Below are 72089 nucleotides of genomic sequence, written 5' to 3' on the forward strand. Positions count from 1 at the left end.
GTTTAGTCGAGAGGCAGAAGGAGCTAGAGGCCAGGGAGAACGCAGCCATCATAAATATCTTGGAAAAGGCGCAGGAACGAAGGGTGTCTTTCACGTCCCCGAAGCCTCTCCAGGATGCAGAGGTAAGATCACCGCTCGGTTCCATTCGCCTGAACTGAGTTTGCCAAAAATTTAGCCTTGCAGTGTTGTATGATGGTTTCAGTTTCAGCACATGTTGAGTGTTGGGCTCAAAATCTTTACATTTACGTTTAGCGTCTGCGGAAGCCTGCGTAAGCTCTCTTCAAACAATAATTTGAAATTGGGAGCTGAGGTCTACAATTGCTTCTACTTATTAGGATTGCAGGTTACTTTTTTGCTCTTATTTCACGGTATACACATCAGATGGTGAATCGGCGATAGAAAAAAAATGGACTGATCAGGGTCACCGCCCATTTTTGAACTATACAATGAAAGGTATACGATTTTCACGGCAGTCTCGTTAAGGTAGTTATGATAATTACCGATAAATATAAAAAGAAAGAAAGACCACAACCGCAATTGTTCGTTAGAACCTATCCTTCACTTTGCGTTTGGACCTGAAATGATTAGGAACAGTTGCAACCGCTAAACAACACATCCACAAGCCTATATAACAACAATATCGGTAATCAAGTGCAATCCACACGCAATATTATCAAGCCGAAAGCCGGAAGATACAGGAAATTCTAAGGTACAGATTCTCTGCTTAGTACGTTAAACATTCTCAGTGCATTTCTTTAACTTCCCGCACGCAGGTCCAAGCAAATTGTGAAAAGGAGCCGTTATTCATGAAGGACGATAAAATGGAACCTGGAATGAGCGCTTATCTGGGTGCCAAGAAACTGGCAAAAGAGACCAGGCGTCAATGCTCAGACGCCGGCCTTGAGCAGCAGCCGCTTCACCAGCGACCCCCACGAAGGCACTCAATACCTGAACTTCCAGCTATTTCCCATCGTCGAAGGTCATCGAGTACTCATGGCGAAGGAGGAGCTGTTGTGCTTCCCTCATCTTCCAAGCCACACAAAGGGACCTAGATCCTCAGAGATTGAATACACAGAATCGGTTCCGTTTACAACACATACTGTCCGGGTGGACCAGCGTACCAAAGTTCTTTTACGGTTTTGTACATCTTTTTCAAAAATCCCCGAGTTGCGTTTCGAAAATCAGGTTGATCTGCAACGCTTTTAAATAATGTGTTTTTTATTCAAGTTACGGGCATTTTTAATTTAAAAAATGTTGTAACTAAATCCAACTAAAACGCGATGTCAGAGCTCCCCACTGATATTAAGCTGCGGGAACATCAATATGTGCATTTTTTTGAACTGGTAACTTTCTGTTTATGCTTGGCACGCTACCGCTTTGCAGTGTTCTGTGTATCTTAACCTACCCTAGACATCACTAAATGGGAGAGAAGGGTTGAAAGAGTTTGAAATAAAAAGGGGCCGATATATATGCTACGTGTATGCCCCACATTATAATCAACGGCTAAAGCCTCCCTTGTCCTGAATATATTGCGATATGTTTGGAAGCGTTCTCCTACGCCCGCCGGCGTAGCTTCGCATTTGTTAAAGGGACACTGAAGTGATTTGTAAACATTGCGGGATTACTAGAGCAAACCGTAGTTCGGAGTCAATGGGCCATGTTTCGACCATTCTGAACGCGTTTGCGCGAATTTATTCACTAGAAAAATGAATTCGGAAATGCTGTCCACCTCTCTGCATCCTCGCCCGTTTTATGTGGCGTTTTCGTGTGACGTCAGGAGGAGATGATTTGGCTTCACTGAGCACAACTCGCCAACCTTCCGGCAGAGTCAGTCGGCCCAGCGTTAAAGGAACCATGAAGCGAAAATGCAACTTCGTTTAATTTGAAATAACTAGGATTGAGTATCTCACTCACCTCCCTACAGCCACAAAAGATGTTTTTTAACGAAAACAATCACGAAGTATTAAAAAACTTTCAAATTTTGCTCCACAGTGACGTGTTATGAGCAAGGATGACGTCATACAGGCCAACAATAAAACATAATTTTCAGTGCGTAAACTGCACGCTAGCATTCAAGTAATGTGGCCAAATGGAACTAGAGGCCCCATTTCAGACGTCCAGTAATGTGCAGTGTTGTACGGAACGGCGTTACAAGGAACGGCGTTCCTGGAACTAGTTCCTTTTTGGAGGAACAGAGGAACGCCACCGTTCCATTAAGGGTCGGTGGAACTGTAACGGTAACTCGTTACGTTTTTGAAGGAACGGCAGGAACGGCGTTCCTACCGTTACATCGCTAGGATTTGGCTGTTTTTGATGCCAAGGTTCGAGTACAAAAATCCACAAGTCGCTACTGCGTTTCTCTTCCTATCAACTGGTCAATTTTCCCGCCCTTCAGCCGTAAGTGCTTCTTCGAAGGTCAAAGGCAGAAGAATAACCACGCAGCAGGCCGCAGGTTGAACTTACACGGCCTTCGACGGGTGAATAGCGCAGCCGCGAAAATGCTTTTCACCCTTCATCGTTTGTCTGGGGAGGCCAGAATGCGCGTCTGGCCGATAGAATCGTTCCCTGGTGGGGAAAGAATAGAGAGTTTTAGTAGTCCGTCCGTTCTGTCGTATGCGTTGTTACTGGGTTGAACGGGACCCGGCTGGGCACTTGGGCATTCGTCACGGTAGGGGATTAGTTCAGCGGGCCTGCCTTCGCCATGTCCCCGCCTCCGCAACCTTCCTACTCGCCCTTCCGCGTGCTCAGGAGCAGACCGGTCCCGGTCTACCTGGTAACAACGTAGCCAACGAAACGGAGGGTCTGCTAAACGGGATCCGGACATTTCGGTGTAGAACATTTCGGTACAGGACGTTTCGGTGCGCACATTTCTGTGCACGGACATTTTCGTGCACGACGTCTTGGCCCAGACATTTTGAGTGAGGGGATGTCCCGGGCATTCTTTGAACATTTCAGCTTTAATATTGTAATTTTGTGAGTTGATATTATTTTACGTTCGAGACTTGTGCTTGTGCCGCCGTTCGTGGAAACGAACGCTAAACTCTGGCGGAGCATTGCCACGTGAAACCCAATTTCTGTAGTAGATGGTAAAAATTAACATTGTTAATTTGGATTCATTCAACAATTTTTTGTTATTTTAACATTCATGTACATTGTTAATTTGGATCCGTTCAACAATTTTTTGTTATTTTAACATTCATGTGAACAACCTTAATACTTTAAGTGTAACCAAAGTGCTTTCCTTTCACTTCACCCAACCGTGCAAAACGCTGCTGCTTTTACTCTATTCCTCCCCCCCCCCCCCAGCAAAACTTCCGCGAAAAGAACAACAGAAAAACGACGTCGAATAAGCGCGTGTGCATTTTGTTTTAATTATTCTCTCAATCAATCTCGCCTTCGTTGCATTCGGTGTCAGTTCTACTTAAAACTAACAAACCAATGATCGCACTTACGGTGGCGTTACTTAGGGGAGGGGAAAGCTGAGCCCCGCCGGCAATCATCCCCCTATGTAGACAGAGAGGGGTGTCACTTGTGCTTCACCATAGCGTCGACTGGGCTTCGAAAACTTGAAGACGACTGTTGCCGCTCTCGTCACACTAGCCTATTCGTTTTTTTTTTTTTTTGCTCCTTATAATGGGAGGAAGCGATGTATACCTAGGGTGTCCATGATGTGCGCGACTTGATGAGTAATTTCCCAAGGGGGCGACTGAAGGCGCAGAAAGAGCAATTCCTGGAGTGGGGGCGCCGTCGGTATGACTGCGACGCGCGGAAGGGCGTAGACAGCAAACGATAGTGGCCATTGTGTTCTCAGCGGCTTTTTGGGTGGCTTTTTTGTGTCACATTATAGAGGTTTCGTGCGGCCATGGTGAATGTAAAGCTTTGTCTCTGTTTAAAACACGAAGTGTGCTATGTAATTGTTTTGAATGTATCATCCAATTCCTGCACATGCCTCCACTAAGAGGCTAGCAGTGTGTTCTAAATAAAAAATAAAAAATCACTGCGGTGACGCTTCGGAGACTGTGAACTCCACCACGCCAGTAGGATTTTCAGGGGAAACCGAAAATAATATGGCTGAAAAAGAAATCTTGTCGAGATTTGAGCGTACAGGCGGGAGGTGGGAATGTGGGGGAGGGGGGGGGGTGCTAGAACAAAGAATTAAAATCTGGTAAATGTAGGCTTGTAAACATTAAACGAAGGTTGGTTGTCCCGAACACAATGGGTGGAATTTGTATGCACAACCAGTACGCGCTTAATCAGCATTTAGGATATTAGAACCTGCGGCTGTTTTTCAAAAGGCCCGTTTTTTCTCCCCCACAATATCCTAGACCAGTGCTCGCCAATTCATTTTAGCAAGGCAGCCCAGCCTACGTAATACCCTTCACAAGGTTTTCTGTATTCTGGGGGGCTAGCTAATGTTTGTTACTTTTCGGATATTGAGAGTATGCATGTAATTTATGTAATTTGAGGGTGTGTAATTAAAAAAAAATACAAAAGAGGCGGTAGACCATCGTAAACACCGGTTAATTGTCTTAGCTAAAAAGAGCGAATATAAATTAACAACCTGTCATAAATTAAAAAAAAAACGTGCGCTAAAGAATTCAATCGGCTTCATAACAGGTATCCCCATGAAGAGGTATTAAACAAAAATATATAAATGTAGAATTTCTAAAAATACCTGGCAAAGATCGAACATGGCATCAAACAAAAAAATAAATTCACTGCTCCAGATTGTTGTCCATAACCCACGTTAAGCGTAAATAAAAATATAACAGCTGTCGCAAACAGACAAGCACAAGATAATTTGGTCGCGGAAATGTCCGTACACTGAAATGTCCGTACACCGAAATGCCCGTGCACCGAAACGCCCGTATACCGATATGTCCGTACACCGAAATTTCTGCACCGAAATATCCTGCACCGAAATGTCCTCGAGCCGTCTGGAGTTTGTCCGGTGCTCCCTGAAAAAATTCGCCTAGGAGCGTTTCTTTTGATTATCTTTATCTCCAGATAATCTGCTGCCGGTGGTGTTAATATTGGTATAATATACGTAGACAGACGTGAGTTTTAAATGTCTCACTTAATTTCGGCCCAGGATTATCCGACACTATATTTTAATTTAAAAACCTAATTGTAACGTTAATGTAACCACGCGTTCCAATGTTCGAAGTGGAACTGGAACGCGTTCCTTTCGCAATAAAGGAACTTGTAACGGGAACTCGCTTCGAAATTGGCAAGGAACGAGGAACGAGCTTTCGTTCCTATTTTGGAGGAACGTGTACAACACTGGTAATGTGTCGTCACGACAGGTAGTTAGGCGGCCGCGAATCGCACAAACAAAGGTTCCATGACGTCACAGAAAAGTTGCGGGAAATTGGCCAGCGGGTCGCGACTGCTCCACACGTTTTCTTTCATATCTCCGATATTTCTTCGAAGATTGCGATGATATTGGTATCATTGTTATAGGGACTAAGCAGTCATTCTAATAAACCAAACTTGTATTTTGTCTTCATGGCTCCTTTAAGTACGCCGGCCTCCGACGGGTCGTCGCAATTCGTTCGCTCAGTTGAAACAAAGCTACGACACGTTTGTGAATGAAAGAATGTGCCTTTCTTTGGTATGTCAGTTTGTACACTGTATCAAGCTCCAAGTCAAGGTCGCTCCACACAAGCGCTGCACAAGCGCACATGCGACGCTTGGCTGACTGGTACGCCAGTAGGAAAATCTAAGGCCACTTGAAGGCGGAAGAAGAGTCAGCGAAGTCAATATAGGTACTAAGAAAGTAAAATCAACTGATACTTTTACCGTACAGCGTAAAACTAGGGAGTACGAAGCCCTTTTCTTGCGCTGGGAGAACAAGCACCGCGGTCAGCAGCACGGCCACACATCTGCGAACGCTTTTCCGTCTCAGAAATGCAATTGCTAGACGTGAGATATTGTGGAAATTATGGGGTTCGACACTTACTCCCCCAGCACTATACACCAAATAGTCTCCTAAGCTGTTCGAAATGCTAAAACTAAACAAAAGTGTAAACTGGTTATACATTGCATACCTTATATTTCCAACCCCGGCAGCGCTGGCCCGTGGCCGAGTGGTTTGGAGCACTAGGTATGCTTTTCCAAGTCACAATTTCGAATCCCCAGGGTACATTGTTTCTTTTTTTGTTTTTTTGTAAGCTGAATTTTTAGTTTTCGGCCGATGTTTCCTATATTGAGTTCACCATTTTTGGGCCGTAACGTTCACTGTTCCACGAACTAGTGCACAGAACGCGCGCAGGTTGACAATGACGCGCTAGAGAGTTCTCATTGGCGTGCTGTTGCCCCAAGCACCGACTGCTCGCGGGCAGTGGGCACAGGACAGAATCAACAGACCCTTGGCTTGGTGCGAACACGCTTTTTACGGTACAGGCATGACTGAAGCAAGCTCCAAATATGGGGGAAAAGGGCATGGCATTTAGGCATCTGCGGTGATGCGGAGGACGTTCATCCACTGCGTAGGCCTCGGCTAGGGAGGATTGCTACGATTCCAAGCCGTCCTGGGAGGCTTATCTTAGACATTTTACAGCGGACAACATGGCAGAAGCGCGGTACGACGATTACTGAGATATCAAGAATGCCCATCCAACGATGCCGTCGGATGTCAAGCATGTTGTTTTACAGAACTGAAACCGAAACTTGTTTGAATGCTAACTTTACACATCGTCTAATCAAGGTGCATCTCCTCCCGTCGCCACAGCCTTTAGTTGGTGCGGCTGCCACAGACCACGCATGGTCATTTTAGATGCGACGCTGAAAGGAGCATCTCTTACCGGCTGCCCTGTCCTGCGTGCGTCCGTCGTCGGCGGTCGCACAGCTGCGTCTCTCCCCCGCTCGCCTCCTCTCCTCTCTCCGATAGCGAACACTCTCTCCCAACATCTGCAGCCGCGCTGCGCATGGCTGCGCACTGTGCGCATGTCCAGTACTCTCTCTCCCCTTGGTCTCCTCTCCGTCGGGCGCGCTGCGCATAGAAGCGGAGTGCCGCGCTCCGGCTGGTCTCTCAGTCGACGGTCGTCCGCGCTTGCGCTTGCGCTTGCTCTCTTGCTGTACCCGACGATTGCTTGATGCGACGCCAATGGAACCCCCTTCAGGTCGCATCGCACCAGGGTTCCCGTGAGAAGAGTTGGGCGTAATTTTTCTTCTTTCTCGCTTTATAAAATAATTACCGACTTGTCAACCGGATAAACGATGAAAAGTGTGTTAATTTGAGCCAGTCTACGCAGTGCACGCAAAAAGGGAGGTTGACAAACTCACTTCAGTGTCCGTTTGATATCATGATTGATAGCAAGACGCTCCTTTCAGTTTCTTGGACGTCCTTGTGACGAATAAAACATTTACTGCCTACGACCGTATTTGTCCAGGGCTTTTGTTGTGTGGGTAGGTGAATGTAGTGCATTGACTGCTGGCATTCTTATTTACAATCCAGTGTGAATAGTGCACCAAGAAAATTACTAGGCAAAGACTCAACGCAAAACGTTGTCTTTAACTATCGTAACAATGTCTATGACCGGCGCAGCAAAACAAAAATACCTTTGTACGATTAAACACAAGTAGTTTTAAATATGCTGCTAAATCTTCTCTGTTCTGTTGATATAGGCAAAAAGGTATCACTTGTATGGTTCTGTGGCTGCCCCATGGAGAAGTGCCCCTCAGTAAGTAAAAATCAAGAAAATATAACAGAGCAATAGCGGGAGAATGCAACAGCGCCCTTTTACAAGGAAGCATGAGATATTATCTTGACTGGAGGAGTTCTTGGAAGGATAATCATAAGCCCCGAGCTAGTAGTACAGAGAGACAGTGCCACAGGGTATGTACGGGTTACTACAACAGTACCGCATTCACTAAGCACTTGGAAACCACCTGTCTTGTATTTATTTATTTATTTATTTATTTAGGTGGACTGACCAACAGCACTAGGCCTTCTTGGGTGGTGCACTACAAGTAGAGGGCGCTATACAGACCAAACAATGGAATATGAATATGGATGAGTAGTGCAGGAAATCACGAATTAAAGTGTAGCACCATACACTCAAACACACACGCACGCAGACACAAATTCACGCTCACACACACGCACACGCTACGCATACACATACATAAACGCAAACACAAATTACACATGTAAAACATGAACATTACTGTCGGGCTCATTAGCATGCACGAAGACAGAATTCGTGACAAAACGCAGGCATCTGGAAACGCTCATGTTCTAAACAGCCACATTTTCGTGTCACACTGGAGAATACAGATATCGTGGAATGCATGTAAAGGACATTGATGGTACGCACACATGCATACAAAGACTGGAACTCTGGATCTCTGTTTACCACAGTGAAGTGGCATGAAGAGCTTCAAATACTTCAAAAAGGCGTCCAACGACCCACAAAAATCATCATTATGCCCGCGTTGCACACGGCACACTGGAGACAACACCTGTGTGGTCGTTACATCAAAGCACATGGGGGGGCGGAGGGCTTGCATTGGCGCCCTTACCTGAATAGAGCTCACTTTTTTCGTGCTGCTGAGTTTAAAATGGATGCCCTACTAGAACGGAAAAAATGAATCGCGCTCGTGCGTCTGATCTATAATTATTCCAGGTTAACCCGCTTGAGGATGTCGTTGTAATCGTATTTTTCATGCGGGGTGTCGCAGCGAGAGAAGATGCGAGTAAACCTTTTTTATACCCTCTCCAAGCCAAAAGACATTGACGCACTCATACGGTCCCAGACTCCTTCCACGATAACCACGGTGGAGGTTTGCTCCAGCCAATTCAATTTCACCACGTTTCACTGCTGGTGCCCCATCTACTGTAACCATTTTTTACTTGTTAAAGAGAAACTTGTGCCAGTTGCTACGTCATCAAAGAAATCACTAGCGCAAAACGACGGTACACAAGAGGAGGTAACAAACAGACAAAGCGCAGAACTTACAACTAAAACTTTCAGCTGAACGCAGTGCCTTTTTTTATTGTACGCATCCGGTTGCAACAAACAAACAAAATATTAACCAGGCATGATTACAAACAACGTTAGCAGCAGCACGTAGGAGGACTGTCAGTTAAACCAAGGGGCTGCGGCTTCGCTCAGCAAACCCTGGACATGCAAAGCAAAAGCTTAGCATTGTCGGGTGGAGTCTTAGTTGCACTTCGTTAACCTTTGATTTAGCTATATTTGTTATACCAGAGTCCTTCAATGCTTTACTGGTCACGAAACTGTTCCGTAACTCAATGGGAGAGCTTCATATGCTGCGTATGGCCGCCGCGCGGTGGCGCCATCCTCTCACTGAGGTCACTCCTCGGGCGGCGTTGCGCTGGATCGAAAGGCGGAGCCGCGGCGAGTTATGTTAGTTTTTTTGCGGGAAAAAAATGTAACGTGCATCTCGAGCTCTTGTGATGCGACTTAAGTAGTGCAACGACGATGCCGAACGTGTGTTGCGTCCCGTGATGTCGTTCTTTGTACAACGATACCACAGAAAATGTTTCCTTGTTCTGTTGACCGAGCAACGGGGAGCTGCGTGAGAAATGGAGGCGCGCCATTCCAAGGCAAGCAACGGGAGATTTCAGCTTCGATTATAAGTGTGTGACAGTGTGTGGAAACGCACTGTGTGTGAGATTGGAAAAAGCGAAGTACCCTTTTGAGAGCATCGTGGACTTGGAATTGTACAAGGCTCACTTAAAGCCGGATTTTTGTCATATCAGCCAGGTTGTAGCGGTGCTTCATTACCTGTTTGCAAGCTTGTATTACCTTGCGCTCATGCTCGCGTGTAAAAAAGCTTTGGTACTTCCTTGTGCTTCTTCTTTTCATATTTCCGCAAATTATCCCTTAGGGTTCGTTTTGTTTGTTTTGTAACCGCGCGTGGCCGATTCGAGTTTCTTATTAGGAGTTTAAACCAGGGCGCCCGTTTGCTCTTTTTGTCGTACGTCCCGTCGGGCAATATTGTTTGATATTGAAAGGGTGCAACCTTGTCACTAAATTGATTTTTTGTTTCTTCGACAATGTTCTCGGTCCTATTTTCATGAATTTGAAATTAATAACTTTCCAAGAGTAATGCATGCATAGCAAACGCCGCGCAACTCACTTTATCGCGGTTCATCGGTGCACGCCACACTGCGGACTGCTTCTTCGACGTTTGTGTTTCATCGCGGAGGCCACGGTTTCATTGTAGTCTTTTGTAGAGCAGGAGCTCGCTAGCTCGCTGCGTTCAAAAAAGCTTATCGTCGTTCTTGACTAACTGGCAATACTCTGTTTCCTCCATGTGCTGCACATAACAGCGCGAAAAAATAAATTTTTGTACGCTGCACCACGCTCTTTTGTCTCCCTTCGTAACATTGAAACTCTTTGTTGCGTGTGATAAAATCAGTTGTATTGTTCTTTTTTCGCCTCTTGGTTTTGCAAGGATTGCAAAGTGTGGATGCGGAATGACACATGGTGCAACATATATCTCTTCATGTTTTGATCCGTGGCGTTTCTGCAGCGTTTTTAGATGTTCTCAAGCATGTACCCACTCATCGAAACGACAATACTATTGGGCTATCTCTTTTAGCGTTCTGTGCATTCCAGAGCAATCAACGGATTCATTCGGCGTAGTCTGAACGACACGTACTTGGTTTCTTTCAACTTTTTATTGTATTATTGATTGGCCCACAGCAGTCCGTGGCTACGCAGCTACCGTATGTGTGGTATTTACAGCTTTTGCTTTAAGACAAGAAGCAATAGAGATTTAAAAATCCGTAAGCACGACGGCGCAGCGCTCGTGCCAGAGCACGCAGAAGCCGCTGCCGTTCGCGGCCGAAGTCTACGGTAATTTACTTCGAAAAATAAAACCCCATTGATGGCAGGTAATATACACAATGACTGGACTATTCATCACTAACTACTACGAAAAAAAACAGTTAATCAGCGCGCAGACACCAAAAGCAGTGAGCGTTTGCACGCCAAGAGCTGGCAAATACCCCGTACGCGCAGTAGCTGCGGTGCCCTTCGTGCGGCGGTGGCGCCTGCAGTGGCGCGCACGGTCCCTATATGAAACGAGCGCCGAAGTTTCGTGACCAGTAAAGCATTGAAGGACTCTGGTTATACTATTCATCCAGTACCTGGCTTTGTCTACGGTTGAATGTGGTCCCGCTTACGGCATTTTTCGAGCCTCACGGCTCGATCTTCCTCCCTCTTGATTGATGCATTAGGAGGTTTAACGCGGCGATGCTACACAGGCAATGAAGCGTGCTGTAGTGGAGGGCTCCGGATTCATTTCGACCACCTGGGCATCTTTAACGTGAGCCGAGATCTCGCACACACGGGCGTTTTCGCTTTTTGCCTCCATCAGGAAAGCGGCCCCCGCGGCCCCCTTCCTCCGTCTCCGACAAGAAAGCACTTGTGTTCTCCAAAAGACGTGGGATGTCGAGAGATCCAAACTAAACATGGCAGCTGAGGAGGGCAGTAAAAACACGGCGTCAACACCACAATGCGACCAAGAAAATGTTATCCAAAAGCGAGTTAAACGCGTCTGTTAAGTCAAGAGCTTCACATCATCTGTTTTTCGTATCTGCTTTCTTTTCATACGCTTTCAGTAACATACTTGAGCTCTCTGCTTCAATGTTAACTGGCAAGCTGTTTGTTGCGCTATTACCTTCCCGGCTGTAACCGGCGTCACGCTATTGTCTACTGCGATACGTTAGAAGAGACCTCGGGAAAAGACGGCTGTGGCCATCTTTTCTGTGGTGCGGTGGGGACAGCGAAACTGTGTTCCTGATAATGGCCGAGTGAACAGATGCCGCCGATTCACTTATTCGTCAAACTCGATCTCAATCTGCGCCGTAATGAATAAAACAGTGAATATTATTTGTTGTTTTTCTGTTTAATAGGATCGAGCAACCCACGAGCTTAATGCGAGAAGTGTGGACAATCGCAAGGCGTTGGGTTCTATGTAGTGGAAAGGCTTGTACGGCCCTCTGGCGTTGCTGCTACGCCAAATCAATAACTGCCAGTTTATTGCTTTGCATAAAACCAAAATACGGCACGTTATTTTGAGGCGTTTCGCCCACGAAAACAGTTTAAAATATTTTTTTTTTATTTTCAAAACAGTGTAAACTGTGTCGCGTGCAAAACTCCGTCTTCTGCAACTTCACGGAGATTTCGTGGCACCAAAGGTGTGAAAATTTCGCCCAATATACGGTGGTTGCAGCCGCAATTTGCAAGTTGTTACGTAAACCCAAATAACTTTTTCGTAGGCTGAAGTTGCCAATGAGTGAGGCATACACTCCCGTCAACTGTTTGTAATACGTTAGGTCCTCTCCGCCAGTGACATAAAGTTCGCGGCCAACAAGTCCTATTATTGTTAAATTGCAAGAACAAGCGTGTGCTGTCGTGTCTGTTGCATTTCAGCGAGTTATTCAGTGCCAGCAAAACTTGTGCTTTTCCATAGAGATAAGACAGGGAAACTTCAGTACTGGTCCCAGTAAACGTCATAGAACGTCAAAATGACGAAAGGACAGACAACCCCTTGGTCAGCCACAGTAAGTGACAGAATGAAACTGAATAAGGCAAGCCTTCCGGCGAATCCACTAATTCCGGAAGAATTCACAGAGTCGAAAAAAGGGCCGGTAGTTATCACGGGCGAAGGCAAAGACTATGCACACAATGGACGTATCGTGAAAGTTTGCGTTTTCGAGAGATTTTGCGGGCCTGCGGTCTAGCTACATCTACTGGATAATCGGATTCATTCTTTACCTTGTACTGAAGGGCAGGCCCAAACAGGCCTGCCGGCGCGCCATCGATAGTGAAAGTGAGAGACCTAGCGACGGAAAAGCAGCGCTTCCGTGTGCTTGCATCGTGGGTTTCTCTATCGTTCGTTCCTGTAACTCTATCACGGCAGTATTTTCATATATCACTTGTTAAATGCTCACCTAGTAACGGGATCTGCTTGTGCTGAACCGTGCGCTGAGGAGGGAAGCCCAGCCTCCGCTGGGCAACGAGCAGGACTACGAGCAGCCATTTAGCTTCGAGCAATCGACGCGGTGAGAAAGGAAGGCGAAGCTTCAGCGCTGACGGATGAAGGTCACTGCGGCGGAACGAATAACCAGGAAATATGCAGCGTAGTAGGGATTTGGCTTTTAAAAGGTGCGTAAATTCATACTCCCTAATTTTTGCGACAGCAAATGAAAACAGAGTCCAAATCGATGTGACGCGATTACGCTAGTTGGCGCGGCGGCTGTCAGGGGCTCACGTTGTTATCTCACCTGCTGCCAATTACAGATAAACTGAGGCTCGCGAATTCCGATAAGTAACCGTGCAATAGTGCACCCGGTTCATTTGGGCAAGTTAGGGGGCTTTTATCAATTCTTTTCCCGCGGGGGTTCTGTAGTACGCATCCCTCGGATTCTGAGCCAGCTCATTGAAATTTTCATCACGTGACTTTAGCACACCGCCATTACCTGTACAACCGAAAACTCAGCCGACCCGTTAGAAACCTTATAAACCCGTATTTTCGTGCACAATAGAACAGTAAAGTTATGTAATTACGGTTATGTAATTCACCGCTACAATACTTGGAGCGCTATGCCGGGTGAGCGTTCTCCGACGCCCCTCCAGCGAGCTCCCGCGTGCTCCCGCTTTCCTGGCGGGATAAGCAGCGTGTCAGTGAAATGCAACCAGTTGCGTCTCCTCTTCACACACTGAAACTCGGTAACCAGATAGTGAAATGTCTTGGTGCGCTCCTTGAATAAACCGCCGTTCACATATTTCGGCCTGCGAACATTGCAATTGAGTAGTCCTGCCCGCCTTCCCATGGCCCAAGAGTAGTGCTATGCAACGTTTACGGATTCTCAACAGCCGCTTCTGGGGAACGCAGGAGCACGAGGTAATTACCCATTTACCTTTCAAGGCCGATAATCTTCTAACTCGGCGCGCGTACGCTTTACCAATAGAAACATTCACGCGCGGAGACAGGACGATTGTAAGTTCAGGCGGGTAGATTAAACATCTTGTTCTTTAATGTCGCTTCCTGCCGGCGTTATTCTTTGCAGAAGCTCAGGCGTCCACCATCGTAGGCTATTCACTTCGCTAGTTGCGCACCAATGTATAGCACGTCTTTTTACAAACGACACTGAAAACATGATGGCCGACACTGAAGCCAGAGGGAAGCAGCATGCCTGGCAATCTACAAAAGCTGTAATCTGTGTTCTTTAATAACAGGAGTTCACGTAAGTATTTCATTTTAATTTATTCCACGTGCTGAACCACTCAAGAACTGTTTTTGCCAGGAAAACATTTACAGATGCCCCTCCAATGTGCTCTCGCGTTCACAGCTCTCGTGACGTTACGAACCGTAGTACTCAAAAGCGTACAGAGCGCCGACACCCATTTTCACGTTTCTGTCATTTTCTCTTCATGAAACCACTTCTAGTCGCGAGAATTGTCTATTTAGATCCTCGGCACCATAAACTATCAATGCAGGCCAAATCGCTTTTACCCTTAGGTGTCCCTTTAATTCGAACTTCAATAATTCGAATTCATGGTAATTAGAAATGCACGATCTGCTCCGGCCAAGTCTCCATAGAAGTCAACGTATAAAGAAACCGGTTAAATCGAACCAAGTGTAGGTTCCCTCACGGATAATTCCAACCAAGCGCCATTGCACCGGCGCTTTTGCACCTGGCACATAGGCAGAAAAACGCACCCTGTGCTTACACACAAGTTTGCATGGAACATAAAAGGGAAGATACGGTAAAACCAATCCCACATTGCGAACGTTTCGGAAGACGCATATTTTGCGAACGGCATTGGCTTCAACGAGTGGTGTGAGTGTGCGGTGCACTGACACATGAGGGCATGGTGTCTCTGGTCAGAAGCGCTTAACCTGTCGCTGCCAATGAGAACAAGGAAGACGAGGAAGAAGCACAGCGTGTCTCCGAAGTTATGACCCGAAGGAACGCCCACCTTTTCTTTTTTAGTTTTCAAGAAGATACATTTATTATAACAAGAAGCTTTGGCTGTCACCTTTACGGACAAAAAGCAGACCGCAATCACGGGATTTTAGATGCGAAGCATCTCATGCTCGGGGCTGTGTCCCTCCCTCCCTCGTTGTCGTTGTCCGCCGTCCGCACTCTACTGCGCATGCGCGTCTCTTCAGCCCCGTCAGCGTTTGGGCTGACGTTAGCGCAGTCCACTATAAAAAGAAATAGTTAGGCGGCGCCCGGTTTCGATTCCACAAATCTCTGGCTGCAACGGGAGGTACGTGGCGCTCTTCCCACTGTGCTACAAACCCAGACGGGAGCACGTGCTACGAACGCGCCTTATGTCCTTCACTCATTCAAACTACGTCAAGAAGCTACTGATACAACGAAGGCACGCGAAGCTGAACGTCAACGAAAACGACGAACTGAAAACTAATGGCAACTTCAGTCGACTCCATGGCTGCTTCGCATACTACTCAGGGTTCCCCTACGGGAAGATGGTGCAATTTTTTTTTCAAGTCCCGCCATCACGGGATTTTTCAAAATGCTTCACAAGAAGGCTACTCATATCTTCTTCACCTTAATAAATAAAGTGGTTCGTACTATTAGAGTGGGGGTGGGGGGATTTGCCAGGGCTTGTAAGCGACGGCTATTTAGTAAAGTACAGAAATAGTAAATATGGGAGTGAAAAATATATATAACCATAGTTATTTCGTGAGAAAAAGGGCGACAAAATGCAACATTGTTTCGCATCTCTGTTTCACTCCGCTCACTTCTTCCGTTCACTTTTTTAGAGCGTTTATTTTGCCACAGGGCATAGATAAGGGGTATGAGTTGATGCTGAGGAAATTTTATCAGATGAACATGAAAATTTTCGCTTCATCGTTGCCATGTGGGGAGACATTTCTCGCCGATCTCTTAATTCCCGTCTGAATTCATAATACGCCATCTCCGAAGCGCACAGAAAAAACTTCCAAAAACAGCCACGAAAGAGTCTGAACAGTCAGTCCAAAAGCAATCTCCCATTGAACAAATGCATTTGGCCCATTTCTATCCGTGAAAGAGCAGGATCTGGCTCATTTTTGGTATGAACTACGATCTTCGCGCATGTTTTCAGGGCGTTATCTCAACTATTTTTAGTCAAGCGCTTTTTTTAGGGAAAAGGTGCACAGTTTCTCTTGTTACTGCGTCTTTATCCGGCTCAGTTTCGGTTTCTGGATCTAGCTCAATTCGAAAAAAAAGCCTCATATGGTATTTGTGAAAGCTCAATGAATGGCCATCTTTTATTGATCTGAGTTGTGATCATGTAAATCGTTTACTACTACTGATAATTTTTTCCAAATTTTAATATAAACAGATTTTAAGATCACCTCTCGTGATTTTGTATTAACTTGACGTTTCTCCCTGTACTTGAGTCAATTTTCATGGCTGAGGAAATTTAAACTTGTGTCATTTTAAATGTGTATTTAAATAAGAAATCTTAGTGCCTGGAAGTGGTGTTTTTTGTATGCATGCATGGCTTACCTTACAGAATCGTAGCGATTATGTCTAATACAGTCACCCATACTCCATTTCGACTCTCTTTGCCTAATGGAACTCTTCTTCATCTAATAGAACACTCTTTCAAAAAGAGACTGTCGACCCCCGTTAGGGGGTGTCACAGAATCGGCGCATGGTAATGATCCACAGGTGGTCAAAATTAATCCCGAGCACTCCACTACAGCGCGCCTCATCGCCAATATTGCGCCGGTGCATTAAACCCTACAATCAATCAAATCAGAATAGTCAACGAGACACCCTTTGTTCGTCGATATGGAGTAGAAGTCCTGGATACTCCTTCTCGACTCTTGGATTGATGGAGACTCGGGACTACGTTTCAAAAATGGTCACTGTGACTCTCATTACTTGGATAATAGCGTAATTAATTGGTCTCTTTTTGTTCACTGATTTGGAGTCATAGTTACTACATACTATAGAGTCCTGCATACTCTCTCTCGACTCCTCGTCACGAATCCCTGCCTTTTCCTTTTTGTTAGAGTACACGTGGACACTGAAAATGTCAACCTCAGACGGCCAATAAAAGTTCACATCACTCATTTTTGGTAAACAAAATTCACCAATGCAGCAGTGCAAATAGAAAAACCACTGAGCGTATCTTCCTTACATATTTTTGTTGAAGGGCTGACCCCCAATAGATAAGGAGGTGAACGATAATAAGGACAGCTGAAACTGACAGTGATTTTGCGGGAGAAGCTCAAACACTGCTACACTCTTATCTCCAGAAGACGGTCATTTACCGTGAAGCTCGATAAACGTCGAGATAGACTCGAGCTCTCGACGCGGGGGAGACTGTCGGGAAGCGACATACCGCTTCACTTCTGTCATCGCTGACGGCGAACGAACGCGGTAGCGTTCGGTGTCGGGCGCTGCTTCCATCGTGCCACATGGCTCCAGGCAGCCATGAATACACCCTTGTGGGATTTTCAGAAGAAATCGACCGGAGACCGCTCTTCTTCCTAGAACCGCTCCCAGCCACAAGGGTTTGCGGTGCATGCGGGCTCGTCCCCAAGGCCATAGCTTTCCTCCCTTGCGGCCACTCCCTCTGCAAGCCGTGCCACGAGCAGTGTGGCCGACGTGGCCGGCTGGCTTGCCCGCTGGACGGAGGCGTCTGCTCGGACGAGGAAGTGGCATGGCTAAACCATCCGGCCAGAAGCATCATGGCAAAGCAGGTAGGGCGTTCACCACGACAGCGGGGAACTCTGTAAGACGATCGCCATTCTTGGGGTACTAAACATCGGAAATGTAGGCTTCCCTGTACGTCTGCCCCTCTATTTAGTGAACCGCCTGAAAGGTAATAGAATTCTTGATCAAGAAGAACATATTCGCAAAACCTTTCCAAACTACTAAATCTGGTGCCATACTTTGTATTTGTCCGCATTGTTGAGTGAAAAGTAAACGATCGGCATAACTGAGGTAAAACATCGACACATAACTAATACTGGGCAGTGTTTTAATGATTGAAAATTTTTGTGCGCTTGATATTCGCGTTGAGAAACTTGAACAAACGCGTTTGAAAGAATGTTTTACCCTAAACTAAAAAAGGGCTCGCGCCCAAGCATATACCTCGAGGCGGCATCCGAAGTGCGACTAAAAAGTTCCAGTATATGGCGCGTGAGCTGCGGGGTTGCGAAAACACTTAATAGACTTTAGCGAACCTAACTTTATTTATTGTGGAAGGGTCAAGATGAACAAAAGAATGCGTCCGAGTTTGGGATGGAAGAAAAGAGAGGCATTTATGTGTCAGGGACGGCAAATTTGATCGTCCAATTTTAATGCGCAGCATTCCATGCCAAGTACAACCAAAGCCGAGCGGTTTAACCCGCGGAATTCACACAAAAATGCGTAATTCATGCAGTGAACAGAAGAGTGTTAATTGGCATCATTGGGCGACGGAAGTTTTAAAAAAACCAGGAAAGCAATATCGAACAGCGGTAGGAGAAGAGAAAGCGAGAAAAGGTTAAAGAAGGGTGACATCCGGTATAGTAAAGAATTATTAAATTTCCACAATTACCAGTGCAGGCGACGACTCCGACACCGTTGGTTACCATGGGAAGCAGATACAAGGCAAAGGTCCCTGATAAATCCCGGGCCATCTGCACTAGCGTGAAACCTGGGGAAGGGCAAAGCATTTAGTGTATAAGTGTATTCAGAGATTGTAAGTTTCTCTATTGCGGCACGGCGCGGGCTGATTGGGCGCCGGAGAAGCGCCGATTGGAGGAGCAATTGCGAGCTTTCTGAGGCGGGGGCGTCGTTTCTGGCGTTGAACCGGATTTAAGCAATTTAATGAGAGACAAACTGGCCGTAAGTTGTCTCCGTGTAACACGCCGGAGCATGCTATGAAGTAGGTTGATTGATTGATTGATTGATTGATTGATTGATTGATTGATTGATTGATTGATTGATTGATTGATTGATTGATTGATTGATTGATTGAGGGGTTTAACGCGCCGACGCAACGCATGCGATGAGGCGTGCCGTAGCGGAGGGCTCCGGATTAATTTTGACCACCTGGGGATCTTTAACGTGCGCCGAAATCTCGTGCACACGGGCGTCTTTGCTTTTCGCCCCCATCAGAAAAGCGGCCGCCGCGACCGGCAATCAAACCCGCGACCTCGTGCTCAGCAGCGCAACGCCTGAGTGTCCCGGTGTGTTCGTTTAGTACGCATTACGTTCCAGCGCGAGGCGTTGCAAAACGACTGCACAGGGGTTTTAGTACCGTGACTACATGAGACTACAGGAGACTCCACCAGCCAGAACCCCTAAGGGGTTTCGCACCTAAATAAGCGAAAGCATGCAATTCCAAGAGTAAATGAAAACAAAAACGTTACGTATTTTAAATGCGGAGCATTTCTTAGGCTCGCCTGATCCTGCGTCGTTGATGGCGGCGCGGTCTACACGCTCACTGCGCATGCGCAACTCTCCTTTTTACACCCACAGCTCTGCGATACTACACTATAAAAAAAAGAAATAGTTAGCGGCGCCCGGTTTCGATCCCACGGCTCTCTGGCCGCAACGGGAGGTACGCGGTGCTCTTCCCACTACACTACAAATCCGGGAAAGGAGTAAGTGCTACGAACGCGCCCTATGTCCTTGACTCATTCAAACTACGTCAAGAAGCTACTGATACAACGAAGGCACGCGAAGCTGAACGTCAACGGAAACGACGAACTGAAAACTTTAGAGGAGGATGCTGAATTTCCTGTGGGAAAGCTGTGGCGGGAAGCGCCACGCGCCTTGCAGCTCAACCAGCCCCGTCCGCAGCGCCTCTGATGCTGATTGTGGCAGGATGCCCCTAGGGATTGGCCAACCAAAGAATCCATCACGAGATAGGTTCGCGTTCAACCACCGTCGTCATCTTCCCGTAGGGGAACCGCCGAAGAAGAAGAAGAACGAGAAGACAAAGCTGCTAAGAGGAGGGCGTGTACATTGCTCTCAGCCGGTGCAGCAATGTCAAGAACCTTTACCTCACCAAAGCTGACTGAGACTAGCCATTCTACCACGGAGACAACAGCGACAAGAACATGATGGACGAGTTTCGGCGCCTCGAGAACCACCGCCTACTCAGCATAACACAACAGCACTTGCGTGCCTTTGCCACCGGTGTGGACCCGGACGCGGAATTCCCTCTGGCGCTAGTAAAAACCAGATCACTCAATATAACGGCAACACAATGGAACCACAGGGAACCGCCACGATGCTCGCATCCTCATCAGGGTTCCACACGGGAAGATGGTGTATTTTGACATTTTGATGTATTAAAGGATCACCGTAAAACAAATATCAGTACCTAGATTTTAGTCATCCTGGAGATCAGTACTGATATGTGTCTCGAATGGTGACACCAAATTCCATACAGAAATGACCAAGCATATTTACAATGTGTGGGAAAGGACTTGTTTCGTTCGAACGGCAGCATTAGGTGACAGTTTGTTACACCCCTCTCCCCCCTGCCTTTCTTGCATTGCAACCTTCCCATGCGGGGCTGAACTTCTTGACTGTGGCTTGCTTGCTTACTGATGTGAGTTTGAGACCCCTCATGTCACTAACTAAGATGCACAATTTTTTTTGCACAACACATTAAAAACTCTTTAAAACTTGCATACTACGACGACACTCATCAATGTCAGTTTGGACAAAAAAGGGAAAGAAATACTGACATTTGGCAGCATTACAAACACCCTGTATTTTTTTTTTGAAGACACAGAACTAAGCTGAAGAACGTTTACTGAGCAGCAGCAGCAGCATAAACTGGACAGTGGTGTAACAACTGACAAAAAATAACCTACCTAAACCATTGGAATCAAAATCATGAGCGTAACAGTTCAAAATTGGGCTTGATGTCTTCATCTAGACTCCCATTGCTTTAAGCTCGCAATGGGTGCTGCCATTCACTGCGTGGAATAGCATCACTTTCACATTGTGGAAAATTCAGAGGGCTTATTTTACACATTACGGCATATCAAAACTTTCACTGCCAAGAAATACGGTAAACTTTTTTGAAATGAGTCGGTTCTTCGCACGTCCTGTCCTTGGATTGCCGTGGCGGTATAGCAAAATTCTTCAAGCTCCAGTCGCCGAGTACTAACGCAGATGCTTTAGAGCGTCGGTCTCTTTAGTCGATGACCGACGAGACAACGTTTTTGCCAGAATGGCGTAAGACTTTTGGTTGTGGAGAACCTCTTGGAAGTGGCCAGGATCTGGGCGCCCGACCGCCAGCATTACGTTGTGACTCCACAACGTCTCTCCCTGTGTTCTCCCTCTCGCGAACACCTTCGCCTCCCACCGGCCGCTGTCGCTAGCAGTAGAAAGCCTAGAATATATCTAGGCACTATACTGGCAGCTGCCAATGCACCTCGAGCTTTGCGATCGCTGCACCGCCTGCCGCCGCTTCTCCGCGGCGTTTGCGAGATTGGCGCTGCGTGGCTGATAGGAGCTCATGCAATATTTGGGTTCTCTTTCGCTTCTTTTTGCCTTTCCCCACACTAACAACTTGCTATGGCCACGTCTCCTAGCAAATAGTAAGTTTAGGGCACTACAAAAAAACAGCTGCGTTTTGGTAGAGTGCTCAAACTCCTACATGAACTATCCGGGGACGCGGTTCTGGGGGCTACTTACGGGCTTCGGTGCCGGCAGCAGCATATCACCAGTGACACCTCAGAACAACACAGGCACAAGTGAACACTATTATCGCCTCGTTTAGACATGATACTGGCACAGTGAGAGGTTGATCTTGTTTTGCAGCGCCGACAACAAATGCGGCCTCGTTTCGAAAATACCCGTCGTATGAAAATATGTTTCATAAATAAAAATATTGCAAAAATAGTAAATGCTAAATTATCTCACACAAATATTTTTATTTTGTGCAGGTTTTCTGCTGGAATCAAGCCAACGGTTGCAATGTCGTCACAGCTGCTGAAAATATTTCCAAGCACTTTCACCACGACTGTGAGCACCACTTGGTAAGATGTTCCAAGTGTGCAGCTGGAATCCTCGCCACCGACGTGTGCGCGCATCTGGAAACTCACGGTGGAGCCGCAAAAGTATCCATTGCAGCTACAGACCAACTGGATCAAACTGTCTCGCAAGGACAAGAAACTTTCAGAGCACGTACAGAGGTTACGAAGCAGAGTCTGCGAATACACACCGTCAATCCAACAGCTATGTCTTCGATTCAAGCCCAGCTAAAGGAAATCAGCCGAGTTTTTAACATCGCACTGGCGGAAACGCTTTCGGACGACGCCGACACCAACAAGAGAAACTCCAAACAAAGGCAATTACAAGAGAGCCTTAGGCAACTACGACTTCATATGGCTGAACGGAAAGATCAGCCTGGTGATTTTCTCCACAAGTCGGATGTGAACCAACAGGGTTTGAACAACAGCATGGTTGAAAGACATAAAGCACGGATTCAAAGTCCGTCAGAAGCGGTGCAATTAGGTATAGGCCCGAATGAAGCGGCTACCACATTGCGGAAGGCAATAGAAGAGGGTCGCCGTGAAGCAAAGGCTGAGCTGGCAACGCAGTTTGCCGAATTCAGAACAGCAATAAAGGACGAGCTGGCTATGCGGTTGAACGCACTCGGAGAAACGATAAAAGACGGAAATAAGGAAAGAAAAGCTGAGTTGAGCCCACACTTCACCGAATTCACTGAAGCAATTGGAGACGGCCACCAAAAAACGAAGGCTGAACTGACGAAGCACTTCGCCACATTGATAGAAGCAATGGAAAGCGGGCGTCGCGAAACCGCGGCTGAGCTGGCAATGCAGTTCTCTGCATTCAGAGAAGCATTGACAGGAGACGGTACACATGAAATAAAAACTGAGCAGGCTGCGGAGGTTGCCACATCCACAGAAGTTACGAAAGACCTGCCCCGTGAAACAATCTCGGAGCTGGCTCCGCAGTCCGCCGCATTCGGGGCAGCCATGAGTGAAGAGCTTCGTGCAACAACCGCTGAACTGACCACACAGTTTGCCGCATTCAGAGAAGCGATGGGAAACGGCCACCACAGAACAACGGCTGAGCTGATCACACAGTTCGCCGCCTTCAGAGAAACACTTGAAGATAGGCATCAGAAAACAAAGACTGAACTGACAACGCACATCGAGACATTGATAGAAGCAATCGGAGACGGCCACTGCAAAACAACGGCTGAGCTGGGTTCACACTTCCGTACATTCATAGAAGCAATGGGACACGGGCATCGTAAAACAACAGCTGAGCTGGCTACGCTCTTTTCAGAATTCCGAGAAGCGATAAGGAACGGGCAGCGCGAGACAAACGGTGAGCTGGCTACGCAGTTCGCCGCATTCAGAAAAGCGACAGAAGGATCGCACCGCGAAAGGAAGTTGGAGCTCGCTACGCAGTTTGCCGCATTCACAAAAGCAACGGAAGAAAGGCATCGGGAAACAAGGGCTGAGTTAGCAACGAACCTCTACGCATTCTTGAAAGCCTTGAGTGACGGGCACCGTAAAACAGCGGCTGAGCATGCTTCGCAGTTGGTCGCATTCAGAGAAGCTATACGAGCCGGAAACACGGAAATAAAAGCTGAGCTTGCTGCGCAGTTCGCCGCGTTCCGCGAAGCAGTGGGTGACGAGCACTCTGAAACAAAAGCCGAGATGGTTGCGGAACATACCGCTTACGTAGAAGCACTGGAAGACGGGAACCGTAAAGCAAAGGACGTACTTGATCGTGTTATCTATTATTGAGAGCCGTTGGCTTGGTTCAACTGAAATAACTCGTTTTTTTTATTTAACTGATTATATTTACACGGTGGCTCGCGCGGCCCATCGGGGAGCGCTCTTCTTGCTCTCTGCGGCGGCGGTGCACGGGCGCGGCTTCCGCTCGCCTGCTCATCGCACCTGGAGCAGCTCGGTTGGCTCGGTGGCGTCATCCCGCGGAGGCGCCGCGTACAATCGAATATCAGTGGCGATTGATTCCCAATGTGATCGAACGAGCGAACTATTCCGAAATTCTTCGGCCCTCATGTTCTCAATCCTTAATGTTGCAGCAAAAACACGGCACAGGTGGATACTCGAGAAATATGCGCCACTAAAGCAAATAGCAAAGGAAGACTGCGTTTTGGTCGTAGGGGAGCCAGTATACCTTCGTGGCTACTACGTGTCAGCGGGCCTCGTTTTCTATGGTGACGGCGACATTGGTTTTTGCTTCAGACTACACGAAGGGCTGATTGATCAGTTTCAGGAGTGGCCGTTCAATCTCCAACTGAAGTTCAGCATCCTCCATCCACAGGGTCCCGACAAACTGTGCCATTCTACGACGCCAAGTGCTCTTGGGTCTGGGTACTTTTCAAGACCAACGAAAGTGAGCGGTCATCTTATTAAGATTCATGACAAATATTTCAAGCCCGAAAATCTGGAGAGCGGCGGATTCGTCAGAGACGGCCGCTTGATCCTCAGGTGAGGGTTCCTATACCTTGAATGCATCTTTCAGTTCATGAACAGTTCGGTGATATCATGCCGCATCGAGAGTGTTGGAACTAAAATTAGCACCCGTTTTAGGCTTATCTTAAACCAAGTGAAACCTCGTTTTAGAATTGCTTTGATTTCTTGTACGGTTGTACGCGCCGACGCAACTTAGGCGATGAGGCGCGCCGTAATGGAGGTCTCCAGATTAATCTTAGCCACCTGGGGATCTTTAACGTACGCCAAAATCTCGTGCACTCGGGCTTTTGAAAGACGGTATTCTTTCCTGGGCTACTTAAACTCAGAAATTTTGGTCTGTCTGAATGTCTGTCTGTCTGTCTGTCTGTGACTCGATTCAGCCACCCGGCCAAAGTAAAACAATGCCTGCGCAACAGTCTTATATAGTCACAGCTAAATCTACCCGTCTAAGTCCGGTGTAATGTTCACACTTGTCAACATTGTTGAAGAAGAACAAGACATTACGCAAATATAAGACAACAAATTAATACAGAGGTGATATTTGCATTGTTCCTTTATAAAAAAACCTACATGCTTCACTTTTGCGAAATTAAATACTTCATCAACTGCAGAAAAAAATTCACTCCGCCGTCGCCTGCTGTCGCCCGCGCCACTATAGCTTCTTGCAGAATTTTAAGAAATCAACCGACAACAGTTACGAAAGGTTCCACTAGATAGGTTCCACGTTCTGCTTGCAACGCACGCGCAGTAGGGAAACGCGGTTCTATAAACGTTGAAGTAGGGCTCCTCGATTCACGCGCGTCTTCGCCGTACGGCAGCGTTGGAATCGAGACACCCGGTTTGAAGCAGTGGAACGCGGGAAATTTAAAATGATTTAAGCAAACCTTTGGCGTCTTTACCTTGGGAGGAGCGCGACGCAAGAGGAACAACATGAGAGGTCAGCGGGAAAGCGAAGGGAGGCATTTACTTGGCAACAGAAGATAAAGACTATCGTCTTTTGACGACATTTGCAACGAAAGGAGCAGATACGCGGCCAATTTTTCGCTTTTCGCTTCCATTAGAAAAGCGGCCGCCGCGGCCGGCCATCGAATTCGCGTCCCCGTGCTCAGAAGCACAGCGCCTTAGCCACTGAGCCACCGCAGCGGGTTACCTCGTCCTAGAAGCATGATGTTACATTTAAAGAGCGCTCACTAACAGTCTTTACAAGCGTATGGATCACAGTTTTAACATACATAACACTGCAAAAGCACATAATATTGGCCAACGCAAAATACTTCTTTGAGCCACATTACCCTTCGGAACGTTAGGATGGAAGTTTCATCTAATATTAAAGAATACAAAAAGCGATTCGCGTTTTGATTAAAGCACCCAAATTCTCACCTCCAGTGCTCGTTAAACCGATATAGTGAATACTCACAAATCACGTAGTAATAAAGGGGCCATCCAGACAAAACACAAGTTTTGTTCATTGGACAGATCGCCTCGTTGGAATCCTACTGACACCACATTTAACGTAAACTTCGCTCAACTAAGCTGTATAACTAAAAAACAAGGAAATGTCCATGCGACCCACTAGCTCATTTCCGGCCACAGAACCTACGATGCCACATGCCCAGCTCTGCGATTGGCTGAGGCCGGCAAAGCACACGCAAACTTAGGCAGAGATTTTAAGCTTGCCGAACGAGCTATTTGCGCTTAAATGTAGGGCGCATTCTTTTTACGGCAGTTCCAGTGGTGGGGTAAAGAGTAGAAGTTACGAAAGCACACGTAAGAATACAAGTAGCGATGCGCACTGCTGTTGATACTGCGTGCACTAGGCTTGTTTTAGCTGCACAGCAGTGCGGCGCTCTGGGGTTGTCTCAGACGAAACTGGCCGATTAGCGGAAACGGCGGTGTCTTACGTTACCACATTTGTCGAGCGAACACCATGCCACACGGAACAATGGTTTCCTACCTTAACAAAAGGAGCAGTGTGCAAATTAATGTGGTCAAAAACATAGCAAGGGCAGAAAACGGCTCTGCGCAGTATGGTTGCTCTATCTAAGAGGACTGAGGGTAAAAAAGGCTCCGCGGTCGGCTTCCGAGCCATGGCGGTTTCGCTTGAAGACCTGGTCTTGTGGCGTCATTGCAGACTTCACAAAAACACACGATTTGGCGGGAGAATCAAATTGCAACTCAAATTGAGTAATATCTCATTGACTAAAGCCTAAAGTTGAATTTTCTCTCCATTGCTGCTTTAAAGTTCCAGCTGGAAGGACTAGAAAAATATTGCTTTGCTCGGCCGCGCTTGTGGTTCCATCTGTATCGCCCCCTGGTATCCCCACCGCCAGGGTTACACACGCAGATATAGAACGAATAGAATGCACACTTTAGAGCTTCAGGAAGCACAACGGCTGCAGAACCCGCGTCAGGTTGCCGCATTCATACCTTCTGACCGTCGAGGGATCTAGCAATTCTAGTGTCTCTCTCGATGGCCTCTCAATGACATGGTCATTGCAATAGACTCAAACAAGTTACCGGCTTCTCCTCTACTCAAGACAATTAAGATGACGCTCAGGCTACAAAAAAAAGGACGCAGGGGGCAGCATTTCCCTCACTACATATATCTATGCAGGCTACATGCACGTATCTGCCCCTTGCGCGCATCGTGGGCGATATCCGGGTGTTTCCAGAAAAACGGTGTACACTAAAAGACGTTTCCACGCTTTGCTCTGCACCTCCCATACATTATCATCACCTGGCCGTCCTAGAAACAATGAAAAATAAAAAACAAAAACCACCTAAACAGCAACGATAAATGACCTTCTGGCGGTCTTTTACACTAATTTAGGGTAACCCACTTAACACCCTGTATTCCGTCCACCTTTCTCTAACACACACTACATATCTTTCCCGGAAACTGGGAAAAGAGCACACGACTTCTCGACGAGAGATGGTGTTTATCTCCGGGTGTAGTCCTGCCCTTTCCTGTTCGCACCAGCGTTATCTACAGGTTCACTTCGAGCACTTTTTCTGTTGCCTTGAGTAAATGCAAAAAGAACGCGGCTGTTCGGCCTTAGTAGTATTAGAATGCGGGTGCAGCCATGCTCTGATTTGCAAGTAATCGTGATTTGCATGTCTTGGCATAATTTTGTATGGTTTCTGCAAAAAACGGGGGTTTATCACATTTTAAGTCGGCTGACTGGTGGGGCGCGTCATATCACCGCGTTTAATTACGTTCTGCATCGCGCACGAAGTGCCTAGCTCGTACCTATCTTGCAACAAATTACCTTTAAAGCTTGAGGTAACGAACCCCTATCTAACGAATTCCTGGATTTAACGAAGTTTTTCAATTCCCGATTTCCACGCCCATTGAAGCCCATGTGTTTGCGGCCTCTATGTGACGAAGGCATTGCGGCGGCTAACCTTGATGTAACGAACTCGCTAAACTGATCTGTAGTTTTTTTCTGAACTTTTACTAAAAAAATGGGTGGCGAAACGCACTAACTAACCGAATACTAGCACTACTTTAAGGAGCCAGGAGCTACAAAAACGTCTACTATCGCTGAAAACAGAACTAGTCACGATGCTGATAATGAGCGCAGCGGCTAGCGCCATCAGATAGCCCCCGCTTAAGATTCCGCTTGCGTAGCGTCGCACTACGTTGCAAGGGTAGCTACATTTCACTTTTTTTTCCCGCACCTCACACGACCGAGCGTTCGCACGTCTCAGTGCGGTGTCGGTTTGACACTTACGTTTTGAGGTGCTAGGCCTGCCTGTCGGCGTCTAGTCGGGCGTCTCTACTGCTACCTCTGGTGTTGGTTCGTCTGTGATGATGAGTTCTGCTGCCAGAAAACGAAACATTTCCTCTTTTCAAGACAAGCAAGTAAATGCCATTGCTGCCAGGCACAGTATCCCAAATGGCACCCTCTCAACAATTTTGAGTGCGGAAGTGAGCATCATGCAAGTTCGCGAAAAGACGCCGTTTTTTCAGGATAAGTTTGGTTTTTGAAACGCGTTTGGGACGAACCGGTTTATAAATGCAAAAGTAATAATTAAGTTGGCTTGTGAATACGGGGTAAGTGACCTTGCCTTCGTGGAGCGCCGTGAAGTGCCCATGTTAGCACGAAAGCAACAGGCGCAAATCACGCAGTTTTCTTCTCTGAAATAAGTCCTTGAAGGGTGAGTTCACTTTCACTGATGTCTGGCATTCTGATTTAGTTTCCGCTCCATTCACGCGAGACGTAACAGGAAACCTGCATGTAACGAAAACCCGCATGTAACAAAAAACTTGCGAGATTTTGTCAACTTCGTTATATACAGGTTTAACTGTATCGCCTTCGCGACAGTATCCTGCGGCAGCATCCCACATTCCGCCTCTCAAGCGGTGTATAATGCCGCAAAGCGTATGGGTGGTACTCCGTGGGTAGAAACACTTTTGTAAGCTTCAGAGTACGCGCACAACATGCAGAGTACAGGCTCAGATTCTTTTGTCGTCGAGCCCCCCAGAGCTTGCGGTGTAAGGAATTGATTGACGAATTAATTGATTGCTTGGTGCCTGCCTCAGTATGCACGAAGCTTATAAAGCGTTTGCCGATTCCCCACAGAGGCTTTTGTTTGTACTGTAGGTAAGTATCACTTTGCTAGAACAGCAGCTGCAGCTGTCGGGTTCGCGCCTGACTATGCCTAAAGTTAGGCGTCGAAGTGTTACGATGTCAAGCAATACCCACAGCTTGACGTACAAGGCCTTTTTCCAATAAGTACCTATTCACGAAGTTACAGCTCAAAATGCGAGGCTAGGCTTAACATCCGAAGATTGCGCTTAAGGTTAGGTGACCTTCAAGTTCAGTTTTACGACGTGTCAAGTAACGTCACTCTTATTACTCGATCATCGGTTAATGGCCTTCAACGGCTAATGGCCTTCACATCAGGACATAAAGTTACAGCTGATGTCGGGCCGCCGCAGTTTCAGCGCAAGTGGGTGAATAATGTTATACTATCGCCTTTTATACCTACCAACGGGATAACTGGGCGTAACTACATGCTTCTCTCTAGGCCAATATCTCCTTCTTGTTATTCATCCTCCATTGCTATATATCTGGGATTCTGTGACTTTCAGTGCTTCTTGCGATCCCATTTTTTATCGTAGAGGTTTCATAGCAGAAACTGTATAGAGCATGCTTTTGAAAACAGGCTTCCCAAATATCGTGGCGGAACTTGTAAAGCCTTGCTTAAGCCCTAAATCCCGCTCTGTATTTTCTCTAAAAAAATAGCGCAGAATCAGAGCAAAACACATAATAACTGCTGCAGAATCACATGAGGCAAGGCTCTTAATCTTCCAAAAGCAGATTTTATTCTTAAGAAATAGGTTTCCTTCCGCTCTATGAAAAAGGATATCCAGTGCAACAGTTTGAGGGTTATTGTAGCAATTGGGCTGAGGTCCCCGGGATACCACAAACACACACACACACACACACACACCGCACAATCGGCGCCGAATTTGTAGACCCGCAAACTACAGCACAAACTGTGCCGTCATTCCGAGGAAGCGTTCAGCGTGATTGCAGAACCACTGACACCTTGTGCTTTCCGTGTCGAGGTATTCGGTATCCCGGGGCTGATCCCGCTTACCCTTGGCGGTCGCAGCCCGATCGTCGTCGGTGGTCTTCTTCCGCTACGTTCGCGCTCGTTTCTCCGCATCTTTTGTGCGTCGCACAGCAAACCGTACTGGTAAGTACGCTTTGCTGTGCGACGCACAATGTGGTACAGCCAGAGTAAAAAGACCGCGCTTACTTCAATTTAATAAAATCGAAATCATTTCTAAACACGAGTTTGTTGATGTGAAGACATTTTTCCAGCTTCACTATACGCCATGTTACCTCAAATTTTAAAGCACGGGAGGCAACCAGCTGGATGAAGGAAGAGGGTGGGAATAGAGGGCGAAAGGTTAACACGTGCGGTCAGAACGCCCAGAACGCTGGCCAGGTAGCTAAGAGAACTAGGGCCCCTTCTCATCCTACGAACACCCGAACACGCGGCTGAGCGTATAAACTTTCCTGTGCAATTTAAAAAATGGTCGCGTGTCTGCTCCTTCCGTCGCAAATGTCGACGAAAGACGATAGTCGTCTGCCGCCGCTGCCAAGTAAAAGCTTCCCATCTGTTTCCCCGCTCACCTCTCGTGCTGTTCCTCTCCCGTCTCTCTCCAGCAAGATAAACATGCCAGAGGTTTGATTTAAATTTACCACGTTCCACTGCTCCACACTGGTTGCCTCGATGCCAGCGCTGCCCTACACGAATCGAGGCATCGCCTGAGGTGATGACCGAGGCACCCTGCTCTAACATTTATAAAACCACGTTCCCCGCACGCGGCACTTTGAGTAATCTTGGTGACGGTACTGGCGATACCGCGGACCCCGAGCCCCCAAACATAAGCTGGATCCAACCGTGGCGATGTGTTTATAGGTGGAGGGTTAGAAACCACGAACGGTGGCCGTCGGAGCCCAGGTCAAGCTCCGGCGGATGGGCTCCCTGTCTGTTTACCAGGCAGGGAGCTCCGGGATCTGTTTGGCTACCAGGGTAAGGTCAAAGAAGAAAGTACCCCCGTCTCCCTGCTTTTATACTATGCTATATGGCATTTTCAAACCCACCCCCCAGACGTGATCGGCCCCCGAAAAGGGGCCGCACCGAAGTTTCATTTCCACGTCTTTCAACAACTGTCTTTCCAACAACTGTAAACAACTATTCCCGTTTTCTTGTAGTTGAGTCAACTGACACAGAAAGATCTGTCGCTTCATTGTCTGTCTTCTTGGTATCGAACTTCCTGACGAGTATAATTGGTGAGGCGTACAAAGCCAAGAAACAAAGAACTGGGCAATTGCTGGTCGAAGTGACCAAGCAGCAGCAGGCAGAAAAAAAATTTCCCCGCATTTCCCCGAGTGGAAGAATGTGAAAGTGCGAATGCAGGAGTTGAATTTGCGCGGTTCGGTAATGTTCGCGAAAGAGAGATCACACACACACACACACAACTACAAAGAAAGAACGATGCATTTATTCACAGACGCCTATTTGTGTTGTCGTTGTACTTGATTGCTAGAGCGGATCTCAGCTTTGAAATTTCGTGTCAGTACTCCTTTAAGCGGGTGCATTAGCCCTTCTCACGCCCGATTCCTGGCCAATCCCCCACGTGGGTATGTGCCATGCACAGACACCTATTTGTGTTGTCGTTGTACTTGATCGCTAGAGCGGATCTCAGCTTTGAAATTTCGTGTCAGTACTCCTTTAAGCGGGTGCATTAGCCCTTCTCACGCCCGATTCCTGGCCAATCCCCCACGTGGGTATGTGCCATGTCAGCGGCCAGGCAGCGCGCGCCCATCTCCCTCCGTTGCCAAGGAAGACGAGGAGATTCCTGGCAAATCCCCCACGTGGGTATGTGCCATGTCAGCGGCCAGGCAGCGCGCGCCCATCTCCCCCCGTTGCCAAGGAAGACGAGCAGATTCCTGGCAAATCCCCCACGTGGGTATGTGCCATGTCAGCGGCCAGGAAGCGCGCGCCCATCTCCCCCCGTTGCCAAGGAAGACGAGGAGCGCGCGCACCCGCAGCTGTTGCTATGTGGACGGACGGCGGTCAACGGAATTCAGGGTCGCTTATAAAGTGCATTCGCACTTAAAACTCTTGAGCCAGACCCGAATCGGTGATCTTGACATCAGGGTCACGCCCCACCGTAGCTTAAACAGCTCCCAGGGCGTGATTTCCGATCCCGATCTACTGAACGAAACTGAAGCCGACCTGCTGGAGGGCCTTCGAGGTGAGGGCGTAACAGGGGTCAGGCGCATAAACATACGTAGAGAGGACAAACAAATACCTACAAAGCATCTTATCTTAACTTTTGACAGGTCGAGCCTTCCAGAATACATAAATGCAGGTTTTGTTCTATGTCCGGTCCGGCCTTACATCCCTAACCCGCGGCGCTGTTTTAAGTGCCAACGGTTTGGGCCTGGCACCAACTCCTGCCGCGGCCGCCTTACCTGCGCGAAATGCGGCCAACATGACCACCCGTCCGAAAACTGCAACACCCAGAGTTTCACATGTGCCAACTGCCAGGGGCCCCACGCAGCGTGGTCTCGCACTTGTGAGAAATTTAAGCAAGAAAAACAAATCATAAATGTAAAGGTCACTGAGAACATCACCTTTCCAGAGGCGAGAAAGAGGTTCGCCTCTTTCCCTCTGGGGAGGTGCGCCGACGCAGCTCGCCGGGGGGCGGAGCGGCGTCTGGTTTCCACAGGGACCCAGTTCAGCGAGTCTGACCTGGTCCCTCCCCCACCCCCCCCCCCCCTGGGTTGCCTCTGGCAGCCCAACCCGCCACCACGCCGCTTGCTGAGGCAGCAGCGGTTGTGGTGGCAACCTCTTCCGTCGGTACCAGTGCCGCTGCCGTCCCTGCCTCCCCGTCCTCCGGTGCGTTGGAGAGTGCCATGGACACCACGGGCCCCGCACCGGCTCCCACCGCCACCGCACCGCCCGTGCCACTTCTGGTGCCCCCGACACCTGCGGCGGTGGCGGGTCAAACGAAGGGCCCCCGAAGGGGGGCCAAGTCCAGGGGGCCCGGTTCGACGGGCACACCCAGGACATCGGACGATGACATGGACGTCGGGCCGTTCTTGCCTGCGGTGCACCGCAAGGAAGGCGTCCCGACGCCAAAGCCTCCCGACAAACCAAAAAAGGCGAGAGTCACAGCCCCGAAAGACGACACATAAACAAACACACACACTCTAGTAGCTCTCACACTAAATAATGGGAAGAGAAAACGTAATTCAATGGAACTGTAGAGGCCTTCTTAAAAATCTTGACGATGTATACGAAATACTGCATGCTAGTCAGCCAAGTGTAATGTGTGTTCAGGAAACACATTTGAATTCCAAGAACACAAATTTCTTGAATAGTTACATGGTCTTCAGAAAGGACAGGGATGGCTGCACACACTCTTCTGGCGGTGTGGCCATAATTTCCCGGAAATCCTTAGCCTGCCACCCTGTCACTCTGAACACTATCCTTGAAGCTGTAGCAATACGCTTGATAATATTTAATAGGTTGATAACGGTATGCTCCATATACATTCCTCCTGATGTTTCACTTTTAAGCTCTGGCTTCGAGGCGCTGGTTGACCAGCTGCCCGAACCATACATCCTGACAGGCGACCATAATGCTCACAACACTCTTTGGGGCTCTTCTCGCACGGATGCCCGAGGTCGCCTTATAGAGAAATTCCTTACATCTTCAGGAGCATGCCTTTTCAACAATAAACAGCCCACATACCATAACATAGGACACAACACATACTCATGTCTTGACTTGGCGATTGGCTCCGCAGTTCTCTTTCCTCTCCTCGAGTGGGCTGTGGGCACTGACCCATACGGCAGTGACCACTTCCCCACCTCACTCACATACATAGGTAAAGGCCCATGCAGTCCATCTTCCCATAATAGGTTCAATGAAGCACGAGCTAACTGGAATACATTTACAGAGACATCCAAACTACACCACACATCCATCGGACACCTACACGTCGAAGAAGCTACCCAACTCCTCACGGCGCACATCCTGCCTCTGGTGCCCCGCGCAACCAGCGGAGGCCGTGGTCTAATGAGGACTGTAGGCGGTCGCGAGAGGCCCAGAACAAGGCGTGGGGTATCCTTCGTCGGTACCCCACGTCGGGAAACCTCCTCTTGTTCAAACGGGCCAATGCATTAGGATAACGTGTGCGCCGTGAGGCAAAAAGAGAGTTGGCGTACATTCATAACATCAATAAACACCTACAGAGACACACGGAATGTATGGACACGTATACGCAAACTCAAAGGACAACAGACACACAGCCTGCCCCTGGTCAGTACAACAGGGGACACACTGGAAGACCAGGCTGACACACTCGCACAACACTTCCAACATGTGTCCAGTTCAGCACACTACACGACCACTTTCTTGAAACATAAAGCCTCTTGTGAAAAGAAGTCCCTACACGACAACAACAAATCACAGACTTCTTACAACTCCCTGTTTTCACTACATGAGCTGAGGACTGCTCTGAGCACGTGTAAACCCTCAGCTCCAGGCCCAGACAGCATTACATACACAATGATACAACACCTACACGCAGACACACTTGAAGCACTTCTACATCTATATAATAAAATATGGCTTTCGGGGCACATTCCACACTCTTGGAGGGAGGCCATTGTAGTGGCTCTCTTGAAGGAGGGAAAGGACCCGTCGTCCCCCTCAAGTTACCGTCCAATAGCCTTGACGAGCTGCCTGTGCAAGCTCTTCGAGAAGATGATCAATCGCAGGCTCGTGTACTTCCTCGAGTACAATGGTCTTCTCCAGAGCTGCCAGGCAGGCTTTAGGGTGGGGCGATCGACAAACGATCAACTGGTTGCACTTGACTCATACATCAAGGATGCCTTCGTGCATAAGCAGTACTGCTTAACTGTCTTTTTCGACCTCGAGAAGGCCTACGACACCGCTTGGCGTTATGGGATCCTTAGCGACCTCAGGTCATTCGGTGTTTCGGGTAATATGTTAAACACCCTGGTTAGTTATTTGTCGGAGAGAACGTTCAGAGTAAGAATTGGTTGTATACTTTCAAACGTTCACGTCCAAGAAAATGACGTGCCGCAAGGTGACGTGTTGAGTTGCACTCTCTTTATCGTAAAGATGAACTCTCTTGGAAAGGCACTGCCACCAACAATCTCTTATTCTATGTATGTAGACGACGTGCAGATATCTTTTAAATCATGTAATATGTCAATATTTGAACGTCAAGTCCAGCTTGGTGTCAAAAAGCTTGCCGGCTGGGCAGACAAGAATGGGTTTAAATTGAATCCTGCAAAAAGCCCCTGCGTTGTGTTTTCAAGGAAGCGCGGGGTCCATCCGGACCCAGACATTACTCTGAATGGCGTGTCGCTTCCTGTGAACAAGGAGCACAAGTTCTTAGGTGTTGTGTTTGACCAGAAACTCACATTCGTTCCACACATCAAGAAACATAAACATAAATGTCTGAAAACAATGAATATACTTAAGGTTCTCTCCCATCAATCGTATGGTTCCGACAAAGAACTCCTACTACGGCTCTATACTGCTTTGGTTGGGTCTCGTTTAGACTATGGCAGTGTGGTATATGGGTCGGCGACTAAAACAGCGTTGCGAATGCTTGACCCAGTGCTACACTTGGGGCTGCGGCTTGCGTCGGGTGCTTTTCGCACTAGCCCTGTCGAGAGTCTGTATGCCGAGTGTAATAAGTGGAGCCTTGAGAACTAACGGACGTACATGGACTTACTTTATGCTTTTAAAATTTCATCGCTGAATAACCATCCTTTTTATCCTATCTTTAACGACACATCCACATCTGTGCTTTTTGTAAATCGCCCATCCGTTCCTCTGCCCTTTTCACTTAGAGTGAGAGAGCGAGCCTCGGATCTGAGCGCTTCGTTTTTAGATGTGTACAGATCATCCTCTTCAGACATTTTACCTCCTTGGAAAGTTCATCCTGTTTCCTGCGACCTTTCTTTTATGAAACTTGACAAAAATCGGGTACCGCGAGCTGCAATACTGCAGCACTTTCTGTCTCTGCAGTTTAAATACCCACTTGCAGAATTTTACAGTAACGCGTCTAAACCCTCGACTATGGTCTCCTGCGCTGCTCATGGTCCGAATTTCAGTGCAGCCAGAACCACTAGCGTCCACACAACAATTTTTTCAGCAGAAGCATATGGAATTTTGCTGATTGTACGACACATACTTAAAAATGAAATTCCAAAGTCTATCATTTACACAGATTCCTTGAGTGTTGTTCGCGCACTGTCATCGCATACACCCCCCAAAACCACATAGTTTATCTTTTATTTAACACTATCATGTCTGTGTATGCGCAGAAGCATGAGCTGGTCCTCTGCTGGGTCCCAGGACACGCTGGGATCGCTGGGAACGAGTTGGCAGATGAGAGGGCTGCTGCTGCTGCACTCAGGAACACTGTAGACATTACAATGATACCCTACACAGACCTCAAGCCACACATAAGACAACACCTGCGCAGAACATGGCAAACACATTGGGATGAACAGACAGACAACAAACTACATGTAATAAAGCCACACTTGGGACGGTACACATCTGACTCACACAACAGACACACGGAAGTCGCCTTGGGTAGGCTGCGGATAGGGCACACCCATGCGACGCACTCGTATCTGCTGACGGGATCTACTAGACCCCAGTGCAGCAGGTGCGGAGAGGCCCTATCCGTAGTGCACATACTAATCACATGCAAGGCACTTCACACAACACGACACAAACACTTCAGAGAACTGTACCGACAACATATTCCGCTACATCCATCGTTTTTTCTAGGTGACGAAGCCATTGTTTACGTGAAACGTGTGTTTGAGTATTTGTCAGAAGTCAAGTTTTTAAACCTCATTTCCTATCACGCATCATGAAATCTGGCCCAATACACCAGCCATGCTCATTGTCGTTTTGTGATTTTACTTTTGTTCTTGCTGATTTTACTTAGTGTTTAAGGTATCACCTCTCATATATGACTATTGTTTTGGCGCTCTTTGCCCCAGTTGGCCTTGCGCCATAAACATCAAACCATCATCATCATAAAACCACGTTCGCTACTCCACGAGCGTTCCAAGCGGAACGTGCATGGAACCTATCCAGTGGAAACCTTCATTACGGGTGCCATTTCATTTCTTAAAATTCCGCCTGGAGTTACAGTGGCGCGGGCGACGGCAGGCGATGGAGTGGATTGGGGAAACTTTATTGGTGCCTGCAGTACGCGCGCGCGTGCGTAGACTGAGCCTACGTCATTCTCGGGGCAGGCGCCCGGTGTGGATCCCCGTTTGCCGTTGCCGGTTCGCGGAGCCCCTGCCTGCCAGTGCCTCGAGGGCCTGCTGGACGGCCCAAAGCGGTGTTTCTTGGTTTTCACTCTTCGTCGCGGCTTCTAGTCGCGGCGGTATGCTTCCTGACTTTTCTTCGCTTGGGTTTTTGGTACAGACCCACAGCATGTGCGAGAAGGTTGCCGTCTCCCGGTGGCAGGCCGCACACTCGTCTCTTTGGTATGTCTCGGTGTACATCCTGTTTAGTAATGCTGGACGGGTAGGGTGCCCGTCTGCAGTTGTGGGAAAAAACCGCCGGGGCTCTGTGCAGCCCTTTACAGGGAGGCGGGATAAGCCTGCTTCTGTCTGAAGAACTTCGTCATGTCGTTGTAGTTCATCATGCGGTCGTTGGTGCTGAACCACGTCGGTCGACAGCCGTCGCGGTTGCGGTCGGTTAGGTCTCGCGCCACGGCTTGTGCCGTCTCGTTGTACGTGGTTCTCGTTTCTCTCCGACGCCTTTCCTGCGTGCGCCGGAAACCACTTCATGCGGACGTTCTTGTCCTTTCTTGCTTGTTATATAGTATGCGGATCACCACCAGCACGATCCTCCCTTTGGTAAAGTTTCTTACGTCTTGCCTGGAGTCGCTTAGGACGGTCTGGCTGTCCCGATCCGCGATGGCAAGTGCGATGGCTATTTCCTCAGCCTCTTCTTGTTCAGTGCTTAGGGTTCTGGCTCACGCTCGAGTGTTTCCGTTGGCATCGAGCACCACTACCGCGAAGCCTTTGCGGCCGGCGTATTCGGCCGCGTCCACGTATCTGACGCCCTCGTCACTGGCATGTAGGTCTATGAGTGCCTTGGCTTTAGCCTTTCTTCTTCCCTGGTTGTATTCTAGGTGCAAATTATTGGGGATAGGGTCAACTCTGAAGCCGCTTCATATTTCACCCGGTATCGGATTCTTGGTACCTTGTCGGTCGCGGTATCATATAACCAGCTTGTCTAGGATTTTTATGATTGTCTAGGATTTGTCTAGGATCTTGCCTGTTTTAGTCATCGAAAGTCTTCCAAGCTGGGCTGCGCGCTGTGCTTCGGCTATTTCCTCCAGCGTGTTGTGGACACCCACGTGCAGTAGCCGGTTCGTGTTGGTGGCTTCCGGCAGTCCCAGGGCCGTCTTGTAGGCTCTCCGTATGATAATGGCGATCTTGCTTTCCTCGCTCCTCTTCCATCTGTGAAAAGCCGCCACGTACCCAATGTGGCAGAACACAAATGATTGAACTAGTCTGACGAGGCTTTCCTCTCTCCTGCCACTCTTCCTCGTCGTGACTCTTTTGAGGAGTCTCATTGCATTTGCCGCTTTGCCGATGAGGCGGGTTACGGTGTCTCCGTTTCTCCCGTTGTCCTCGACTGTCATTCCGAGCTCTCTGATTCTGTTCACCGTTGGGATCACCGTCCCTGCTTTGGTTCTAATCTGAATTTCCTCGTGTTCTCTCCTAATTTTTTTCCTGTGGTATCTGTTGCTCGGGAGGTACAGCAGGAGTTCGGACTTGCTCGGTGAGCATTGAAGTCCCGTACCCTCGAGGCAGTCTTCAATCGCGTCGATGGCTGTTTGTAGAGTTGCTTCTATGTGGGCGTCTCTGCCCCCGCAAACGCACAGCGTGATGTCGTCCGCGTAGATTGTGCGCTCGACTCCCTCTATCTGTTTGAGTTTCTCTGCGACTTGTATTATCACTAGATTGAATAGCGTCGGCTATATGACGGAGCCTTGGGGTGTGCCCGTGCTGCCGAGGTTCTTCTCGTCCGTCTTTAGGTCGCCCGCTTTCAGCTCGGCGGTTCTGTTCGAGAGAAAGTCCTTGACGTAGTTATACGTCCTCTCGCCCATGTTCAGTCGGGATATCTGCCTCCGGATTGCCAAGTGCTTGACTTTATCAAAGGCACTCTGCAGGTCGAGACCAAGTATTGCCTTGGTATCCCTGGAGTCTCCGTCGATGATCTGTTGTTTCAGCTGAATCATGGCGTCCTGAGTTCAGAGGTGGCAACCATGGTAGCCCCGTGAAAAAAAGGCGGGAAAATTTGCGGGTACGCCAGCCGAAATGCTACCCCTCTCTGCCTTCTTGGCTTGGGTATTCGCCACAGTGGGCGTCGAGCTTGCGTTGCGCTGTCGGTGTCTCCACACGCGTTCTCCCGCAATCTTCCATCCTGCGTCTTGGAAAAATCCTCAGGCGATATTTCTTCCCCTTCGACTTGCTTGCACACACACATCTTGGCTTCGAGGCTCAAGGAAGCCATTGCGTAACCGCCACCGGACGGCTGACCTTGATTTAAGGTTACCGTGGCGGCCGCTGCTTCGAAATTTCCGGATTCGTAAAATAAGAAATAATGGCTTGCCTGGGGAAAATCTGGTCTCCCGGTGATCGCGTGGTGATATCTGTCGATTGGTACTAGTTCAGTGGTCTTGCATCCACTTGGCGCGTCAGAGAACCGGTACTTGGTGGAGCCGACGCGAAGCACGATTGCATCGGTTGGCCAATCGCGATGGAGTGAATTTTTTTCTGCAGTGGATGTAGTATTTAATTTTCTATCGCAAAAATGAAGTATCTATGATTTTTTAATAAAGGGAAACTACAAATATCATTTATCTATAGATTTTCTGTATCATCTTTGCATAATGTCTTTTTCTTGTTCACCAATTGGACAAGTATGAACATCGCCACCGGACTTAGACGTTTAGATTTGGCTGTGGGTATATAAACCTATTGTGCAGCTTCTGTTTCCCTTTGATCGGGCGGCTGAATCGAATTACACACAGAGGAGGACAAACCAACATACATGAAGGCGAAAATTTTCGCGTTCAAGTGGCCCAATAAAGACAATCGTCTTTAAAATATGTTGTGAATAGTCCAGCATACAATCACCTCGAGTGTGTGTAGAACCTGGAGGGAATGCCCAAAATACGCCCCTGAAATATCGGCTCAAGTACTCTGGATCCAATGTTTAAAGGAGCCATGAAGAGAAAGCACAAGTTTGTTTCATTAAAATATTGCCTCGTTAGAATCATACTGACAGCACTTTTAACGTAAACTTCGCTCAAATAAGCTACATAATTAGGAAAAAAGGGAATGGCCAAGCGACCCACAAGCAACAGAACCTATTTCCCGCAACAGAACCTATGATGTCACATGTGACAACTCTGGGATTGGCGGAGGGCGCAAAAAGCACACGGAAATTAGGCAGAGCTTATAAGCTTGCAGAACGAGTTATTTGCGCTTAAATTTAGGGCAAATTCTCTTAAAAGCCGTAAGAATGGTGGAACAAACACTGTAAGTTACGAAGACACATGTAAACATACAAGTACCGATGCGTACTGCTGTTGGTACTGCGCGCACTATGCTTGTTTAGCTGCACAGAACTGTGGGGCTTTGGAATTGTCTCAGAGGACACTGGTCGATTGATTGACGCAACGAACCATATTTGTTCAGCGAGCACTGTTTCACGAAACGATTTTTTCCCAGAACAAAAACAAGCCAGATTGAAATACGGTCAAAAAAGAAAAAAAGTAAAAAAAAAACAACGGCAGACAACGGCTTGACACGGTATGGTGGCGCCATCTAGGTTCAATGAAGTAAACAAACGCGCGAGTACCTTGATGCCAGGATACCAGTGCTGCCATACAGGGTGGAGACACCCTTTGAACGGACCCGTGAGGCTGCGATTGGGTCAACGTGCTGAACGCGTTGTTCTTTTCGTTTCCCACGAGACCCAGTAACACGAAACAGATACGATGATTCAAACTTCGCCAGTTAACCGCGTTGGGGCGACAATTTTAGCGCGGTTTTGATACAAGGACTTGCTTCGGCGGCGAACGAGCAAACCAAAATGGCGGCGCCAGCGTATATGTGTCTCCCCCCTGTACGGCGGACGCGTGAATCAAGGGACCCTAGGCGGTCGGTTCCTGTTATGTCATTGCACACCAGGAAAACACACGATTTAGCGGGAAAATCAAAACTTTAACTTAAATTGATTAATTTATCAGTGAATAAAGCATCGTTTGCATTCGGACAAGCGCTGGAGGTTCTAGAAAACACGAAATCTTTCGAATAACACAAACTTGTATTTTGTATTTGTGAATAACACAAACTAGCGCCGTGTGTGTCCACTTGTCTGTGTCTCTCGTCTTCTGCGATATATATTTGTAAATTGTATTTTGTCTCCATGGCTCCTTTAAATCGTTTCATTTCATTAATGAGCAATCATAGCTGTCATGCATTTACATTTTAGCAATGAATAAAACGTTAGCGGAAGAATTCCAACCTAATTCAATAAAAACATTATTTCGTTCTTAGACGTCGAAGATTGCCGAATGTCTAGGAAAGCTGGAAAACGCGTTGACCGCACGCAATACAACTCATGGCAATTTGTAACTGTTAAAAAGTAAGCGTTGTTTTGGTTAAGCAGTAAACGACTAAAACATAGCGAGAAATATGATGGGGCCATTAACTACTGTTCCACTATTTACTGTGTGCTTTGTTCTATTTTTGCGTTTGCAGTCTTGACCTTCAACCCATAGTCGACGCAGCACCACAAGGAACTCCTTTCAAGTGAAAAGTCAGGGTGGACTCAAGGAGATTTCATGGCGGAAATTTTCTTTCGAAATAGGAACAAAATTTACTTAATGAGAAGAGTTATGAAATGTGTAAAGCAATGGCAAGAAAAATAACTTTGGTTATGAAATACTGAAAAGGAATACGATATGGTTGATCCAACGATATCTGTCTTTTTTTATGTTTGTTCTCGCTTACGGTTGTGTACCCAAATTACCACAATATGTCAGCAACCATTTCAGCCGCTTAGCAATAAAACGGTTCCTAAGTTGTGAATTAACCTGATCTTCTTGTTTGCATTACTATTGTACCAAGCATTTTCAAAACACGGGCTACTCAAAGGAATTGTTAGACAACGCCATATTAACGAAAACGGTAAAAACTGTATTAGGGAAACAAAAATCGAGCATGCTGCTGTTTTGATGTGCCTGACTGATTTTATTTTATTTAACAATTGGTTTCTGGCTTTATACAAAAACCAAATTTACCCGCAGCAATTCCAAAGCAGTCGCTGGTACTTGACAACGTGAATGCGTTTTGCCTAAATGATTTATTGCGCACCGAGCAAACATTAAACCACACTCGCACGACAGCTCGCATCTGTTGCTTACTCTGAGTTCATTATAAATTTCCCGGACGACCACACAACAATGTGAATCCCCAGCGTAACTATGACCGTGCCCTCCGCGATCGGCTACCGGCGGCGCGCCGTTGCTCCGGCCGTCCCAATCGCCCGGAGAGAGCGTAGGTTGAAAAGGGGGCGTGGCCGCGTTTTTCGCCGCACCGCGACGCGCGTAGGCTAAGGTCGCTTTCCCTTGCGCGGGCGGTCGCAGAGGACGAAAACTCGGCCTTCGCAGCCTGTTTGCGACGTTTAATAATTACAAAGTTACCGCACGCCAATGCAGGAGAAAGGTAGAAGTAGTGGGTGGTGCCATTGGGGTAGTTACTGGTGTCTTTGAATTTTCGACGTAGACTATGCCCGGGTGATGCATAAGTGAATTCTTTGCACAGCAGTATTCTTTTTTGTAGTCACGCATGGTTCCAAAACACAACACGTTTACAGGTTTTATTTCTGAAAATCTCGTACATGTTGTTTGGAACGCACGGAACGCATATTCCGTGCGTTCCGAGCAAGAACCAAAATATGGGAACTCAACCGACCCAAATCCAACCATTAGTAAACACGAAAATACCCCCTATGTCGTTTCCTTTTTTCTCCTTTAAACGTGCGGTCTTTGACAGATAAAGTAGATGACATGGCAACACTACTTGAAACGTTTGGCGCAACTTTTACCGCGATACTATTAACAGAGACGTCGTATACTTCAGCATCAGAAGTGTATGCTGTCCAAATGGCTATCGGTATCTTTTCCGCAATAGGCAGGGTAAACGTGCTGGTGCAGTTTATTGGTATGCATGCTTGCATATAAAAACATACAGAGAGACTTCCAGTCTACCATAAATGGACGTGGTCAAAGTAATGTAGTAAAAATTATTTTCCGAGTTACGATTGGTATAGTTCTCCACTTGATATGTTTGTTCGCTAATATCCCGAACAATTTACTTACAGCCAATGTTGTGCAGTGATCAGCTTAACTGCTCACCGAAAAAAATAATGCCCTTAATATGTCATGTCAACAAATTATGTGCAGAATATATTACCCCGCAAATCTCGAAATTCAGAAACAGTCTTTCGAAAAAATACATATATAGAGTCGATAGCGACATGAAAGTCATTGCGGAATACCATGACTTTTTCACTCACGGCAAATAATTTGGTAGCGAGATTGCAGTAGGTACTTGAAACCCCTAAGCATATTAAATAAAACGTAAAAAAATGATTCATTCGTTCCCGTGGAAGCCTAACATTATTTCACTACCGTAGTCTCCTGCCTATAAACAATACATGAGAGCTTATCGGTATTACGCTGTTTTCGCACACGTGCACTCGCATGCACGCACGCACGCACGCACGCACACACACACACACACACACACACACACACACACACACGCACGCACGCACACGCGCACACGCACACGCACACAGACACAGACACAGACACACACACACACACGCACGCACACACACACATACACGTGCGCACACACGCACGCACACGCACACGCACACGTACGCACACACACACACGCACACACACACACACAAAACGGATACCCATAGCGTTAGAAAGAACTTCAAAGGCAAAAAAAGCGTATTTTCGCGCAGCGATATCGTGCGAAAATGCTGTACCAGCGAAAAAAGAATTCAGCACGCTGGCATTCACTCTGCCCGAGATGACAGAACCCTGGGCAAAAGCATTTGCCGTTCGAGCAAACGACCACTAAAGCTGCGAGCAAAGGCAATCGTGGGTAGGAAACAACGTACGGTAAACAACTTTGTACTTATAGGATCGAGTCCAAATACATAGACCACATATTGAGAGTTTTCTATCACGAAGACGTGACAACGAAGGCTGATTTACAACTCAAAGCGCAGGCAGCGTCGGCCAGACGAGCACCTCTTCATGATGATGATGATGATGATGATGATGATGATTTCTATTAATTTCCCCTTTGTATCGGGGTGATGACATGTCATCTTACCAAAAAGGACTAATATACATATGTTTTACACTTTTGGTTTAATACTAGCGCTGCTTAGGGCAGGCACAAAAAGCTTATTAGGCACAAAATACTTTTTTTTTCCTGTTACAGGTGGTAACTGTCCTAGGCAATATTCCCCTCTCTGCTTTTCGTCCACCAGCATTCTAATCTTCTTTTCGTCCCCTCGACAGCCTTGAAGGTAACTTCCTCTGTGATACCCTTAAATCCTTGGGCTTCTGAAAGCCCAATATTCCCTTCATGTAGATTTGGATGGATACCCTCACATTCTAACACAATGTGCCGCATAGTTTCTGTTTCTTTTCCGCAGACCACGCATACCCCCTCATTTTGTGAATACTTCCCCACAAAACTCTTAGTTCGCAGGCAACCTGCTCTAGCCTCAAAAAGCAAAGCACTGCCCTGGGAATTATCGTAGAAATTTTCCTTTCTGATGTTCATCTTCTCAGCCCTGTACATCTCTAACGACGTTTTAGCTTCCATCTTTTCCCTCCATTTATTCGTTTCAATCTGCCTTGCCTCTTTTTTGGTTACCTTGGCTGTTTTGGATTCCCCACTGTTCTTCCCGTATTTCATCGTTAGCCTTCTAGTCTTTCTTAACCACTGCGTGTCCACGCTTTTCAAGTACAGGTACCTAAAAACCTTAGTTGCCCACCTTCGTTGATCCATTGCCCTGAACCTCATCTCAAAGCATACTTTACTCTGAGCTTCTCTAACTTCAAACGACGCTCAGCTCATATCTCCCTGAACTGCTTCGTTAGTTGTTTTTCCATGCGCGCCTAAGGCCAAACGTCCTACCGTTCTCTGGTTTACTTCAAGGCCTGATAGAACGTCTGACTTTAAGCAGAGTACAGCATTTGCAAACGTGAGACCCGGAACCATTACTCCTTTCCACATTCCTCTTACTACTTCACATTTGTTATACTCCCACAGAGTTCTATGCTTCATTATAGCTGCGTTTCGCTTTCCCTTAACCTTAAGTTGCTCCTCGTGAGTACTTAAGTAGTTATCCCCTTCGTTTATCCACACTCCCAAATATTTATATTCCTTCACTCTAGGTAATTCCCCTTGCTGGATAGACACTACGTCGGTGGTAGCGTCATTGAAAACCATTATTCCTGATTTTTATGCACTGAAATTTAATCCGAGGTCAGTGGCTTCCTGGCCGCAAATATTTATTAGCCGCTGCATATCGGTTTGGTTATCAGCTAAAAGAACAATGTCGTCTGCGTATAACATTCCCGGAAGATGCTGTTGTACCACTTCGCCTTGCAGCATATGGGTTAGGCTAAACCCTACTTGACTTTCTTCCATTTTCTTTTCTAACCCTGCCATGTAAAGCATGAACAGTATTGGGCTCAAAGGGCATCCCTGTTTCAGTCCCCGATGGATGTTGACCTGCTGGGCGCATTTCTGTCCTTCCCAAGTAAGGTGCACTCTATTGTCTTTATAGATTGCTATAAGGAACTGTACTAACTCGTCATCTAATCCCTGGAGTTTCAGCATCCTCCACAGCCGTTCTCTGTTTACGTTGTCATATGCCCCTTTAATGTCCAAGAACGTAATCCATAGTGGTCTATTCTGTGCTTTCGCAATTTCAATGCACTGCGTTATCACGAACAGATTGTCATCCAGTCGCCTGTCTTGTCTAAATCCATTCTGCAGTTCCCCAAGTATTTCATTTTCTTCCATCCATGCTTGGATTTCTGATTTTATCGCCTGCATTACGAATCTATACACCACTGACGTTACTGTGAGTGGTCTGTATGAATCAATACTGGCTTTGTCTCCTCTGCCTTTATATATTAAATTCATCCTACTTTCTAACCAGTCCTCTGGTATTTGTTTGGTTTCTATCACCTTATCTATTGCCCTCATAAACGAATCCTTACTTTTAGGTCCAAGTAGGTTTATCAGTTGCATTGGTATTCCGTCCGGGCCCACTGCTGTCTGGGGGAAACCTTTTGCTCTGCTTTTTTCCAATCAAGGATGCTCAAACTTATTTTCCTTTCCGCAGTCTTTTGTGGCGCTGATGTTATCGGTGCAGGTTTCCCTACCACTATTGTCCTAAACTTCTCACTAATCACTCGATGAATATGCGCCAACGCGTGCTCTGCTTCTAAATGTTCCCCATCTTCATCAATCAGGAATTTTTGATGGTTATCGTTTTTTGAGCTTAGTGATTTTACATGGTTCCAAAACTTCTTGGATGCGCTTTTGTCCTTTTTCCGTATTTCTGCCATCCATTGTTCGCTTTTCTGCTTGATCTTTGTTTGCACCATTTTCTGCACTTCTAGTTTTTTCTCACGGTAGACCTCCCACTTCTCCTTCACTACCTCCGGTTCCATACCAGTTCTTTTTGCTTCTCTATGTTCTCTCGACGCCTTTCTTCGCTGGTCAATAGCCTCTTTTATTTCCTTATTCCACCAGCTTCTCGGCTTTCTCTTCCCTTTCCATCGGTTTCGTTCCTTTGCTTCATTCATCTTACCCTTTATGAACGCAATCATTTCGTCGTAATCCCAATTTTTGCCTGGGTATTTATTGATTTCATCTTCCAATTTATCAGCGATGGTCTTTAACTGCTCATTATTCAAATTATTTCCTTCTATTGTACCTATTTCTGCATTTTTCCGGGTTGCGCCTCCAAAGTGCAAGCTAAATCGCTTGTGGTCGCTTCCTAAGCTGTCTGTTCCATTTTCATCTATCCTCATTTCCCGCAGCCTTCCGTATACTGTCTCGGATACTAAACTGTAGTCTATGCTAGACTGTCTGTTACCGCTTTCCCACGTCATTTGTCCATCACACTTGCTTTCCGTGTTCACTATTACAAGCCGGTTTTCCTGGCATAGATCTATCACTAGAGAACCGTTGTGGTCTGTGTATCCATCCAAACCTTCTATATGGGCATTCATATCTCCAACTATGATTATTTCGCCCGAATCTTTGAACTCGTTTATATCTCTTCTCAAACAGTTTACCATTTCCTCATTTTCCTCCCTAGCACTACTTCCGGTCCACAGATACACCACTCCTAACCATGTATTTTTCCCCTCTATGGTGCCTCTTACCCATAGATGCTCTTTACAACTTTCATGCACTCTCTGCCAGTCGGTCCCTTGTTTAATAAGCATGCCAACACCTACCCCTTTCTACATTCCTGTGGTCCTGTTGCAACCTTCCCAGACATAATTGTCTATGATAGGTGGGGTTTCTAGGTCCCGGAGGTGAGTTTCGGCTAAATCGTACACGTCTATTCCTTCCCGTTCAAGTTGCTTTTGAATTTCCACCCACTTATCTGGCTTTCTGCCTCCCTGCATATTTATGTAGTTGATTAAATATTTATTGCATTTATTGCATTTGTTTTTCCCTTTCCGCTTACGGGGTCTGTTTTTGTCTTTTACAGAATTGTTTGCTCCATTGTTTTCACTTAAATGGCTTCTGTGAACGCTCTCAGTTACGTCCGTGGGTTCTCCGTTTAGCTCTAGGCCTGGCTGCCTCCCCGCGTTGAGTGTGCATGTGTCTCTTGCTTCCCCTTTGTCTCCTAGTTTGCCTTCCTTAGCTGCGCGGGGCCCCCTAAAAAAGCTAGCGCTCTCCCACCTAAGCGCCACCCCACCTTATTTCCTAGCCTGGGGCTGAAGTGAATCCCGTCCCACTGAAAAGCTTGCCTATGTCCGATGCTGCCCACTACCCTGTTCACGTCTATCACTTCCAGCCCAAGTTCCCTGCCGCACCTCACGATCTCGCTGTTAGCAGCGAGTACTACCCGTTCGGTGTGCACGCCCTGCTTCATCACCTCCGGCACGGTGCAGACTGCAATGCGCACATTTGGGGCCGTCGCCCGCAGGTCCTTTACCCCCTTCGCTATCTCCTGGCCAAGTTTTCCCTCCTCTCCCTTTAGAACATCGTTAAGCCCCGCGGCAATCACCACAAGGTTTCTGGCTTTACTAGACAAGGCCAGCTGCCCCTTCGCTGCAGTCATCACCGTCTGCATCGTTTGACCTGGGAAACACCCCACCTTCACACGCTTATCCCCCTTTACCCTTTCCAATATGGCAGCGCTGCTCCTCTTCATGTTAGAGTCACCCGCAATGATTACCACGCTATCATCTGCCACGTGCCGCTCTGTACTGGTACCCGGGTTATCGACTGGCTTTGCTGTCCTATTTCGCAGCACGTGGGAGTAGCTGTTGCCTATCGTTGCTTCCACCCCCGGTGTCCCCTCGGCGCATGCCTCCGCTTCGCTGCATGGGCCGAGGTGGTCGTCATTTGTTGTCGAAATGACGCTCTTTTCTAGCTTCCTCTCAGCTACTTCTAACTTTCCCTCAACGGCCCTCCGTTCATCGCGTTCGTTACTTAGCGCTGCCTCCAGTTCTGCAACCCGCTTAGCTAACCCCGAGTTATCCGCTTCTACGCGTTCTAGCCGCGACACCACTACGCATAACCGACACGTACCTGCCCCTTCGTCTGCCTCGCCGCCATCCCGCTGAAACTCCTCTGCGTCTACGTGCCGCGGACAGCTACCACACTGTACCAGCTTTCTACGCGTCATCTCGGCTGAAACCCCGACACAACGAGAAAGAAACCGTGCAGGTAAATACTCAGCTTCGGCTGTCCTCCGCTGTCTCTGCCGTTTCGCTGTCCTTCACTGTAGAAGCACGCTGTTGTCGGAGCACCAGAAAAGCACGTCCGAACAGGTCGACTGCGCACTGCGCACCTTAGGCTAAGGGCGCCGCCTTGCGGCGTGTGTCGGAGTTAGCAAAATTACACCCAGGCTCTCTAGCCCGGCCGTGATTACACCGTGGCCTCCGCGATTTGCTGCCGGCGGCGCGCCGTTGCAACGGCGCGCCGCCGGTAGCTGATCGCGGAGGCCACGATTACGCCGCTCCCCTTGCTTCCGCGCCGAATGGGACGGCCGGAGCAACGGCGCGCCGCCGGCAGCAAATCGCGGAGGCCACGCTATGACTTACCATGAACTGAAATGTTTGCTAGGCTTGTAATGATGAAATGCAGGCATTTGATTGAAGTTGAACCAAGACGAAGCCTCCTTGTCGCGGTCACTTCCCACGGTTCATATAATCTGGTGACATCAGTGCGGTATATTACTATAGCGAAGGAGCTCCCCTTGTGCTGCTTCAATCGTCCGGTGAGGCGGTGATGTAGAAACCATTGCGGGCAAACGAGGATATAGTCGCTCGTGACGAAGAAAAGAGATCCATTGGGCATTTGTTGGTCATAAGTTGGTGCCACTACCATTCATAGCGAAATGTGGTTTATGCGTCGTACGAGCCTGCATTTTTCCGTACGTGCGTAATACCCACCCCACGGCCTTTATCGATCATCTTCATGGCCCATGCAATAGCCGCAACACACCCAAATGCTTGCGGGATACCTCGTAGAGGACCTTACAAGTTGTAACACAAAAATTCACGCATCTCCACGAAGTGAATCATGACGAGCGGGCGAAGCACTTTGAATCGTTATTGCGGTAAATCAGCCGTGGCATTGCCCACTCGCGCATGTAAATGAGTGACAACGCGTGTGTACAGTATGTGAAATGCCAATCCAATCCGATGCAATTACATATAATCCAATCCAATACAATACAATGCTAGTGAAGATTCGTTCCCCCGAAGTCCGGTGTCGATCATGAACCCAATCGCCCGGGCTCCGGTTGATATGGCAGGAGGCTGGCAGGGCGATGGTGTTGAAGTTCTTGGAGGCGGCGGTCCAATTGACGAACTCAAGTCGTTGGGGTTGATTAAATGAGACGAATGGTTTATATGCAGCTATTTACAGTGGGAAAACTGGTTACATGAATAATAAAGGAAAAACTGCAAACTTCAGCTAGACGCTAGCTCCGAGTGCGCACAAATCACTCGAGCTCCTCAACTTCGTCTAACTCTTCCTATTCTCGGAGCGTACACAAACCGCTCGAGAAACGACGGCCGAGACCCTGTCTCGCCGCAAGATCCGTCTAGTTGCCCGGTGCGGCGCTGCACCCTGAACCTCCGACGCGATCTTAACCTCGACTAGGGGGCTCCTAAATCCCAACCTAGCGTTAACGGTCGAGACTCCTTGTCTCGCCGGGAACTGCCAGCTCAGCGCTCAGACGAGAACCCCTTCCAACGGCCAAGTTCGGCCTTTTAAAACCTCGAGATCACCCTCTCTCGGGAACGCCCCTGTAGCGTTCGTACACGCGTATGGGAGTGCCCGAATTCACGTAGACAGCTGTCACTCAGCACGTCACGGAACATTCAATGAGGCGCCGCTGTCTCAGGTCAACGGACCGCCCGCGGGCCAGAAAACGCGTACGACCCCGAGGGATGAGCGCGAAAGACGCGACTGTGCGTCATGCTGACCAGGACGCGACTACAATAGAGACACGCCGGTAATCCCAGCGGGTCCGGCAGGCGTTCCTGGAATCCGGCGCCGCCGTCTGCCCTCTCAATGGGGGATTATCCTTGAGGAATGCGAAGGGCCAGACAATCCGTCTCCCGCGCACGCCGCGACGAATTAGCGGTGGTTGCAGCGCAGTGTCGGCAGTGCTACGTCGCCAGACAGAGCGGCGCGTTCTCACGCGCAGCCCGGGCACCTGGCCGCTAACTCATAAGTGGACCTTACAATGCTCCTCGCGCATGCGCACCACTGTGTACACGGACGCCAAGGGACAAGCCGCGGACAAGGAGAGGTCCTAAGGTGCTTCGCCCCTAACAGCGAAGGAGTGTGGCAGTCTTGAAGAACAGTGACCGGTCACTGGCCTTCCACCTAGCCATGATTATCCGGTCCCGCACAACAGGGCAATCAGTCCACAGTTCTTCCGCCAATCCCTCGGACATACCATGACATTCCACAGCATCAGCGTTTGAGCTACCATACTCTTCCTCCGCCGCACAAACAGCTAACGAAAGACGAAGAGGTAGAAAAGCGTTTACTCCAGACAAGCACATATCCACATCCCCGCCTCCTGCACACGACGTACCGTGCTGTCACCCGCCAAATAAATGCCCCCTTTGCGGCCGACAAACAGCTACCCTTTACCACCACGTCACGTCGGCCTGTTCTGAAGCTACGACAGTGCCTGGGAACGACAATCCAAGGACCGACCAGTGGGAAGCCATGCTGTCGAGCTCGAACCTGGAAGATCATCGCAGACTGGCCGAGACGGCTTGGATGCCGCCCAAAGTTACAGCAGCTTTGGAGGGAGGTCTCCTCTCTCTTGGGAAGATGATTTACTTTTGCCGTGAATGGGGTTTTCCTCCTGATCCTCCCCTATTTGGGCGCACTTCTAGGAGGAGTGATCCCGTGTTATTTACGTGCTTTGCACCTGTTCGAATCACAAGGTGATTTAGATTGAATTTGCATCGGAAATCAGGACGGCAGGGAATGATATGGTTTGCGCTTAAACCATAGGCAAGCCGATTGCGCCATTAATACCACGTTTACGGGAATGGTGCCGGAAGGTGCCCAAGAGTTCTGAGCGCCACATGGAGATTTTCTTCTTAGGAAAACTCCCACTATAAACGAGATGGCTACACATTTTGAGCCCTGCACAAAGATTTATAGACACGTTTCGGAAAGGTAACGCGTCGCCCACGAACTCTTGAAATCATTCAAAGGTAAAAACTGCTATGGCTGGCGATTACGATACCCCCTAAGCCGAAAAATAAGAGCATCTAAACTGAACACTCACTCGCCGGTTCTCTCGACGGCAGCGATGGTGAGCCTCTGCGTAGGCGGCGGGAAGTGCGTCTCCGGAAGGGACCGCCAACTGCGCCTTAGGAAACGTACGCACATCATCATCCCGCACACGCGTCTCCCTCCCCATTTCGTCAAGCGCCGCACCGACCAGCGTCTCCTGCGGGCACCACGGGCTGCTCTTTTCTGAACCCGTCCGCCATATGTTCCTCCGCCGTTTTCTTTCTGTCGTAGCCCGCTCGGTTACAACGCCGTCGCCGTGCCCGTGCCCGTGGCCCTCGCCGCCGCCAAACTGCAGTAGCGGCGGCCAAAGTCCTGCGCACTAAAAATAACACGACCCAAATTACAGGTCAGATCAGGAACATTCAAAATAATCGCCAGTATACCCACACTGTATCAGTAGCTTATTTGTTTATCATTGTTTTGGGTGTTGGAATTTCCTGTTTCTCAGAAAAGCACATGCGCTGCCGCCATATTTTCTCACATCTAAAGGTGTAACAAAAATTATCAATGGTAGCTGTTGCTGCAGCAGTTCTATTGCAGAAGGAATTTGCAGGTCGATTAGGCTGACATGAAGGACGAGAGTTGGCAATTTGGGAACTGCTCCTGGCTTATAAGATAAGAGTAATGTTGATTCTTTCTGGTCGTTATCTTTTATCCCGTCTCCAATGGTCGTGCAAAGGCAACCTTGGAGAAAGTGGGCCCATGGTTAGAGCAGCTCGAACGAAGACGAAGACAATGAAGTGAAAATACAAAGCACGGGGCTCGCAACTGAATTTTATTCCGGGAAGCGGTCATACTTCTATTTGTACGTCACAAAGAAAAGAAAAACCAACATGACCAGCGTATATATGCAACCTTTTTTGACGACACTACGAAATAGGGACAAGTAATACACTTATAACGCAGTCTTTACAGTGATCTGGGCTCGTGATCTCTCGTACAAGTTTATCGCGCTGCTTGGGTACAACTTCAGTGCTTTTAACGCCTGGAGCTTAAGCACACCTAGGCGTATGCGAAGCCATGTGGGCGGAAGAGTCGTTTTCCACCAACCATTCATGATTCCATAGCATACCATGAAGCGTACCAGGTACACCACGTGAACTGTATAGTTATTTGTGGGTGCAGTCGTTGCGCATCGGCTGAGATGGAGTGGAACGAGAGCAGTCAAAGACGAGTTGGGGGAGGGGGGGGGGGCGTGGCTGTTTAAAGAGAAGACAGTAAACTTCTTTGTGTAATAATGAGAGAATATCCACTTAGGATGAGTCTCACGAATGTAATTTTGACGCGATGTATTCATTGACCAATGTTTGCCCAAAACACGGGATTAAATTAGGTCCAGATGGAACGCCTGAAGGGGTTAGGTCGCCGTAACGCTGGTTTTAAGACGATCGCTATACTTGTCTATGTATGTAACGCATAATGTACGAAAAATCATTATCGGGTACAAAAAATCACGCAAAAAAGTCGTGTGTCCGAAGAGAGAGAGAGGTAAGCATTATTGAGCCAAGCTCTGTTACGGGGAAGGTGGCAGCCGGAAGGCTGTGAGAAAAGGCGACGCAGCAGGCCCCAGGAAATGGAAACATCAGCGGGGAAGGGTACGTGAGAAGAGAATTTATTATGAAACCACATATATCAGCACGCAGCGACTAGTGGTAACAGCGCTGCCCGAAAAACACACACAAAAAACAATCAGTTTCCAAGTACTCCGGGCAGCCTACACTTTGCACAACAATTCTCTGTGGTGATGAAACAATTAAGCTACTCTGAAATCAATGCACACAAAGTTCACATGTGTTCAAAGAAACAGTTCAGAAACTCGTTGAAAGTCAGTACGGCACAATAGTGATGCTCAGAATGTTATTCCTGACCGCTATAAAACGCGTGGACCAGCGTAACAGGAAGGCTTCTTCGCCTAAAACTGCCAACTCATTGTCTAAGTGATTCATAAGCATTGACCGCACACGCCACAGCAATGGAAACATCGCCCGTTGCGGTCGGGCGCGAAGACACGCGGCACCACGATTTCGCCATAATACAAATGCACCAGCACACATAAGGAAGTTCACCAACGTGTAATTTGAACGTGTGCTCATTCTAAGTGTAACACCAAACAACCTGCTTAGCACAGTCCAAAACGTTGCCGCTACACGACACTGAAACAAGGCATGTTCGAATGTTTCAGTGTGCCCGCAGTGCGGGCACCGTGAGGAACGCACAATGCCGAACCTCGCGAGACGGTCACACGTCGGAAGAACTTGCCAGCCACGCAACCATCCGAAATCCCTAACATCAGAAGGGAGCTCCGTCGAAGTCAGCTGATGTCAACGGACACCGCGTGATCTTGCTATCTGCTGATTATCTAATTGGTTTACTGCCAATTTTTCGCACAATTCGCTTGCTGTACTTTCCCTAAAATTTAGGCTTGGCAAGGTAGACTGGACGTTTCTCAGTGTTTTGACAACATAGGCATAAAATGGCGGTGACTGCTCAGCAGAGGGACCGGCAATGCGTTCGTCATAAAACATTGAGCGGTGAGTTCCCAGAAAGTACTGCAGCAGCGCCCTCCCTGGGTACTCAGCTGAGTCCACAAGGTCGAACACTGCGCTTACGGCCAGCATGCTACACATAGTTTGCAAGCAAGGTAGACTGAAACCACCCATTGACTTGGGCAGTCTCAACAGCGCACGCCACACTGTTTTCGTCTTGCCCGCCCAAAAGAACGACCCAAACTTCGTGGCGAGCTGACGGGTGAAATGGCGTGGCGGTTTAGCTACGTGTGCTACATAAAAAAGTGCCGCCGAGACGGACGACTTAATTATGTAGCTGCGCTCTGCGAGGGAAAATCTGAACTTTGACGCAACCGCAAGACGCTGCTCCGCTGTCTCGAGGAGGCGCTTCCACGTACTACGCGCCACTTCACCCGAGGAATGGAAAACCACACCAAGTACTCGAACACCCATTTTACGCCGCCCGCCAGGCTAGGTGCAAATGTGCCGAAGCGCACCGCCATACTTTTGCCCCTGTTCAGTCGAGCTCCAGACAGCTCACCGTACTCATAAAATAGCCGCATAAACGCTTGGTAGCTGTCCTCGTCCCGAATGAACAGGGAAACATCGTCCGCATACGCAGACACCTTGACTTGGCCTATGCCTGGCAACGGGAAGCCGCAGATGGCGGTATTTGCATCGATACGGCGGAGCAGCGGGTCTAGACAAATGACAAAGAGCAGAGGCGACAAGGGGCATCCCTGCCTTATCTCACGGTTGACGGAGAATGGACTACTTAATAGTCCGTTGACAAGGAGTCTGACACTCACGTTCGAGTACAGCAGCTCAAGCATTGTTACAAAGTCGTCCGCAAAGCCGTATTGGCGCAAAACGCCTGCCAGGTATCGATGTTCCACTCTGTCGAAGGCTTTCGCTTGATCTAGGGAGATGAAGCAGCCAGAGGTGCCAATCTTCGTCGCATAGCTGAATAAATGACGCGTCAATGCCAGGGACGAGAAAATCGTGCGACCTGGCACGCTGCACGTTTGCGCTTGGCTGATAATATCGGGTAAAACGGCACTGGTGCGTCTAGCCAAAATGGATGCTACGATCTTGTAGTCCGTGTTGAGGAGTGTGATCGGTCGATACGCCTGGGGCTGCGTAGAATCCCCGCCTGGCTTCTCGATCAAGATTACTCGACCTTCACGGAAGGATTCTGGCCTTACTCCATGGAGAAAAAAGCCGTTCACCATGTCAAGAAGCGCACCCTGAATGGCCGGGAAAAACCTCTTGTAAAACCCAGCAGGAATCCCGTCAGGCCCAGGCGCCGACGCACCATTCAATTTTTTAACACACTCGCCGAGCTCGTCAGCATCCACGGGAGCACACAGCGAATCAACAAGGTGATCTGGCACACACGGCAGCACCCCACAAAACGCACTAAGCTTGTCCTCAAATTCCTCTGCATCCCACGACGCGTTCTCGGTCGAGAAAAGTGTGGCGAAATGTCCCACGAAGACCTCGGCTATATCTTCAGCCCTCGTGCTAACCGACCCGTCAGCGAGTGTAACCTCTGGAACAGTAGCTAGCCCACCCTCGTCAAGAGAGCCCGCTCTAATGTGCCGGAGTACAGAGGGGTTCGAGACGGGCCTGCCCAAGGTCTGCGCACGGCTCGCCGCTTGTGATGATTGCCGTAAGAGGGACTCGTAGCGCACCTTTAGCAGGTTAACATAGTCCCGCATCGCGAAGGTTAAGGTTCCCCCTCTCTGTACGATGCGAAGCCTCCACAACAGGTCGTTGAGCCCGGCCGTGATGCGCGCTTTGCGCGCACGACCCTCCTTTACTAAAAGCACGCGCCAGTGGCCCTTCAATTCATCCCAAGGCAGAGAACCGAACTCACACAGAGCAGTCAACGAAGCATTAAGTGCTGCTGAACTGTCCCTGTCGGTTAGCAGACGCTCGTCCATTCGCCACATCTGGTGGCGTGGTGCACAGTTGCCAAGGTTAAGCGTCGCTAACACGGGCCGGTGATCGGACACTCGACGAGCCCCAGTTGGGAAGGAGAGGACGGCACAGCAATCCAAGTAGCAGCTCAACTCGGGTGGGAAATAGAACTTATCTAGCCGACTGCCAGATTGTCCCCTTTCCCAAGTAGCTACAAACCTGTCGCCGTGGAGCTGCACCCACGCATCGGAAAGATAGAATTGACCGATCAGGTCCTTTAACTCCCGGGCACCGCTATAGGGTCTACCTTGCCCACGTCCCCGTAACGGGGATATGAGGAGGCTGCTAGCGACTACCAGCCAGCGGAACAAGCTTCGGAAGGTGGTGTCGAGGGAGCTGCAGGGTCAAGTGGTGACGGCTTCGGCCGTAATGTTCAAGAGAAAGTGCACCAGATCACTACAAGGTTCAACTACGCTTTCGCCTTTATATTGCGAGTAAGTTGTAATAATCCACATATGTCTGTTTTTTGTACCTATTACCTTTTGTAGATTGGGTACGTGGAACTGGTGAAGCAATCCTGCATGACATGCACATTCCTCTGCTTCTGCGGGCAATGCCATGTGCAGTTGCCTTTTTTGAAAACGCTTACGACGCTGGGACTACTGCACATACGCGGACGCAAGACACAACACCTTTTCTCGACATAATGAAAATACTGTGTACTGATTTGTACGGAGCAAGCCAAGCTGTGGTCTCTAAAACAAGTATTGACTCTCTGGGAAAACTTGGGGTTGGACATGTACAACAAATAGAAAGATCACACAGACTGGGAAAGCATAGCGTGGTGGACACACCAGCTAGTTGCTCATTTGGTATCAAACAGAAACGAGACAACTTCGTAAGTGCGGGAAAACTTAAAGGGAGTAAAATTATAATCTCGGAGGTATTTTTTTGAAAAGATGCGCAGGAAACGGGAAATCTTTGGCAACAGACACATGATATCTTGGTAAATGTGGAGAAACTTAAAGAAAGTAAAATTTTATTATCGGAGGTTTTTTTTAAAAAAAGATTCGCGAGAAAAGGGAAATCTTTGGAAACAGAAACATGACGTCTTGGTAAATTCGGAGAAATTTACAGGGAGTAATATTTTATTTTGGAGGATTTTCTAGGAAAGATGCGCAGGAAACAGAAAATCTTTCGAAACAGACACATGACGTCTGGGTAAATGCGGAGAAACTTAAAGAGAGCAAAATTATAATCTCGGAGGGTTTGTTTTTTGGACAACATGCACAGGAAACTGGAAGTTTTTGGAAACAGAAACAGGACGTCTTGGTAAATGCGGAGAAACTTAAAAGGAGTAAAATGTTATTCTCGTAAGTTTTTTTTTAAATGATGCCCAGGAAACGGGCAATCTTTGGAAACAGAAACATGACTTCTTGGTAAAGGCGGAGAAACTTAAGGGGAGAAAAATTTTAAACTCGGGGGGTTTTTTATACACCTTATCAAACATATACTCACGGCTGCTTGTAACCCAGGTGCTCCTCCTTGCCTGGACACACCGCCCATCCAACACCATCGACAGACCAGCGACAACTGAGGACACCCCTGCCGGCGAGCAATGGCAGGGCCCGAGCCCTGCCAATGACCTTAAATTCCTACACTTCGACGAATTCGCCCCGCCAAATCTCGGCGATTTTGCGGACTTCGGCTGGCAACCGGGGACAGCATCGGCACTACATAAGCAGCCTTCAACACACCTGCCAGTGGGGCTCGACACCGCATCGAACATGTACTCAGGCTGCTTGTAACCCAGGTTAGTTACTTAAAAAACAGTCTCTGCTTTCGCAGCTCTGACCGCTGTATTGTAGCGGTGTTCCGCCACATTGACACTTGCTGTCTGTTAAAAAATGTTTCCACGTGCTTGCTTTGTGCTTATCAGACTATTATCATGAATATGCTTCTGCTGCTATCTGGAGATATCGAGACCAACCCAGGGCCTGATAGCGTCGCTGCAAGTTCCACGCAAACAGAAACAATTGAAACTTCGGCCCTTTTGGAAGCAATACAGCGCAGTGAGCAAGGAAACTGCAGCTACGAAACAAACTTGTCCAAATGGGAGGAGGGCATTGAATCTAAGCTGAACAACATAGAGAAAGGGGTGAAGTGCCTTGAACAGGAAAAAAATCAATTCCAATGTAACCCCTCGTCTTTAACAAATTCGCAGGGCAACGCCTTCATTCTAACCCAAGACAGCGTTGCTAAAAGCGGCTTCGATTGAAGCCGAGCACCGATTCCGCAGGAACAACCTCTGACTCTTCGGGATTCCAGATAGCCAAACAGAGACATGGGCTGAATCGGAGGAGGCCGTCGTTGGCTTGTGCGCGACGCCTTTGAACATAACGACTGACACAAATCAACTGGAAAAGGCGCACAGAATCGGTAGTTCCCAGCCGAATAAAAATCGACCCATTGTTGCTAAGTTCGGCCGCTTTAAACATAAAGATTTAATCTTAGCATCCAGTGTTAAACTAGAGGATGCAGACTTTGCTGTTCGCGAAGACTTCTCAGCTTCGGTCCGGCATGCACGACGGAAGCTTCATGAGTTTGCCAGGTAGCACGATAGTAAATTTCAGCTATGTTTTAAGAAGCTACTCCAAGGTGGGCGCACGTACGTTTATGATGCAGAGAGTGACACGGTTGTTCAGGCAAAATTATAGCTGTAGAATCGCGCAAACGTATCTGATACCACCATGCATGCCTCAGGCCGAGAAGCCCGAAACCACGAGACAAAACTAAACGTTTCAGTTGTGAACTGCCCGAGCATTAAAAATAAGAATGATACACTGGCAGCATTACTTGCTGCAGTTGAGGCAGATATCATATTCGGCACCGAGTCTTGGCTTGACGATACCGTCAATTATTCGGAAGTTTTTCACCTTCATTTGATGTCCACCGTTGCGATCACAATGCGCACAGTGGGGGCGCTTTTGTTCTAGTGGATAAAAGTTTGCCCAATACCCCTCTGGCTCGTGGCAAATGGTTGCGAATCAGTTTGGTGCAATGTTTCACTCCTGATGGTGAACATATCGCATTTGGTTCCTTCTACCTTGGCCCCAGCAACATTTCTTTAATGCCGTTTAACATATTGTTACGAGGATAGAACAGGGAACACAATGTATTCACGCTATTCCAGTATTTACTGTAGACAGCACGGCAAGCCGGAATCTGACGTGATCCTCGTCTTCCTTCACGAGCCCAAAAACGTCCCTCGTCGTCGTCGTCGTCATTCACTTCACCGACGGGTAACATAACCCCCCGGGACGAGGCGCCGTCCCGGCGCACTTTACAGAGCTGTTAGGCTGGGGAAAACATATGGCTTGAGCCGGACAACATGCACAATGTCTGTTGGGGGATGGGCAGGCGAGGACTGGAGTGGAGATATCTCGTAAGTCACATCAGTGACTTGGCGCACGACTCGATAAGGGCAACAGTAGCGAGGAAAGAGTTTAGCGGAGAGGCCCACACGACGCGTAGGTGTCCACAGAAGCACAAGGGTACCTGGATGAAATTTGGGTGTGGAACGGTGCTTATCGTAGCGAAGATTGCTGGAGGCCTGGGATGTCGTAAGACGGGTGCGTGCAATTTGACGAGCCGCGTCGGCCTTGGCGATGACGTCGCGGGCATATTCAGTGGGGCTTGCCGCCGAGGGAATCAAAGTGTCCAATGGCACGTTGGGGTGTCGACCGTAGAGTAGGTAAAACGGGGAATACCCCGCAGTGTGGTGGCAAGGAATTGTACGCGAAGGTCACGTACGGCAGAGCACCGTCCCAATCACGGTGGTCGGGGGAGACGTACATAGATAGCATGTTGGTCAGGGTTTGATTGAGTCGCTCCGTTAAGCCATTTGTTTGAGAATGGTAAGCGGTTGCCAATTTATGTTTAGTCGAGCACGAGCGGAGAATGTCAGCGATCACTTTGGAGAGGAAGTAGCGGCCACGATCAGTAAGCAGCTGCTTAGGGGCTCCGTGGACGAGAATGACGTCGTTGAGCAGAAAGTCTGACACGTCGGTGGCGCAGCTGGTAGGAAGAGCACGGGTGATGGCATACCGGGTCGCATAATCCGTGGCCACCGCAACCCACTTGTTACCTGCTGTCGACGTAGGGAATGGCCCCAAGAGGTCGAGACCTACTCGGAAGAATGGTTGGGACGGCACCTCCAATGGTTGAAGGGGCCCAGCTGGGAGAGAAGTTTGTGTTTGCGGCGTTGGCAGGTGTCGCAGGCGTTAACGTAACGTTTCACAGCACGGTATAAACCCGGCCAAAAGAAACGACGCTTGATACGGTCGTAGGTGCGAGCTACGCCAAGATGTAAAACTGTGGGATGATCGAGGAACTGTTGAAGTATGTCTAGGCGAAGTTGTTTTGGTACGACCGGTAACAGCTCAGGTACGTCGCAGGAGAGATTTCGTCGGTATAGAGTACCGTCTTGGAGGTGATAAAGGCGGCACGACGGGTCCGAGAGGTTAGAGGAGAGAGTGTCGATTAGGGACCGTAAGGAGTCGTCGCGGCGTTGTTCATCGGCCAAATGGTGCAAATCGGAGATGGCAAAAACGACGGCGTCGGTGTCATGGGAGATGATGTCGGGCTGATCGACGGGATAACGGGACAAACAGTCTGCATCTTGGTGTAATGTTCCATATTTGTGCACAACAGAGAACGTGTGCTCCTGGAGACGCAGAACCCAACGTCCGAGGCGGCCAGTAGGATCTCGTAACGACGAAAGCCAGCAAAGTGCATGGTGGTCAGTGACCACAGAAAAATCTCGGCCGTATAAGTATGGGCGGAATTTAGCTACGGCCCACACAAGAGCCAGGCATTCGCGTTCAGTTATTGAATAGTTGCGCTCCGAGACAGAGAGAAGGCGGCTGGCATAGTAAATCACTCGGGTGTGACCGTGCTGTTGTTTAGCGAGGACAGCTCCGATACCGTAGCCGCTTGCATCTGTGCGGAGCTCCGTAGGGGCAGAAGGGTCAAAATGTACCAAGATGGCAGGTGTGGTCAGCAGGGTAATAGGAGTAGAGAAAGCGTCTGCTTGCAAAGGTCCCCAAGAAACGGGAACGTTCTGTTTCAGTAGGTCCGTTATGGGTCGGGCAACATCGGCGAAGTTCTAAATGAAGTTCTAACAGAGCCCCACGAAGCTGCGGACATCTGTCGCAGACATAGTCTGGGGAAAGTCTTTGACGGCACGGATTTTAGCAGGGTCGGGCTGAATGCCAGTGCCATCAACGAGATGACCAAGGATGGTAAGCTGTCGCCGTCCGAAATGGCACTTTGATGGGTTAAGTTGAAGGCCGGCGGTACTAAATATCGCGAGAACTGCGGAGAGGCGCTGAAGATGGCTTTCGAACGTTGGTGAAAAAACAATAACATCAACTAGATAGCACAGGCACGTATGCCACTTAAGGCCATGAAGGAGCGAGTCCATCATGCGCTCGAAGGTTGCTGGCGCATTGCATAACCCAAAAGGCATGACTCTAAACTGGTAAAGTCCGTCTGGCTTGATAAAAGCGGTTTTCTCTAGGTCCAATTCGTCCAGAGTAATTTGCCAATACCCTGAACGCAGGTTGATCGATGAGAAATATTGTCCCGAAGACAAGGACGACGCAGTTGTCTTGAAGGAGAAACAAGTTTATTGGGGCGAACTTGTGCTCCCCTAACAACTCAAAAGAATACAGAGGCGGCGAAGCAGCGGTCAACAAAGTGACTTGCGTCGGCGAGCGTGTGCAGAATAGAATGCCGCGGCGTCTGCTGTGCAGGTTTTTATCTTTCGGCGCGAGAGTTTCTGGAACCGTCGATTCACATCCAGAACATTGTAGATCACAGAAGATTATTCTGGGCTAGCGGCGTTAGGGCGAAACACTCTGCTTATCTGAATAAGATAGCCCGTGCGGCATAAAAATAAACAATGGAACACGCGCTTCGCATAGGACACAGATAATAGAGCCGGGCGTGGCCGGGCATTAAAAACAAACAATAAATAAACCCGTTCATGGTTCGCGGCAATATTGAGCACCATGAAGGGAATCGAGGGCATCATCGATGCGGGGCAACGGGTATACGTCTTTTTTGGTTATCTTATTCAGGTGCCGATAATTCACACAGAATCTCCAGGTGTTGTCTTTTTTCTTCACTAAGACGACGCGCGACGCCCATGGACTAAACGAGGGCTCCATAATGTTTTTAGCGAGCATTTTGTCAACTTCCTGTTGAATAACTCGGCGTTCGCTTACAGACACACGGTATGGGCGTCGACGGATAGGGGTTGCGTCGCCGGTGTTAATGCGGTGCCTCACTAGAGTGGTCTGGCCTAAGGGTCGTTTGCCGAGATCAAAAATGTCACGATAACGGGTCAACACGCGGCGAAGGTCCTCCGCTTGTGCAGACGGGAGACCTGCGGCGATCATCTGGTCAAAAGGGTCGTCAGAAGAAACAGAAGGGTGTGGACGGACCATGTGAAGATGACGGGGACACGGACGCAGACAAACTGAAGATATCTGAGCGTGTCAATGGAGAAAGAGTTGCAAGAGGCATTCTAATTGATAGGATTTGGGGAATGTGGCCGAAATTGAGAACAGGGATGCAGATTTGGTTGTTTTGAATTGTCACAACGGTATGAGGAAGGGTCACGTCACGTGTGAGCAAAATGTCCGTGATAGGCGAGATGATGTAATCCCCTTCTTCAACTGGGGGGCAAGGCGACAAAGGGACGCAGGTGGCAGCTTGTGGCGATGACCTGACGAATTTCGTGAAGCGGAGGCGGGAGGGCATGTCGTCGACCGTTGTAGCTGATTGCGGAAGTTCAAGGCGCACGAAACCCGAGGCACAGTCAATGAGGGCAGAGTGTTCCCCCAAAAAGTCCAGGCCCAGTATGAGGTCATGGGGAGATTGCGGCAGCACATGGAACAAAACGGAAATGGGACGGTCGTCTATTGTTACGCGTGCAGTGCACATTCCGAGTATAGTAGGGACTCGTCCATCGGCGACACGCACCATGCGAGGTGGAGCAGGCGTCATAACTTTTTTAAGTTAATTTCGAAGTCTTGCACTCATGACAGATATGTGCGCGCCTGTGTCAACTAATGCTTGAACCGGGACGTCATCGACTTGCACATTGATAAGATTGGGCCGGGCAGGTTCAGTGGACAGAGGATTTGAGGGCGGGGTCGTCCATGCAGCGCTACCTCTCGGCGTTGCACCATTTAGTTTTCCGACGATGGGGGGCTGTTATAGGCGGCAGAAGGCGAGCGGCGAGCTTGCGGCGAAGGCGACTGGCGGCGGCGAGGGGAAGGGGAGCGGCTAGTTCGGGACGTGGAGAAAACCGCGGGGAAGTTGTCTTGCGCCTGGTAGGACGGAGATCGATGAGAGGGAGTTCCCAAAGGGCGATAAGTCGGAAAACCAGTGCGTGGAGGTGAGGACCAGCGGTTGCGACAGTAGCGGGAGACATGTCCGACGCCGCAGCAGCGGAAGCAGATTGGTCGGTCGTCAGGTGTGCGCCATTCTGCGGGGTTGCGAGCACGAGGAAACGAATACGGGCGCCTAACTGGTTGGGCGGGGCAACGATTGCAGTTGCCGGCATGATGAAAAGCGCAAATAGACCGGGCGCCCAAGTTGTCGATTTCTTGACGGACGACCGTCTGAATGAGGGAGACAGTAGCAGCGTCAGGTCCGGCCAGATACGGTGACAAAGTAGCAGGGGACATGGCTTCGACCTCCCGGCCGATAAGTCGTGTTAATGCCGGAGAAGGGGGCGCTTCGGGATGTCGTAGGGGCTGGTCCTCACACGTCGATTTCGCGGCAGTATTCGGCAGCCGGGCGAAGTGCTGACCGATCCGGCGGCTTTTTGCCTCCTCGAAGCGTCGGCATTCAGCAATCTTTGTTTCCACACTTGTGAAGTTCTTGAAGACAAGCAAATTGAAAGCGTCGTCGGCAACGCCCTTAAGCACGTGGCCGACTTTTTCTGACTCAGGCATGTTGCGATCAACCTTCTGACATAAAGCCAGCACGTCTAGTACGTACGAAACGTAGGGTTCCGTCGAAGACTGGGCTCGGGTAGCAAGTTCGTTTTTGGCAGCAATCTGGCGAGCCGTAGACTGGCCGAACAATTTCCTGAGCTCCTCTTTGAACTGGTCCCAGCTGGTGATGGTCTCCTCGTTGGTCTCGTACCAGACAAGTGCGGGCTCTTTTAAGTAACAATTCACATTGGATAACATGATCGTTTGGTCCCACCTGTTGTGGAGGCTGGCGCGTTCATACATCTTCAGCCAGTCGTCAACGTCGATGTTACCGGTGCCGGAGGACTTCCCGGGGTCCCGCGGCAGGGAGATGACGATGGGAGGAAGAGCCATGGGCGGGGATGTTTGAGTGCCTTGCTGCATGGTTGTTACAGAATATGTGCGCCCACTGCGTAGCTCCGTAATGGTTGGTAGAGCTTGGAACCCCAACTGGACCCTTGGGTCCAAGGAGAGACGATGCAGAGAAGGGGCGCCGGTGGGGAACGAGTCCGCACACTCCACCAAAAGATGTTACGAGGATAGAAGAGGGAACACAATGTATTCACGCTATTCCAGTATTTACTGTAGACAGCACGGCAAGCCGGAATATGACGTGATCCTCGTCTTCCTTCATGAGCCCAAAAACGTCCCTCGTCGTCGTCGTCGTCATTCACTTCACCGACGGGTAACAATATTATATCAAGAAGTTCAGAACTTGAGAACGAAATTTTTCTTGGCGGCGACTGTAATATGCCCCAGATCACTTGGGGAGAAATCTCCCCCGGACAATCCTCTAACTCGGCAATTTTCCTAAAATTTACCAATCTGATAGCTACTAACAGAATGTACTAATATGTGGACTTCCGGACAAGGCGATACGGGGATTGCGCTTCAATGCTTGATCTCTTCTTTTCGATGTTGGACGATTGAGTGCAATCCATATGTCCTGTGCCTGGTATAAGTGATCATGATGCGGTGTTACCAAACATCGCATGTGTGCGTCCGTAAACTGTCATCGGACGTCCGCGTAAAGTGTTCATGTACAAAAGAGGCATCAACGAACTAATGATACAGGCCCTGGAAGAGCACTTTCATGTGTTCGTCTAATTTAGCATAACATTTAACATAGATCAGCTTTGTAAATGTTTCAAGGTGAAGGTAATGAACCTCATTGATTCTTATATATCATCTAAGACGATTTCTAATACACCTAAAAACTAATCCCTGGTTCACCGGGGAAGTTAAAGCTCTACTAAATACAAAGCGCCGACGTTTTCGCAGGTATAGAGCCGACAGGAATTAACACTTGTTTTGCACTCTTGATGCCTTAGGAATAGAAATTAGGCTTAAGATCAAGGTAGCAGAAGATGCTTTTTTTCTTCTTTGGATAACAAGCTCAAAGTCCTAAAGAAATTTGGAAGCTTACGAAATCTAATGGCAAGGGCGAAGGTTCAATACCACCAATATCAGGTCCCCAGGGTGAAATCACTGATGACATAAAAAAAGCTAATCGTTTCAATCACTCTTTTATGTCAGTATTGTCCGCCCCTATCACTGACTTCCATGCTTTGCCCAATCCCAACTATATTGAAGTAATGCCTGAAATCTCAGTGTCCTATGAGGAAGTGTGTAAACTCTTGTCTACGCTAAAGTCAAACTCAGCCACTGGACCAGACTGTAGTATCCGGGGTTTTCGCATCTGGGAGTTTCGGGATTCTACCACCAGGGGGCTAACCCCGGGGTATATATATGACGTCACTGAATAAATTATGCTCTCTTTTAGCTTGACCCTTTCACCGGGCGTTTGTCTCCTGCTTCGCCCTTCGGGGCTGTCGCCGACGCGACACCACAATGGCGCAGTCGACTCAAGAACCGTCCGAAATGTAAGCGCTCGACATTCCTTCAGTAACGTGTAAGCCGCCGAACAGGCCGCAAGTTTTATTTTCAAGTAGTGAGGGCTGAAACAGTCAGCCGAGAGCGATAGAGTTAGGCCTACGCGGACGACCGCACCGGCGAGGAAACGGCGGCCAGCGGCATAGTGCCGAAATCGACGTGCATCGAGCGACACGCAGCAAATACGTCCAGCGACATGTAACCTTCAGGTAATACTGCAAGATATCGTCAACTGGCACCAAGTATTTCTTGTACCAGGATTATATAAACTCCATAAAGGAAAGTAAAGCGGCACCACTTGGTTCATTATCGTGTCAAGATGGCTGACATAGCCGCGAAGCCGCAACCATTTTTGCCGGACCCGGGGAGGCCGGCCATTTCATGGCGCGAGTGGCACCGCTCGTTCGAAGCATACCTAATCGCAGCAGCCTGTGAGAAATTCACTCCGCGACGCAAAGCAGCGTTCTTGAAGACCTTTTTGGGAACGGAAGCGAGCCGAATTGCCCACATGATCGAGTCAGCCAGACCGGCGGGCGCAAGCACCGGCGACGACTACGAATATCTCGTTCAGGGCCTCGCGGCTCACTTTGACATTTCGACATCACAGCGGACGAACCGTATACAGTTTCGAAGTTTATGTCAAGCAGAAACGGAATCGGCGATCGACTTCGCGCGCAGTGTGCAATACGTGGGTCGACAATGCAACTTCGGCTCCGACGAAGCCGTGTCACTGGTGGATCAACTCATCATGGGACTTGCGTCCGATCGCAACAGGGAACGCCTGCTCACAAAAGGCCCGGCACTCACGTTTGACAAAGCCATCCAAGTTATTCAAAACGTAACTGAAGTCCAAGATCTGCTGCAACAATATCGAGCAGCCAGAGAAGAAATAGTTCAAGCGATCGACGGGACTCAACGAACTCGTCCGCTTCGATTTCCACGTCGCGAGTTCCGCCCCACAATCTCAACAAACAGAAGTGCAGCACCATCACGTCTGGGGATTAGGTTAGCCCGGACCAGTTCTCGGCGTTCTCCTCCAGTGTGCGGCCGCTGTGGTAGGATGTGGCACCCACTTCAGCAGTGCCCCACTCTGGGGAAAACGTGTTTCCAGTGTGGTAAAATCGGCCACTTCAGGAATGCGTGGCGTACGCCGCGTTCTGCAACCACGCATCCGTCGTCACCTCCTGTGAAACGACACACCCGGCCACCGTTTCGAAACATCGAGACTCCACTCAACGAAGATAAGGCAATAGTCGTCAACCACCTGGGTCAACACGAAAATTCATCACGCCAAGGATTCAACTCTGACGTCAAAAAGACCAGATTCGATACTGGCAAAAGCCAGTCTGGAATTGATCAACTGGGCGAAGTGGTTGAACAACTCCGCCTTGAACTACAGGGTCACGTATCAGAGCTAGCACAAAGCAGAAGGAGAGAAGCGAAATTGGCCGAATAAATGCGCTTGCTAAAGTCTCAACTAGCAGATCTTCGAGAGAAATTTCGAGCGAACTCGTCTGAACTTGAGGAGGGCACAAGTGGGGCTCAGGAGGTTCAAGAGAAAGAAGCAGACAAGCCTGAGGGCGGCGTCGAGAAAGCCTACGAAGAGGGAAAGCCCATGATCTTGAAAGAAGCCGATAAGGCCAAAGGAGGCACCAAGAAGGCCGACGAAGCCGACAATCCTGAGGGAGGCGTCGAGAAGGACAACGAAGAGGATAAGCCCAAGATCGAGGGCGTCGAATATGACGAAGAGTCCGCCGGCAAGAAAAGGAAGAAAAACAAAAGGGGGAAAGGAAACAATGCAGTGTATGAGGTGAAGGACAGTGCAATTACCGTGAAGTACATTTAGTTAGTTTGGGACATGTGAATGATATTACCTCTGCTGTGTGAACTGTCAGTTGTTTGGGTAGAGTATGTGAATATCATTTGCTCGTTTTATTCTTTTCTTTATAAGGGGGGAGATGAACTGCAAAAAAAGAAATTTAAGGGAAGGAGAATGTAGTATCCGGGGTTTTCGCATCTGGGAGTTTCGGAATTCTACCACCAGGGGGCTAACCCCGGGGTATATATATGACGTCACTGAATAAATTATGCTCTCTTTTATCTTGACCCTTTCACCGGGCGTTTGTCTCCTGCTTCGCCCTTCGGGGCCGTCGCCGACGCGACACCACACAGACCATATCCAGTGCTATGTTCTGTAAACATGTGCTTCCATGATTTCTACATACCTTGTTGTTTTGTTCATATTGTCTCTTGATACCAATAACCTTCCTTGGCACTGGAAAACTGCGAATGTCACTCCAGTTCATAGAGGGTCTCCGCAAAGATGCACAAAATTACAGACCCATGTCCCTAACTAGTGCGTGTTGTACTCAACCATTTTTCACCACTTAGAGGGGAACAATTCTTTTAAACATGCCCAGCATGGCATCTGTGCGGGTTTTGTTTTGTGTCACGCAGTTGGTTGAATGCCACGATATTTTTTCTTCATTTGACGCTCAAGTTAACTGCATTTTATTTGACTTTAAAAAAGCCTTCGACAGTGTCGCTCATTCTCTCTTGCCGCTTAAGATGTCCCACCTTGGCATTCCTGATTCCGTGGTTGGCTGGGTGCGAAATCATCTGTCGGGTCGTTCACAAAAAGTGGTTATCAACAGCTCTGAATCAGATCTCGCGGCTGTCACTTCAGGGGGTGCCGCAAGTATCTGTTTTAGGACCACTTTTATTTCTCATCTACATAAATGACATCACCGTGAACATTACATCCGCAACCGCTGACACCAGAGTCGCTCCGTCTCGCCTTGTGAAAGGCACTGGAGTAATATTTGGACTGAAATGCGCAGATGCAGCAGCTCTGTCGGCTTCGTCGTTGCCAGCGACACCGCAATGAGATGGAAGCCACTGTAGAACAACGACGTGGTGGTTGTTAATTGCTTTCGTGTGCAGGCCATTAGATTATTTAGAAAGCTGCTCTTATGGCCGCACCATGAGGTGCTGAAGGGCTGCTTGAGACTCGGTGAAGATTGCCCATGCCTGAACTGGAGCAGTTAAAATGTGTTGCAATGCAGCACGCAGGGCCGTAAGTTCAGTCACTATCGACGAAGTTTTGTGACCTTGTATTGCAGTAATTTTTGGGCGGGTTGATGGGATCCATATTCCGATGGCAGATTAAGTATCCATCACCGATCCATCCGTGAAAATGTTAATGTAATTTTGGTAGGTAGTAGCAATGTGCTCCAATGAAAAGAAATTCAGAGCAGGCAGAGGCAACTTAGCTTTTCTCCGGATGCCAGAAACGGTTAGTGTTATTTTCAGGAGGCAAATGTCTATGGTGGCTTGGTATGCTCCGTACCTCGGCTTCCGAGTCACAAGCCAGCGGGTGTTCGATAGTCCTGGTCACAAACATCAAGCGTGCACGGAGGAGTTCTTGCTGGCAGAGAACGTTTGGAGAGAAGCGCCTACTCTCGCTGAAGGTCCAGAGGGTTGAAATATTTTTAGGCACCCCAAGGCACACACGAAGCACTGGCTTGTAAGCCTTCTAGAAGACGTGAGTTGGTTTTGTGAGATGCTCGAGGTCAGGCAAGCTGTATCGAAGCAATCCCTCGTAGAGTGCATTGTAGAGCTTGGTGCGAGACGCCACCGAGCAACCTCCCGCGCTGCTGGAGATCATGCTGAAGATGGATTCGTACGCCTCAAGCTCGTGCCTGAGTTGCCGTATATGTGGGGACCACGTCATATTCTTGTCAAAAGTCACTCCTATAAATTCGTGGCAGCGAACGTAAGATATAGGAACGCCTCCGAATTTAAGAAGATACCGGGAGAGATCACACCTGGAGAAGGCTGTCGCAGCAGACTTTTCCGCCGATATTTCAAGGCCACGTGCTGCCAGAAAAGTTGCTTTTGAGTTAATGGCTCGTTGAAGGCTTGCGCTCAAAATCCGCTGGTTGCTTCCTGAGCACCGAATGCATGTGTTGTGAGCATAAAGAGAAATTTGAACGGATGGCGGTAAGCACGGCTTGATTCCAATTACTCAAATCTTAAATAACGTCGTGCTTAAAATTCTTCCCTGGGGGACACCTCCACGCACAGGGTGAAGTGCGGTGTCACCATCCGTAGTGGACATGTACACTGACCTGTCGGATAGATAATTGCAGAGCCATACATACATGCGGCCTCGAACTCCGACGGACTTCAAGGCTATCTTTATAGCTTGATGCGACACAGAGTCAAACGCTGCTTTAAAGGGGTCCAAAAATACCTTCCGCTGATGCATGGATGTACATGTAGCCAAATAAAGCAATGTATTAGCAATCTCCTCCTGCAAGAGTTTTGTTAAAGCGATGAGTATTAGATGGGAAATCGTAAATCAAAAACCGCGCATTATCGTCGCGCCGCATTTGCTCTCCCTTTCAACTTATCTTCGCTGTTGATGGCGCACGAGCCTTCCCTCCCATGATGCTGCGCTTCTCAGTAGTGACGTACTTCCGCTATTGCGCTCCTCAGACTGGCGTCTGCTACGGGCAAGCTTTTTCGGTTTTTTCATCTTTGTTGACACCATGGACATGGATCCCGCACTCCGCTCAAGGCGGGAAAGAGAACGAAAGACCTGGCCGCATGTGTGCGGCCTGGCCTTGCCCTTTCGCGGTGTACGTTGCTGCAGTTGCGATCGGCGGCACGTGACTGTTTATCGGCGGCGAACTCGCAGCCGCACGAGGAGAATCGTGCGCTGGTTCTCTTTGATGCACCGCGCACTGTTTATCTAAAAAGCGCCGTCTCAGATGTGTCCCCACTTGGTCCGGGTCTTATTTTGCGGCGGTGGTAATTCCAACCGGCGGCATGTGAAAAAAAAATTCCCTCGCACTTCCCCGAGGGGGAGAGTGTGTAAGTGCGAATGCACGGTTGTTGATTGCGCGATTACGGTGGATATCGTGATCTTGGAGTGGAGAGGAGGCGCCCAACACCCGCTGTCACTGAGCGGAGAGAGGAGGAGGAGAGTAGCGCCCGCCGTTACGGCGAGGGCTACACGAGCGCCCTCACGCGTCGGAATGCGGAGCGCCCGCTACGCGAGCGAGAGCTCTCCCGCCCGAAGTGGAGAGGAGGCGCCCAACACCCGCAGTCACTGAGCGGAGAGAGAAGGAGGAGAGTAGCACGCGCCCATCTCCCCCCGTTGCTAGGGAAGACGAGGAGGAAGACGAGGAGCGCGCGCACCCGCAGCTGTTGCTATGCGGACGACGGCGGCGGACGATTCAGGCTCGCTTAAGAAGTGCCTTCGCACTTAATTAGCCCCATCTTCCAGAAGGGAACGCTGAGTAGATGCGGAGCACCTCGGGGTTCCGTTGTGTTTCCGTTGTGTTCGTAGTCCAATTTGGGGGACCCACTAGTTGACGGGACTGTTGCTTCCATCACACTTCATCGGAAGAACGGAGTGAAGTGGAGTCAAGCAGCAAGCGCTGAACTGAACGCGCGCCGCGCGCTACCCGATTTACATTCAAGATTGAAGGAGA

The 72089-nt window shown here is 48.6% G+C and overlaps 1 long non-coding RNA gene across 2 annotated transcripts; it reads left to right on the forward strand.

The window, feature by feature from the left end:
* The first annotated feature begins 17327 nt into the window (after nt 1-17327).
* Nucleotides 17328-42145, forward strand: LOC144139545 (uncharacterized). 2 transcript variants are annotated; one of them, XR_013316259.1, is made up of 3 exons: nt 17328-17712; nt 21910-24459; nt 41838-42145. It is a non-coding gene; the product is annotated as an uncharacterized LOC144139545 (long non-coding RNA). The 2 variants fall into 2 exon arrangements; XR_013316258.1 differs by lacking the exon at nt 21910-24459.
* The last annotated feature ends 29944 nt before the right edge of the window (nt 42146-72089 follow it).

This window comes from Haemaphysalis longicornis, unplaced genomic scaffold (genome assembly GCF_048455015.1).
Source record: "Haemaphysalis longicornis isolate Haplotype H1 unplaced genomic scaffold, Haemaphysalis longicornis Haplotype H1 scaffold_5, whole genome shotgun sequence".
NCBI lineage: Eukaryota > Metazoa > Arthropoda > Arachnida > Ixodida > Ixodidae > Haemaphysalis > Haemaphysalis longicornis.